Source organism: Glycine max, chromosome 3 (assembly GCF_000004515.6).
Source record: "Glycine max cultivar Williams 82 chromosome 3, Glycine_max_v4.0, whole genome shotgun sequence".
In the NCBI taxonomy this organism is placed as follows: domain Eukaryota; kingdom Viridiplantae; phylum Streptophyta; class Magnoliopsida; order Fabales; family Fabaceae; genus Glycine; species Glycine max.
The window spans coordinates 26,361,160-26,433,248 of NC_016090.4; the positions used below are offsets into that span (position 1 = coordinate 26,361,160).

Here is a 72,089-nt window from a genome sequence, read left to right on the forward strand (position 1 = left end):
TGCTTTCGTAACGCTTCCGAGACGTTTCCATAAGTGATTCTATGGAAATTCTTCATCGTTCTTCACCGATCTTCGTTCGTTCTTCGGTCTTCAACTGGCAAGTTCCTGAAATCGAATCTTTCAATTCATTCTATGCACCCTTAGTGGTCCCTACTTGTATTGTGTACTTTCACTTTCATTTCGCTTACTTTCAATTTTCTTTTCTTCCGCTTTAACAAGCTTTTAACCGTTTATTTAGGCCGTTTTTCTCACCTAATAAATGATAAAATGAATTTCAACTAATCATTTGTGTTATAATCTCGTTAATCACTGTTAAAACAAAATCTAACCGATCATTCACGTTGTAACCTCGGTTAAATAAAAAAGGCAAAATAATAATAAAATAATCAAAATATCTTGAAAAATAATAATAAAATAATCAAAATATCTTTGAATAAAATAATAAAAAAAATCAATCAGACGTTTTTCTTTGAAAGTTTCCTTGAATTAATTGACTAATAACCAAAGTGAAACCAAGACTAAAATCAACTCACAAATCAAGCTTTGTTCGCAAAAATCACTTGAAACCATTTTAAGGTCCAACGCCTTAAACGGTCCTCTTTGCTTTTATCGGTTAACATGGACCGTTCAAAAGCATAAAATCAATACATAACTTTACCACTTTTGCAAGAACTACATAGGTCTGATTTCCTCATTGCAATTGAGGATACGTAGGAGCAAAAACCCCACTTTTGTCGACCACCCCAAGAGATCATTAATGGTCCAACGTCTTAACGTTTCTCTCCTTTCAAAAACCAAGAGTTCGTTAATGGTCCAATGCCTTAACGTTTCTCCCCCTTTCTAAAAGAACTACGTAGGTCTGATTTTCTCATCACAATTGAGGATACGTAGGAGCGGGGGAAACACCCTTGTCGACCACAAAAAGATAAAAAATACAAAAGGCCCATAAAAAACATAAAAACATAAAAAAGGGAAAATAAAACATTTTGAAGTCATATTTGCACACTTGATTGAAGGCTGTCGTTCCTTGTGACGGACACGTGGGGTGCTAATACCTTCCTCGTGCGTAAAAACAACTCCCGAACCTTTCACGATTAAAGTTCGTAGACCACACCTCCGGTTTTTTCGACGTTTTCCTCGAATAAACATTGGTGGCAACTCTGCGCATTTTTCTTTCTTGGAAGACGCACCCGTGAGCCACGCGTTGCCCTCCCGCCGAAGGGTAGGTTGCGACACTATGTTATTCAACGTTACACATGTATGTCTCACAAGACTCTCATTCATCAAAGTTACAACAAGTGTTACACATGTTTCTATTTATAGACTAGGTAGCTTCCTTGAGAAAACTTCCTGGAGAAGCTTCTTTGAGAAAACTTCCTTAAGAAGCTAGAGCTTAGCTACACACACCCCTCTAATAACTATGCTCACCTCCTTGAGAAGCTTCCTTGAAAAGATTCCTAAAGAAGCTAGAGCTTAGCTACACACACCTCTCTAATAGCTAAGCTCACCTCCTTGAGATGAGAAGCTAGAACTTTGCTACACGCCCCCTATAATAGCAAAGCTCACCCCCATGACAAAATACATGAAAATACAAAAAAAGTCCCTACTACAAAGACTACTCAAAATGCCTCGAAATACAAGGCTAAAACCCTATACTACTAGAATGGCCAAAATACAAGGCCTAAACGAAGGAAAAAACCTATTCTAATATTTACAAAGATAAGCGGGCTCATACTTAGACCATGGACTCAAAATCTACCCTAAGGCTCATGAGAACCCTAGGGCCTTCCCTTGGATCTGTGGCCCAATTTACTTGGAGTCTTCTATCCAATGCCCTTGCGGGGTAGGATTGCATCATGGCCTGCCTAAAATAATTGGAATTGAACCATGGGAAAATCCATCTTCCATATTAAGAACATAAAAATCAACAGGAAAGATAAGTTCACCAACCCAAACCAGCACATCCTCTATGAAACTTGCGAGGTAAGCAACACTTCTATTCGCCAAATGAATCACCACATCTATAGATTTCAAAGGTCCAGGAGATAAAGGATTGAAAATGGACAGAGGCATGACACTAACTGATGTTTCTAGATCTAGCATGGCATTCTCAAATTTACTATTCCTAATAATGCAAGGTATACAAAAAGTACCTGGGTCCTTACATTTCTCAAGAATGCGAGGAACAGATTTACCTATCAATGCTGACACATTTCTGCCCATGCTAATCCTTTCATTTCCTTTGAGCTTCCTTTTGTGGGTGCACAGCTCCTTTAGAAACTTGGCATATCTTGGAATCTGCTTGATGGCATCTAGCAGAGGTATGTTCACCTTTACTTTCCTGAAGGTCTCCAAGATCTCCTTTTCCGCTTCTTCCACTTTTTTGTTTAGAATTGCTCTAGGTGGGAATGGAAGAGGGATAGGCAGCTGCGGTAAGTCAGAATTACTAGAAGAAGGTCCACCTGTATGAAAATTTGTTAGGAAGCTTTCTCTTTTGTGCAACTATCTTGTCCCTTTTTCCAGGTGTAGAATGAAGCTTGACAGGTTCAGGTGTAGGTGCTGCTATTGGTGGAGGCACTTCAGTTTTCTTGCTAGACCTTAGGGTGATGTCACTCAAATTTTTCGGATTCTGCACAGTTTGTGAAGGCAATTTGTCAGAATTTTGGGGCTGAGTTTGGTTCAACTGAGTAGCCATCTGCCCCATCTGATTTGTCAGACTCTGAATGGAGGCTCTTGTCTCTTGCTGAAATTGCATATTCTGGATGGTCATTTGCCTCACTAACTCTTCTAAGGAAGGTTGAGGAGGGGCCTCAGTTGGTTGTTGTCTTTGTTGTTGTTGTTGCTGCTGTATTGGAGGAGGAACATATGGCTTGCTTAGGCCAACAACATTCTAGAAGGGAGGGACAAACTGTTGTTGTTGTGGAGGACTTGCCCATCTCAGATTTGGATGATTCCTCCAACCTGGATTGTATTTGTTTCTTGAAAGATCATAATTAGTTTGTTGTTATTGGTTTTGCTACTGAGGGCGTCTATTATAAATGTTTGCAGCATAAGCTTCAGGTTGCTCATTGACTCCAGATTGCTGCAAAGAAGGACAAAGATCTGTATGGTGATATGCAGAAGAACATAGACCACAGACTCTTGCTCAGAAATCTGGTGGTGAGGGCAGCTTGCACACAATTTCTTGAATCTTTCCCAGTACTCATACAAGCTCTCTCCACTAAGTTGCCTGATGCTTGAAATGTCTTTTCTGATGGCTGTGGTCCTAGATGCAGGGAAGAATTTCTCCAAGAACACCCTCTTAAGGTCATCCCAGCTGGTAATGGACCTGGGAGAAAGGTAGTACAACCAATCTTTTGCCACTCCCTCTAGAGAATGAGGAAAAGCCTTTAGAAATATATGATCTTCCTGGACATCAGGGGGCTTCATGGTGGAACAAACAATATTGAACTCCTTAAGATGCTTATGAGGATCTTCACCTACATGACCATGAAACTTGGGCAGCAAATGTATTAGTCCAGTCTTGAGAACATATGGAACACCCTCATCAGGATATTGAATGCACAAGCTTTCATAAGTGAAATCAGGTGCAGCCATCTCCCTAAGAGTCCTCTCACGAGGTGGAGGTTGAGCCATGTTCTCAGTATGAAAATTAGTAGTCGAATGCTCAAAATTAGAATATTCAGAATCACCAACAACAGAATACTCAGAATGCTCAAAATGACTAGGATGCACACTATGCCTAACTAATCTATGAAAGGTTCTATCTATTTTAGGATCAAAGGGTTGTAAATCACCTGGATTGCCCCTAGTCATGCACTATATGCAACAAATAATGTGTTTCTCAACAAGCACCTAACAAGGGGGTAACACTATATCTATACTCAAACGATATCCAAATGAGCTGAAATTTTGTGAGGAACACCCTAAAATCATGAAAAGATAGCACAAAAAATTTCAAACAAAAATTCAAAGTCTAACTATGAAAACTGCCTAAGGAAAGTTTAGAAAAATAAGACAATAATACTAAAAAAACAAAAAAAAACCTTAGTAAATGGCTGATTTTTCAAGTTTAAAACGGCAATTGACTGGACATTTCCACAACATGGGAAATTTTCTTCTACCCCAAATGCATATATAATAATAGTCATTCTGATAACCGGAGCAAAAGTTATGGCCGTTTTATGTTTTGCTAAACACAAGTCCCCAAAATTTTTGCCTCTCTCAAATTCAGCCACACCGAGTGCTTTTGGTATTTTTCACACAAAACATGGACCAAATGAAAATACCACAAAAAAAATCAGCCAAAAATAACAACTCTAACTATCAAAACAAAAATTGCCAATTAAATTACAAAATCAGTCGCTAGTTCAGTCGCTAAACACTGTTCACAGCATTACACAAAAAAATCAGCATTACACAGCATTACACAAAATCAGTCGCAATTTTGTGAGCAACTGAAACAGGGAAGCGCTAAACAGGGGGTGCGACTAAAATGCGAAACAGAACACTACACAAAACAAAGCAACACACACTCACACACTAAACAACAGAGCTAGACTCAAAACAACTAAACCCTATTATGAACCTTTGGACCACTACTCCCCGGCAACGATGCCAAATTTGATCGAGGCCGTACCCGAATCAAATAAACATTAAAAATGCAGTATCTAGGAAGTGATCCTAGGTCGTCTCCCAACGAGCAATGGTCAACCAAACGTTCATAACAGATAGTAGTAAAACAATAACGAATTGGGGGGGGGGGGGGTTGTTTGTTTTTGTAAATTAAATCGCAAGAAAATTTGAATTAGAAAATAACAGAATTTAAACATGTTGTTTCCCCTTGATTCACAAGCAAGTCTCTTATCCTAGGTTACGAGAATTTATCCTTAATCAGTTCAATCACTTAATCCAACCCTAAATTAAATAACTAAGCAAAAATTAACATAAGGTTGTCATTAAGTGATTAAGCAACACATACACCAATTAATCGTGAATGAAACTGATCATTAATCATGAACGTAAATTAAGCGTAGAGACAATTAATCAAGCACTAAGCATGCATGGATTAATAGCAACAAATACAGAGTAATTGGTGAAGAGGAAAAACTGATCAAAATTCAATAGTAATAACAAAACTTCAAAGAGAGTTGTGCTTGATCTTTAAGAGAAAACAACGCTGGAGACTTAGCCTTCCATTAATCAGCAGAAAACGAAATTGTAGATTGAAGCAGAATTGAAATTGCAGAAAATGAATTTTATTCTACATGAACAGTGAAAAATTGGAATTCTAAAACCCTAGAATTATTCTCCTCTTCGAAAAAAAAAAACTCTCTAAACTAAAACCTTGGTGCTGTTATATAGGTCTTCAGCCCCAAAGCTTACAAATCTATTTTAAGTCCAAGCCCATAAATAAAATAAAATCTGTACAAGATAAGATAAGGTTGGATGAAATAAAATATGGATAAGATAAGATTTGATAAAATAAAATTGTCTGCCCTCTTCAATCCAAGCCCAATTCCAAATTCAAGCCCAATTGCTTATAATTCTCCTGAAATTAAATTAAAAACACAAAATTAGTCCAGTAGGCCCAAATGATAAAACTGTATAATTAATTTGACAATTAAGGCTAATCAATAATTAAAATGGTGGCAAAAAGGGTTAAGAAATAGGAGAAAATAATGACACATCAGTCAACAACTCTCCCAAAATACATTAAATGGTTTTATATGAAATTAGTTGCAAAGATGAAAAAGTTGAAAGCGTGGTGGACTGGTGAGTTTACAACATTATCATCTGAACAAGGGAGGGCGTCCCTTGATAGCATGACATCTTACTTGCCCTAATGGGATTTCGATCTATGACTACTAAAAAATTTGTTTTTCCTAGAGCTACTATTACGCCTACTCTTATGAATGTGACAATTATTTTGGAGCTCTTGATCTAATAGGAATTGGCCTAGAGAAGCCAATATAGGCGGGAAAATCTAGATATTATCCTTTTGGTGTTATTTAGTTTTATCTTATTTTCCTAAAATTGTTAGATGATTACACTTGTATGGTTGATATTTCTTGTGAACCTTTACTTAACATAGGGTATGTGTTGTGTAATGAATCATCAATGAAGAAAAATGAAATTTATTTCATTGACTCTTCTTTGTAGCTTGAATTGTAGAATTTAGGAGTAGGGGGAAGAATAGTCTCTTTAAGCCTATTAAATGGTGCTTTCATTGATATACTACCTTTCTCAAACTTTTCCGCCACTACACATACACAATAGATCATCACCACCACCAACCATTATTGCAACAATGGCCATCACCACAATGGCCATCAACTCCAATTTTGCCCCCACCTTTGTTAGTCCCTCAACAATGGGTCTCTAACACGCCTCCACAATAGTTGTTGTTGTAGTGGCCACAACCACTGCCATCCTCTCAATCACAAAGTTTCCTCATATACCCTAATGAGTTTAACCCTTTAGTTCAAATTTAACTATCACGTTTCCCACCTCTTCTAGAACCAAAACCACACCTTTCTACCTTCACTACCCTAAACCATTTTTTCACAATATAGCCACTATATTATAACCCCCCTGCCTCCACCATACAAGCAACACAACATCAGGAGCATTTTTCTCCACCACCACCCAACCTTTTCCCTATTGCCCAACTACCTTTTATTTGTTTTCCTAATCGAGCACATTTTTGGGCAACTACCCCAATTTAGTCGAAGGCATCCCTAAATCCTCCCAACACAACACATCGACAATCCCTTTCAGGATCTAACATAAATCAACCCCTCACAACACTAACCAATTATTCTCCCAACCTAAATCTACTTCACAGGTTAATACACCTATACACTCGCTCCAATCGCCTACACAACAACAAAAAAACTTCATCATGCAATCATTGTCACTGTCCTCCACAAACTCTTCCACGTCATCACCATCGTCTACCACAAACCCATCCGTGTCGCCACTGGCATCCTCTACACTCACACCCATGTTGTCCCCTACTTCTGCAATCCTGTCTACAATGTCATCGAGGTCAATTTCACAAATTTCCTCATATGCATTGAGGTCACACTTCCTATCAACTCACCCACTATGTGCACATTCCTCCTCGTACGAGAAACTGTCATGGTCGTATTCGTTGATGTCATCCTCAACATTGTCGTCACCATCACCCTTCCATTTGTTATTGTTGTTATCCTCTACAATGTTGTCCATGATCACAACGAGATCAATTTTACATTATTTCTCATCTTCATAGGAGTCACATCTTTTTTCACCACCTTCCATGTGTTTGATCAGACTCTCGTTGAGCGTGTAGAGGAGACCATCATGGTCACAACCATAGTCATTGCCATCGCCGAATGGTTCCATCTCCACAAACCCTTTCTCACCCATGTGTTCTCTAAGAAAAGCACAATGGTTTGTGTTTTCCTTCAAATGCATACTGATTTGCATTTGCTAACTGTTATGTTGCCTCTATGCACACTTATGCATACCCCACATCAATCCCCGTCATCCACGACTATTGTCTTCCAACAATCTCACTCGTCCATAGCCAACGATGTTTCTCATTGCTAGATGTTACCCACACCTTTGATTCTTTTCCTTCCATCTCTACCTTGATTCATACGTGCATTTTTTTTTATTCACCCTACAAGTGCCATGCGTTGCCTTTATAGTGCACCAACCTATCCTACTTTCTCTTGAGTCATCCTTTCTACTTTTCTTATCATTTATTCTAAACCATAGGATACAATACCATTCTTCTACCTTTCACTCCCAACCCTCCATTCAAACCTCCCCGCACCCTTTTCATGCTTTGAATTTTCAAAACATCCACATCGCCCACTAATGCATCTCCTATGGCACCTCACAACTCCTCTAAAGCCCAATTTCTCACTACCCTTTTTTACACACCCCTAAACTAACGTAGCTCCTCTCAACTCCAAGTTAACTTTTTTCCAAACCCTTCCATATTCATACCACTAAAATTCCTTATCATTCTCCAACCATTCAAAGAAAAAAAGAGCCCAAGACAAAGTCCACTTCCTAAGGACCTTGAGGACAAGGGCCAAGTAAACCCGTTAAACAATTATAGGAATTAGTCTAGAGAGGTCCATATAGGTTAGAAGACTTAGATATTATCCTTTTGGTCTTATTTAGTTTTACCTTAATTTCCGAAAATTGTTAGATGATTACACCTGTATGGTTGATAGTTCTTGTGAATCCCTATTTAACATAGGGTATGTTTTGTGTAATGAATCATCAATGAAGAAAAACAAAGTTTATTTTATTAGCTTTTCTTTGTATCTTTAATAGTACAATTTAGGAGTACTAATAGAATAGTCTCTTTGAGCCTATCATGACCGGTTGATGGATACGAGCTCCCAACTCTCAGAAAAACTCCTTTCAAAGTTTCCCATCTTCCCCAGGCATGATTTTCTCTAGGGGAGATTTACCCTACAAGAAGTTTATTGCTTCAAATGCTGAGATTTTTGGCACTATGATGAATGGAAAGCACAATTCCTTTTTATGTGTTGGTTTTGAAAGTGTTTCCTTTGTCATTTCGTAGTTGAGGTAGTTACTAAGTACTGTCATTTTTTTTTCTTATTGACTTGGGCCGACTACAGTTGGCCTTAGGCTACTTGTTCCTTGCCTCAGTTTACAAGAATCTCAACGATATTTTGAATATGTTGGAGCATATGGAAGAAAGTATAAAATTCAATATCATCGTAGGGACCCTGTGGTTTCTACAGTTTTGGGTGTGACTGTATTTTAATGGTGCCTTGAATCCTTCCCTTCATCAATTGATGACCGAACCTAATGACATATGTTATTCCTAAATCCTTTTATTCCTCTTAGCTCAGTCAATTTTGTAACGACCCGCCTCGTCGCTACAATATCAACACTCTAATATGCGATAATTTCAATTTTTAAATAAACATAAACTCCCTTAATTTGCTTATGAAAATAGAAGTAATTTTGTCACAACATTCATTCACCCAACAACACGCCATTACTTATGTGAATATACATAATTACATAAGAATAGTAACTCGGTACATGTCATACACATAGCGGAAATTAAATCTGTTCATAAATATAATTAAAATACAAGTTTTACATCTTTAACTCAACAAAGTAAATCTTGAAAGTCAACTACGAAGGAGTTGATTACAAAACACAACTCTCTCCCAAAATAATGCCAATGTCTTCATGTCGGCTCGACGGCTCCTCACCAGAATCTTACTCCCTGCACCCTACTGCTGTCATTCTGCTCCCACGAACATGTTCGCGATTATCACAGGTATCAACCACACGATACAAAATTGCAAGTGTGAGTTCATTATAAAAAGAACCAATACCAATTCCAAATAACCATAATTAGCAAGAAACATAGGCAAACATTATGCGCTTACACAACATTCATTATTCGACACTCACATCCAACAATTGTTCATCATCCATATTCAACAATTACTCATCATCTATATTCAACAATTACTCATCATCCATCCACGGATCCAATCAAGACTGCACAAAATGATGCATGCACCTGACTCAACTCTTAGATGCAATGTGGTACGTACCAACAACCAAATCCAAGGAAATAGCCTAAGCGTGTCTACACGACACTCTCACTTAGGAAACCATGCAGAGTTCATCGAGACCACCCGGTTGTGCACGTAACTGCCCCCCATAGGTGATCAGCCTGGGGCCCAAAGGAGATTCCTACCAGGTGACGTGCCCCCTCGGTACAAAGTACACTCTGCCACAGTTATTCTATTTCTTGTGTCATATGAGGTATGAACCATGGGCACCATTAAGTGCAATGTCCACGGAAAAATTAAAGCGCCTAAGCATCCCTAAAATGAATGCTTAGATTCTTTCACCACACTAGTCCCCCACGAATGGGCCATCCGACAAGGTCAAAGCACCCCTCATGAACATACACTATACACGACGTATGAACGTGGCCATAAGCAAGTGCCAATGACCATGGACCAATTAAAGCGCCTAAGCATCCCCTCAGAAATGCTTAGATTCTTTAACCACACTTGTCCCCCATGAATGGGCCATCCGACAAGGTCAATGCACTTCGCCCCCCACGAACATACACAACATCCAACGTATCGAACATGGGCACCATCAAGTGCAATGACCATGGACAAATTAAAGCTCCTAAGCATCCCCGTAGCGAATACTTAGATTCTTTAACCATACTAGTCCCCCACGAATGGGTCGTCTGACAAGGTCAATGCACCCCCCCATTAACATACACAACATGCACATGCCAATGCATTTCCAACATCAATCAACATTCCATTTTCATATCATTCTCAACATAGACATCATCTCGTCTCAATGACGTTATCAACAACAACAACAACCTCATTTTATATTCACATAATCATCAACAATAACATCAATTCATGTTGACATAGTCTTTATTAACAACGTCATCTCAAATCAATATCATCATAATTATCATCATCATGACATATCAATTAAAACCCTCAATAGCAACATCATAATAAATCGCATTCCGCACATATATATTTCTTTCATGCTTGAGATTTACACTCCCCAGGTCTTCAAACAACACAAATCAAATAAAGACACCAATTTCATTCATCACAATAAATATATATCGCATCCCATTCGTTAAAACATAGTTTTTTTCCTAAAAACCAGCATGCATATCAATAACAATTATATCGCATCCCATTAGTTAAAAACATTATTTCTCTTGGAAAACCGGCATGCACATCAAGGACAATTATATTGCATCCCATCAGTTAAAAAACATCGTTTTCTATAAAGGAAAAATCAACATACAACAGGGACAAGCAATTATTCTCATAGCTAAGTTCCCTGACCTTAACTATGGTGTTAAAATGGTAAATTTTATAATAAACTCCCCTCACCAATTGTGAGCTACCCACGGGTTCCTCGTCACGTCACTTGGAGATTTCTTTTTCATCCCCACTCGTCAGTTCCACGTAAGCCTCTACCATACCAAAATGAAGGAGACTTAATATGGATTTCAGAAAACAAAGCTAATAACAATGCTCTGGGTCAAACACCCACGTCACTACATGAAAGGGTTGAGAGCATTTCAGGTTTTACAAAGGGACATCATTTTGAAATTCTGATCATGCCAATGCGATCGGGGTTCAGTGAAGGTCATGAAAATAACACCCATTTCATGAAAAGATAACGTTTACAAAGTCTCTTTCTCTAGGATTTTTCAAAGGAAGCGCAAAACTTACAATGGCGGTTTCCAAACTCAAAATGATGCAAAGGTAAGATGAAACTAATAAGAAAGAAGCATAGAACCATGGATACCTCAAGGAAAACCACAAAAGTCAGATCGGGCTTTGTTCTCAACTGAAACTGCGAGGCAAGTTTGGAAGATTCCGCTTTGGTTGAAGGGTTCCTCTCGGTGTGGGGTTTCAACGGAGAACAATGGCGGTTTATGGTGGCTACTGGTGGTTGTGGGTGATGGAGAAAGAGCTTGGAACATTGAAAATGGTTTTTGAAGAAAGAAGGAGAAGGAAATGGCGTTTTTCCAAAGCTACTTGGACTACAAGGCTCAAAACGCACAAGTGACTAATGCTCTCGGAAACAAACATCACGCACACTCTAGACGCCTTCTCAAAGATCCCAATGGTTAACGAAGGTTGGGAAGCGTTTTTACCGAGACAGAGACAGCTTCATGTAGCTTCCTTGAGAAGCTTCATTAAGAGACTTCCTCGAGAAGCTTCCTCGTGGCTTCTTGGATAAGCTTTTTCGAGAGGCTTATTTGAGAAGCTAGATTCTTATCTACCCACACCCCTCTATGAACTAAATTAACCTCCTTGAAAATAATTACTGATAAAATAACACAACAAAATAACCAAACATTAAAATATAATTACTATATATATATATATATATATATATATATATATATGGGTGTTACAAATTTCGTCCTTCCAAATGGTTGATCAGTGGCTTCATGTTAACTTTGCATTTGATTTTACTTTATAACCATAATTTGATCAACTAATGGGTGTGGGTCTACATTCATTTGTGTAAGACTCGTTAGAGACAATCAATGTTGATATCCTCCATGGCATTGAAATAGAGGTCAGACTTGATTAATTTCATCTACTTTATTGTGGGTTGTTAAGTAGTTTGTTGGAAATAATAAAATCTCTTTTGAGAGACGTGCTACTTTGAGTGTTTTGCACAACAATTTTCTATGTTCAAACCATTCCTAAGTCATTTTCCTTTCCAAAGCAATGTATCCTAAACTAACTGTGAAACTTGTACGTTGTGCTAAAAATACAGAATTTAATCTATAAACAAATTTACTGGTCAAACGAGTAATAATCTTATAAAAATATATATTGTTTACAATGAGGATTGTGGACAATTATAAACTATTGCTAACACTAATTTTTGGACGAAAAATATTGGTTGAAGGCGGAATAATCTAGTGTAGTAAAAGAAAGTAAATATATATACATATCATTTTAGCTTTCATAGTTTTTCAATTTTTAATGTGAAGAATGGAATGTGGAAGTGGCTAAGACTTGAATCACTCAGTGGTATTCCTTCAAAAATTTCAATCAATCCAACACCAATTGAAATTCTGATACCAGGGGACAGATGTCGTACCGGATGTCACGACATCACGCTTCAGAACATGCAGATTAGATGCGTCCGTATGAACAGATTAAACAAGTAAATAACACAAGAGGATTGTTAACCCAGTTCGGTGCAACCTCACCTACATCTGGGGGCTACCAAGCCAGGGAGGAAATCCACTCTCAATAGTGTTAGTTCAAGGTCTAACAGCCCCTGTTTACAACCTTCTCACCTAACCACTACCCGTGCGATCTCTACCTAAGAGCCACTCTTAGATATGAGAACCTTTGCTCACTCCCTCTCACTCACACTCCCGTGTTTACAATCAAATCAAAGACACACCAGAGATCAACTCTGAACAAAAGAGATCAACTCTACACACTAGAGATCAACTCTACACACTAGAGATCAACTCTACACACTAGAGATCAACTCTACACACATAGGTCCAACACTTGATGTTAGGGTACCATCAAGGTGGCTCACAAATCACTCAAGTCCCAAAACTCACAAAATAACTCTTCGATCCCGGACTTGGTACAGAACTCGTGCAGCCTCCATGATTATATAGCAATTTGCGTTTCTGGGCTGCAACGGCTTGTGCTGGAGGAGATCTATCTTCTTCTGAAAAAATCTGCAGTTAAAGAACTAAACGATAACTTTTGATCTTTTAGTTTGAATCTTTAATCTTTAATCTTTAATCCCTGAACGAACTCTTCTACTTTGAAATTCGAACTTTAATTATCTTTTAATTCGTTCCAGAAGATAGATCATCTAATCTCTTGCTAACTGCACAATAATCTGTTAAAGATATAACAGATTTATATGTCCAGTATTATCGGGCCGGATGTCAGGACATCGTGTCCGACATCATGGATCCTGCAGCTTCACTTCTGCATTTGACTTTTATCTTGCATTGTACAGCAACTCCAGTATTCTCGGGCAGGATGTCAGGACATTGTATCCGACATCGTGGATCCTGCAACTTCACTTCTGCACTTGACTTTTATCTTGCATTGTGCATTGTGCAGCCCGATCTCATTCCTTGACATAACGTTGGACATCATGTGCAGCAACTCCAGCTTTCCTTCATTGTCTAAGTGCTTATGTTTTAACAAAATCTTAGCCAATCTTTTAAAGCTCAGTAGAGCTAAGTACTAACAATCTCCCCCTTTGGCAAATTTTGTCTAAAACATACTTAGACACCTCCTGAGCAGGTACGAGCAGTTATGCAAGTGGGATCAGCAACTTCCATTATCAGAGTAATCAAGCACAGCGGAAATTCTTCAAGTTGCAAATCTACAAGTCTTCTCCAGGACATCAGCTTTCTGCTTCTGCTCCCCCTGTCTTCATGCTTACTGCAGCATCTTCTATCAGCTACTAGTCTTTCCAGGATGTCAAGACATCTCATGTGACATCCGCTATCTGCTCCCCCTGTCTTCATGCTCTTACTGCAGCATCTTCTATCAGCTTCTAGTAGCTTACATCATTCATCATCAGCAGCAGTCTCCCCCTCAAAATCATAAATCATGCATACATCGTTTCCTACTGCCATACATCGTATCAATCATACATAATACGACTATTGCATACATAGTGTCCTACTGCTCAAAATCATGCATAATAGCAAGCATAATACTATTACTCCCCCTTTTTAGACAGAATTTGTCAAAAGTAGAATGCATGAACTTAAGGTGCAAATATTACAGACCAATAGTAATCAATTGTTCAAAGGGACATGCCCCTATAGCTAGTAAAAATAAAAACATAAAGGTCTGATGATCATGGGGTGGCTTCAGAATCATCATCTGATTCTGTCTCTTCTGCTGCATCTTCCTCTTCCTCAGCAGCTTCTTCTTCTTCTTCAGCTGCTTCTCCTTCTTCCTCAGCTGCTTCTTCATCATCAATGCCACTTTCTGAGAGCCTTTTAATCAGCCGTTCCAGCTCCATCTTCTTCTCTGTGTTGGCTTTGATGGTTGCTTCCAGCACCTTGCATGTGTCCTTGAGTTCAGCAATCAAGGCATCCTTGGACACAGCACCTGAAGCAGCTTTCCCTGATGTCGAGACAATGTCTGGGACATGTGTCCCCTCAAACAGTTTGTAATGCAGGGATAGAGGAGATTCTCTCTTCATTACAGAGTCAATGTTGTTTAAAATATTTGGATGTTGACTCAACATAATGCCACACAATACAGTAGGGAAGGCAATGGGTAATTTGACAGCAAATGATTCTGAATGCTTAACAGTTTGATCAAAAATATAGTTTCCAAAATTAAATTTGGACTTGGTTCCAACAGCATACAGAAATTTACCCAAACCTGTGGCAACAGTGGAAGTATGATTGGTGGGAACCCAGTTTGCAGCACCAATCCTGTGTAGAATTGCATACTTCACACTTAGCTTCCCTGCTGAAAGCTTCCCTTTCTTCGGCCAATGCTGGACTTGTTTGGCAGTGATTTCCTTGGCAATTTGATGCTCAGAAACATCAATATCCACCACTCCTTCAGTAGGTCTGCCCAGATATTTGTTGATCACAGCAGGGGAGAATCTAACACACTTTCCTCTGACAAACACTCTTTGATAATCATCACTTTTTCTGTTTGATATGTCAAAGGGAATGTTGACAATGAATTCCCTGACTAGGCCTTCATAACAGTCTCCCAACTTGGTGACTGTCTTCAGTAGTCCAGCAGCCTTAATGAGGTCCATGGTCTCCTTGCAATCCAAGGCATTTCTTCCCAGTTCTCTTTCAACCGCAAGTCTGCGTTGATACACATATTTCCACTTTTCAACATTGCCAATGGAGTGGAAAGAGATGTTGTCCAATGGTGCATCAGGGACATTTTCAGGCACCTTCTTCCCAGATTTCTTGGCCCTCTTAGATGTCGAGACATCTAGTTCGACATCCTCATCAGAATCGGATGAGGAAATTTCTTTCCTCTTCTTGGAGGGGATTGCAACCTTGCTCCTTCTGGATGTGGTAGGAGTGATTGGAGTGCTCTTCTTCTGGGCCATAGTCTTGATTCGTCCAGACCTCTTGATGGGAGTTTTCCCTTTTCGGCTTTGTAATCGTTCTGCAACGCCAGGTGCCAACCTGTTGGCAATGGGTTCCTCATCAGATTCTACTTCTTCCAGGTCAATGAGGTCACCTGGAGCAGGTTCTGGTGCCCTTGGTGCAGGGGTCTCCTTTGTCGCTTGATCATCTTCCTCTGTTGATCTCTCTTTGCTGGGGGAAGAGAGTACTTCAGCATTTGGGCCGGAAGATGTTGGAACATCTTTCTCAACATCAGGCACAGAAACATTCGGGGTGGAAGATGTTGGAACATCTTCATCAGCTTCAGGAACAGAGGCGTCTTTTAAAATGCTACTCACAATACTGCGGATTTTCTTGTCCATCTCCGTGTCTACTTCCCTAGGACTTGTTGCAAGGCTAGGGTTTTCAGCAATCTTCACTCCCTGTGGTCTTCTGGGAACCAGTTTCTCAGGGACAGAAGCTTGACCAGGAATTATTTGTATGGGTTGGATGTTGAATTCTGGTTGTTCCTGGTGCGGAGATGATGGTACAGCGGGTGAACCAGAAGCGGAAGTTTCGTTTGGTGAGGAAGCCATGGAAAAACAGAGCGTTTGGAATGATTTCGTAAATCTCAGAAAACTATTGGGAAATGCTGGTGAAAACACGAATGCCAAGCAGATATAAATTTGTGTGAAGCAACGGTCGAATTTGCTTTGTGGTGAACGTGCTATTAATGTTAAGTGATTCGTTTGGGCACGTTCAGATTGCAGTAGCTGCTATAATTCCTCTAGTAGACAAATGCCCAGCTTGCCCCTCAGTTTTTCAAACTGATTTGCATCCAAAGCCTTTGTGAAAATATCTGCTATTTGTTCCTCAGTGTCAACATGCTTCAGTGTGATCACTTTATCATCAACAAGATCTCTGATATAGTGATGTCTAATGTCAATGTGCTTGGTTCTGCTGTGTTGAACAGGATTTTTAGAAATATTAATAGCACTCATGTTGTCACAGTACAATGTCATGACATCTTGTTCGACATTGTACTCCTTCAGCATCTGCTTCATCCAAACTAGTTGTGAACAGCTGCTTCCTGCTGCAATATACTCGGCTTCTGCAGTAGATAGGGACACACAGTTCTGCTTCTTGCTGAACCATGAAATAAGGTTGTTTCCCAAATAGAAGCATCCACCAGAAGTGCTTTTTCTGTCATCTGCACTTCCAGCCCAATCAGCATCACAATACCCAACCAGCATTGAATCTGAACAATGACAGTACATAATCCCATAGTCACTGGTGCCATTTACATATTTCAGAATTCTCTTTACTTGAGTCAAGTGACTTATCTTGGGATTGGCTTGATATCTTGCACAAACACCTACTGCATAGGTGATGTCGGGTCTGCTAGCTGTTAAATATAGTAAGCTCCCAATCATGCTTCTGTATAGACTTTGATCAACACTGGTGCCTGCTTCATCCTTTGACAGCTTCAAGTGAGTAGGTGCAGGTGTCCTTTTATGACTGGCATTCTCCATCCCAAACTTCTTGACAATGTTCTTTGCATACTTGCTTTGAGAGAGGAATATGGAGTCTTCCATCTGCTTCACTTGGAGTCCCAGAAAATAAGTCAGCTCTTCAACAAGACTCATCTCAAATTCAGATTGCATCTGTTGGACAAAATGTCGAAGCATCTCATTCGACATTCCTCCAAACACAATGTCATCAACATATATCTGTGCAATCATCAAGTTTTCAGCATCTTGTTTGACAAAGAGAGTCTTGTCAATTCCTCCCTTCCTATACCCTTGCTGAGTAAGGAACTCTGTCAGCCTTTCATACCAAGCTCTTGGAGCTTGCTTCAATCCATAGAGAGCCTTCTTGAGCCTGTATACATGATCTGGATGAGTTGGGTCTACAAATCCCCTTGGCTGCTCCACATAGACTTCTTCATTCAGGTATCCATTCAGAAATGCGCTCTTCACATCCATCTGGTACAGCTTGAATTTGAGGATGCAAGCTACACCAAGTAATAATCTGATGGACTCAAGTCTAGCAACAGGGGCAAAAGTTTCATCAAAGTCTACACCTTCAATCTGAGTGTAGCCTTGAGCAACCAGTCTGGCCTTGTTTCTGGTTATGACACCTTCTTCATTGGTTTTGTTCTTGAAGATCCACTTGGTGCCAATCACATTAGTTCCCTCGGGTCTCGGAACTAGCTCCCAGACTTCATTCCTTTTGAATTGCTCCAACTCTTCTTGCATAGCATTGATCCAGAACTCATCAGTCAGTGCCTCTTTCACATTCTTGGGCTCAATTTTGGAGACAAAGCACGAATTGGAGACAATCTCAATCTCCCTTGATCTTGTAGTGACCCCTCTGTTTGGATCTCCTATAATCAGCTCCTTGGGGTGCATCTTCTGGATTCTAATGGAGGGTCTCTTGTCAGGTTGGTTGATGTCTGGTTCATCTGTAGCAGGATCAGAGTTTTCTGTATTTTCTCCACTGTTAGCTGTATCTGCTACATTGTCTCCCGATGTTCTGACATCTTCTTTGACATCCTTCTTTCTTGCTGGAGTTAGATCATCAACAACCACATTGATGGATTCCATCACAGTTCTGGTTCTGGAATTGAATACTCTATATGCTCTGCTGTTTGTAGAGTATCCCAGGAATATTCCTGCATCACTCTTGGGATCCATCTTTCTCCTTTGCTCTCTATCTGCCAAGATGTAACATGGACTTCCAAAGATGTGGAAGTGCTTGACAGTTGGCTTCCTCCCTTTCCAGATTTCATACAGTGTGGTTGGAGTGCCTCTTCTAAGTGTGACTCTGTTGTGGATGTAGCATGTTGTGTTCATGGCTTCAGCCCAGAGATTATAGGGAAGTTCTTTGGCATGAAGCATGACCCTAGCAGCCTCTTGCAAAGTCCTGTTTTTCCTTTCAACTATGCCATTCTGTTGTGGTGTAATGGCTGCAGAGAACTCATGAGTGATGCCTTCAGATGTGCAGAATTCAGTGAACCTGCTATTTTCAAACTCTCTGCCATGGTCACTCCTGATTCTCTTGATGACACAGTCCTTTTCTCTTTGAAGTCTTAGACTCAACTCCTTGAATACTTCAAAGGTTTCTGATTTCTCTCTGATAAAGTTAACCCAGGTAAATCTGGAGAAATCATCCACAACAACATAGGCATACCTCTTTCCTCCAAGGCTTTCAACCTGCATGGGCCCCATCAAATCCATGTGAAGTAGTTCCAGCACCCTGGAAGTGGTCTGATGTTGAAGCTTCTGGTGGGACATCTTGACTTGCTTTCCAATCTGACATTCACCACAGATTCTGCCTTCTTCTATTTTCATATTGGGAATGCCTCTAACAGCACCTTTGTCAATGATTTTCTTCATGCCTCTTAAGTGCAGATGTCCAAATCTTTGATGCCATATTCTGACTTCATCTTCTTTGGAGGATAGACATGTGGAGGAGTAACTGGTTTCTTGAGGTGTCCATAGGTAGCAGTTGTCCTTTGATCTGCTGCCCTTCATTAGAACTTCACTCTTCTCATTTGTCACCAAGCATTCTGACTTTGTGAAGTTTACATTGAATCCTTCATCACACAGCTGACTGATGCTGATCAAGTTTGCAGTCAGTCCCTTCACCAGTAGTACTTTGTTCAGACTAGGAAGTCCATCATGAGCTAGCTTTCCCATTCCAATGATCTTTCCTTTAGAGCCATCTCCAAATGTCACATAACTAGTGGAGCAGGGCTCAATGTTCAGCAGGAATTCTTTGACTCCTGTCATGTGTCTGGAACAGCCGCTATCTAGGTACCAATCTTCCTTAGCTGATGCTCTAAGTGAAGTATGAACAACAAGACTGACAGCCTTGTGTTTTGGAACCCACATCATCTTCTTTCTGCTGTTGCTACTTTGAGTTCCATGATGTGGATGGCCATGTAGATGATAGCAAAAGGGCTTTATGTGACCATACTTGCCACAGTAGTGACACCTCCACTTCTTTCTTTTGCTCTTTTTCTGCTGCATTCCATGATGTCGAGACCGATGTTGTGACATCGTGGCTCCAGTCCTGTTTTTGGCAGGAACAAATTCTGTCATGGTTGTTCTGCCAGCAGACTTAGAATTAAATCCAAGTCCTCTCTGGTTTCCAGCATTCTTTCCAAGCAGCAGCACCTCATCAAGCGTATCTGAGCCTTTATTCAGCATCTTTATTGATTTTGTCATGTTTCCCAGTTTAGAGTTCAGAAAACCGACTTCTCCTTTAAGCTCAGAGATCTCCTCTTTATGTGCCTCCTTTTCAGCCTCCAGATCTGCAATGACCTTCTTCAGTTGTGCTTCTTGCTGAAGAATCTTCTCACTTTTGATGCATAGTTCTCTATAGGATGTAGCAAGCTCATCAAAAGTGATTTCACTGTCTGTATCACTTGAATCTTCAGCAGATTCAAATCTCCCAGTGAGTGCATTCACATCTCTGTCAGAGTCACTTTCTTGTTCACTCTCTGTATCAGATCGACATACAGAAAGTCCTTTCCTCTGCTTCTTGAGATGAGTGGGGCATTCAGCTATGATGTGTCCATAGCCTTCACACCCATGACATTGAATTCCTTTGCTGTGACTGGGCTTTACATCTGACCTTTTCTGGTATTTACTGCCTTTCCTGATGTCGAAAGGGATGTTCTGGACATGTGGCTTCTGCCTCCTGTCCATTCTGTTCAGCACTTTGTTGAACTGCCTTCCAAGGAGCACAACTGCCTTAGTCAGACCTTCATCAGTATCCAGGTCATACTCACCTTCTTCTCCTTCATCATTTGACACGAACGCCAGATTCTTGCTCTTCTTTTCAGCCCTATCCGAGAGTCCTAGCTCAAAGGTTTGAAGGGAACCAATGAGTTCATCCACTCTCATGTTGCAAATGTCTTGGGCCTCCTCTATTGCAGTGACTTTCATGTCAAATCTCTTAGGCAAGGATCTGAGGATCTTTCTCACCAGCTTTTCATCTGTCATCTTCTCTCCCAAGGCAGTGCAAGCATTGGCAATTTCAAGAATGTTCATGTGGAAGTCATGAATGCATTCTTCCTCCTTCATCTTCAGATTTTCGAATTTTGTGGCCAATAGTTGCAATCTGGACATCTTCACTTTGGAGGTTCCTTCATGAGTGATTTTTAGGATCTCCCAAGCATCCTTAGCCACTGTACATGTGTTGATCAGTCTGAAGATATTCTTGTCAACTCCATTGAATAGAGCATTCAAAGCTTTGGAGTTTCCAAGTGCCAATTCGTCTTCTTCTTTAGTCCAGTCTTCTTCTGGCTTCAATTCATCAGTGGGCTTTCCTTCTGTGTCCAGCATCTTGGGATGTTCCCAGCCTTTGATGACAGCTTTCCAGGTTCTGCTATCCAGTGATTTGAGGAAGGCCACCATCCTTGCTTTCCAGTATTCATAGTTGGTTCCATCTAGGATTGGTGGTCTGTTCACTGGTCCTCCTTCTTTCTCCATGTTCATCAGAATTTATCTCCCTAGATCTCACTCTGTGATTTCGAGTGTTAGCTCTGATACCAATTGAAATTCTGATACCAGGGGACAGATGTCGTACCGGATGTCACGACATCACGCTTCAGAACATGCAGATTAGATGCGTCCGTATGAACAGATTAAACAAGTAAATAACACAAGAGGATTGTTAACCCAGTTCGGTGCAACCTCACCTACATCTGGGGGCTACCAAGCCAGGGAGGAAATCCACTCTCAATAGTGTTAGTTCAAGGTCTAACAGCCCCTGTTTACAACCTTCTCACCTAACCACTACCCGTGCGATCTCTACCTAAGAGCCACTCTTAGATATGAGAACCTCTGCTCACTCCCTCTCACTCACACTCCCGTGTTTACAATCAAATCAAAGACACACCAGAGATCAACTCTGAACAAAAGAGATCAACTCTACACACTAGAGATCAACTCTACACACTAGAGATCAACTCTACACACATAGGTCCAACACTTGATGTTAGGGTACCATCAAGGTGGCTCACAAATCACTCAAGTCCCAAAACTCACAAAATAACTCTTCGATCCCGGACTTGGTACAGAACTCGTGCAGCCTCCATGATTATATAGCAATTTGCGTTTCTGGGCTGCAACGGCTTGTGCTGAAGGAGATCTATCTTCTTCTGAAAAAATCTGCAGTTAAAGAACTAAACGATAACTTTTGATCTTTTAGTTTGAATCTTTAATCTTTAATCTTTAATCCCTGAACGAACTCTTCTACTTTGAAATTCGAACTTTAATTATCTTTTAATTCGTTCCAGAAGATAGATCATCTAATCTCTTGCTAACTGCACAATAATCTGTTAAAGATATAACAGATTTATATGTCCAGTATTATCGGGCCGGATGTCAGGACATCGTGTCCGACATCATGGATCCTGCAGCTTCACTTCTGCATTTGACTTTTATCTTGCATTGTACAGCAACTCCAGTATTCTCGGGCAGGATGTCAGGACATTGTATCCGACATCGTGGATCCTGCAACTTCACTTCTGCACTTGACTTTTATCTTGCATTGTGCATTGTGCAGCCCGATCTCATTCCTTGACATAACGTTGGACATCATGTGCAGCAACTCCAGCTTTCCTTCATTGTCTAAGTGCTTATGTTTTAACAAAATCTTAGCCAATCTTTTAAAGCTCAGTAGAGCTAAGTACTAACACCAATCATTCACAATCAATGAAGTTCATATTAGCTTAAATAGATAGACTAAGTCCAATTCCTTGGAATTTAATTTAGCCCTTTTGAAATAATCCAAATACCTTAAATCCTCCGACCCATAAGGATCAACTCAAGTATTAAGTTAAAAAATCCACAAGAATACGTGCAAGAAGTTCTATACCTAGAGTCACTTTAATTCATAGTAATCTAGCTAAAATCCAATTGCATTGACAAGATTCATCATAATAAACACAAATTAAAATCAATCATTCCACCTATGACCAATCAGTCTATTACTACTCCTAATGAAATGTTGTAAAGGAAGTGCACTAAACAATTAAATTATAAAGAAATTTGTAAATTATTTTCATGGATAGTCTTGAGATAAAATTAAAATTTAAGACAAATTAATCAATCTAATTAGTTTTATTGATCTTGATGAATTAAATAATTATTTTTTATATATTAGACCGAAGATAGTAATTAATAAGAGTTGTACAATGCATCGATGCATGTGTCTAAATAATGCACGGTGCTTGCTAGATTCACCATTGTGGTATGCATTTGGAGATTGTTTTTGCAGCATTTCTTCAGTAGATGTACTGTTAGTGTAGTGCACTATGCTGCAATCTCCTTTCTACTTGGTTGTCGGTTCTCTGACTATGAAAATTATATTTCTTGGGTTTCGATGACTTGGATATAATCAAGAATCACAAGGAACTTACAACTTCATAATTAGTATTGTACAAACACTAATGCATGTTCTAGCTAGTGTGTGCTTTCGGAGATTGAGACATGTCTATCATCATGTTCCAACTTGAAACACAACTTATGAGGATCCTTAAGCCATGTGTAACTTCTGATATCTAATCCTTGACTTAAGCGACCCCCAACATCATGCCTATGATTATACACAGCTTCTAATATCTAAACTTTGACCCAAAAAACATGACTATGTACCTTTCCATCTTTAGAACATCTCTTCTTGTGGTACATAGTCCTACTTCTGATTGTAGAATCTATGTCATATAAAGCTTCAACTTTAGGCCTATTCTTCACACCTGTACTATGCTTCTAAATATATCTTATCTTAATAAATAACACTCAAAGCAACCATTAGTAACTAAGTTCAATTGATGACATATCAACATCTCTATGTATGCAATCCTTTCACGTTCATGTTAACTTTCTCATTTATTCCACTCTCACTTGTTTATCTTGTCCTTTAAAGCCTAATACACACTTCCATATAGTATATATCTAGGGTTTAGTATTACAACAAAACTTTCATTCTTCATTTTAACTATCTATCTTGTATTATTTGTGTGACATTCTCTTTATTCACCATCATTTTGTAATAGATCTTCTATATTTAAACTTTTAGAATCTTATTAGAATTCCATACTTATCCACTTTCACCTCCAATTCATTTTCCTCTTATTCCTTGCTAAAATTGTAAAGCATGTAGTCTATCTTACTTCCACTCAAGCTAAAACTTTTTAATTGCAAAGTTTGTCTCCAAAGTTCAAATTTATGGTTAACTTCTTTCCTTGATTCTTCAATCAAAATTATATCATTCGTGACAAAACATACTATTAGGGATGATCTTTTGTATGCCCTCAGTAAGAACATTCAAGACTAAATTAAACGAGTAAGAGTTCAAGGTTGAGCCTTCATCCAATTCTATTTTTGTAAGAAAGTCCCCAATCTTGTCTTTTGGAGTTCCCACATCAATAGGCACCTCATAATACAGGTTTTGTATAGTCTAAATATAAGCCACACAAAGACCTTTTTTTTCTTGGGAAGTCTTTGACAACACTTCTCTTGTAATTCAATCATATCTTTTCTCCAGGTCAATTAAAACCTTGTGTATATATCTTCTTTACTTTCAATACCTTTCAATCAACACCCATAAAAGATAAACAACTTCTCTTTGAGACCTTCCTTACATAAAACCTAATTGATTTCTTGCAATCCTAATATTTCCTCTTAAATTTTATTAAATAATCATTTTTTGTAATTTTATAGTGTCACTCATAAGAGTTGTTCCTTCATAGTTTACACCTTATTCACACCTAGATAAAAACAAATGAGTTAAACTAAAAAAACTATTTACGTATCCACGTTTAAAATACATTAAATGACTTAAAATATAAAACTTAACTTGTTATTGTAGCTTTGATATGAACATCAGGCTTCTTACGCAATGAACAAAACCACACGGCAACATTGTTGTAGGACACAAAACAACCAGCTACCGATGGGCCCTGAGTTTGACACAATAGTTATGTATCAATAACACAAACATTCTATATAGGGATATCATAAATACTACTTATTGATTCAAATAAGCTCCTGAGTAGACCTCTCGTTGGGATTCCTTAACCCATCTTTCAATGTAATCTTGACATTGACCACTTCTATCCTCTGCATTGTGTATCGACTAAGGCTCAAGGATTCCATACACTGAACCATGACCTAAGCTATAACTCCACTCATTCATAAACCTATTTTGAACATATGAAAATAAAAGTTAACATGGTGTATATAGCACACGGATATGGATTTATTAGTCAATGATATGGAATTTACTTACTTAATCCACAACTATAGTATAACTATGTTCAAACATTTGTCACTTGATATTATTTCATTGACATCAGCATATGTTAAGAACAAGGATGCATCTACATTTGGAATCCCAAATTTAGTAACATCCCACAACAACTGAACAGGCTTCTCGTAAATGTCGTACAGACTCTTAATCAACTCACACAAGGGGTCATCTATAGCAACATCATTCAACCTTTGAACAGCTTTAGTTACTTTATTTTGAGTAATAGCTGAATCCTATATGGTCAACGAAAACAATAATTAAACTAATGTTAGTAACTAATTTATATATATGCATGAATGTATTAAAATATGTTACACAAAATCAAAATTACCTCATCTGATATCAGTTTTACAAGAGGTGTCGACCATGCAATGAATATGAGAAGGGCTTGCTTGACATACTGAATTTCTGACGTCGGCAATGGGACATCAACATCACCGTCAATAACTTTTTCAACACTAACCCTTACGACATCATTTGCATACGCTATGCTATGTATGGTAGACCCTCCTTCGCATATTTTTCCCAAGGCCACCAAGTGTGTAGAATGTTGACGTTGCACATACAACCCCATAGTCGGCACATGAGCAACATTTTCTTCCTCGGATGGGTTCACAGCAGTTTCAGCATTGCTTCCCTTTATGCTCACGCGTGCACCTAACACATGTATATCTGGCTCAATCAAGGGTGAGAATTGTGATCCCCCTTGCGACATCTCAATTTTGATGGCCTCCTTCAACTCCTATTTCAATATCTCTAGACTTTTTTTGTTATCTTCTCCAATCTCATTCTTGACTTCTTCCTTAATCTCATTCCTCCACTCTTCCTTAAGGCTTCCTATTATTTCAACCAACTATTGTTGGGTGATGGATATGGATGAGCTGTTGGAGGCACATGATGCCCTTCCATAGTATTGTGTTATTGTCACACCAGACCCCACTGCACGAACATGACCTCCATGATCCGGTCGCCCAATGACAGTGTTAAGTATGTCGTCACGACCATGCAGGACAAACGTACCTTATGTCATCTGTTCTGCTAACGAGTCCTTTATGAAGCACTATATAGAAAACCATCAAGTTAGGTCGTTATTAATTGAAAAACAAGTAATTGTAATTATATGTAAAACACAAACTCGCAATTAATAGAAAAACAAGTAATTGTAATTATGTAAAACACAAACTAACAATTTTATCAAATATTTCTTGTGTCGCCTGAGATGTCATTTGCCCATATCGCTTTGTGTGTGCCAACTTCCACTTAACATGTCTTTCAATGGGAGATGGGGGTCATCAATCTGTGATGTATTCTCAGTCATCATTGCATCCTGTTCTCTTTTCGTAATTTTCTCATCTAATAGCTTTTTTTCAAGCAAATCATATCCCCCACGAGACAGTAAATGGGAGCAGTCATTGTATTTTTGAATTTCTTGCATCTTTTTCCTGATTCCCTGTCATGTAGCATATATTATTCGAATCAAACCAATTCAAATGGCATGATGATGACAAATACACAATTAAAGTCAAACACATGAACATCTAACCTTCCCATTAGGGGTTTTGCGGGTTGCAGCAAATTCCGCCCAAGTTTATGGATCTAGACCATATTTTACTGAAGGATCATATTTATGTTGCCCCTCAAAGTTAGCATAACCAAATTTGGTGGTGAGGGAAGATTTAAATTGCCTCCATCTAGTGGCCATAGTTTACATGACCTTTTTCTTCGCATTCGGTGCTTTTGGGATATCAAATTTGGCCTACATAACAGATTGTTTTGTAATAGTTGCATAATTTCAAAGTTTTCAACTTTTGTTACCAGAAAAAAAAAACTACACTTCAATGTTAACGTCACTTACCAAAATGTCATCCCATACTAGGTCCTTTAGCAATTCTGGTACATCTTTCCAATTGTTATGTACAATTGGAATCTTTTCTCTAGCTACCACCCCAGATAGTTATGGAACTTCTCTTTATGGGGGCCCAATCCTCGTCCAGTAGCAGCATCGACGTTTACCGTAGGTCTGGGTTGATCCAAGGTTCTTAAAGTCAACCTTCTTAGCTATGCGGATTGTCTAGTATTCCTAGACATAGCCTCAAACTGAACATCTGACTACGGAGGGGACCCTGGTGGTGTTCCCATAAGCCTTTGAAAATAAAACAAAATTCATTAGTCATAAGGACTTACAAATAACATATACGTAATAAACTAGAAATATGAACATTAATAAACTACAAAACAATTGACACAATAAGTTGTACATTACTTTCATAGAATGCAGTTAAGTCGGAATGTTCTCCCATAAGCTTTCATCATGATCATTAAAATTTTTTGTACATAATCAACATCGTGTGACTCATTTATAGAAGGCATTCTTATGGAAAAAGTTGGTGTTGCACAAATGTCAAGAGTTGAATCATCATGTGGGTGATTGAAACCACTTGGTCTTCCTTGTAGAACCACTGAAAATCTTGAATCACATGGATCTTAGACGTAAAACACTTGTCTGGCTTGTTCTCCCATAATGAAAGGTTTTTCCATGTAAGCCACCTTATTTAGGTCTACTAAAGTAAATCCCAATTGATCTTGACAGACACCGGCATTGGCATTGACCCAGTTACACTTAAAAACAGGCACTCTAAATTCACTGTAATCAAGCTCCCAAATTTGTTCAATCACTCCAAAGTACGACATGGATGCTCGAATGGGATTCTTGTATAATGCACTTCAAAAGTGATCAGAATCAGCATCAACAATCACCCCACTATTCTGCACCGAACTTTTATCATCTTGGGACTTGGTGTAGAAGGAATAAGTGTTGATATCATAGCCTTTCCAAGTGGGTACATTGAGATTTGGCCCAATAGCTAACAATCTTAATGTTTTGAAAGCACAGTCATCAACAAATATTGTTTCTCTAAACCAGTTAATGAAACTTCTATTGTGCTCTTACAAAACCCTCATCATGTTCATCTAGGTTCGTTGCTGTGAGTTTCTTTTTTGTGAATATCTATGTATGGAATCACCTCTATTGTGTTGTTTAATACATACATACATACATACATATATATATATATATATATATATATATATATGCGCTTGTGAGGCCTCCTACCGAGTCATTATGACAACATTGTTGACATTGTGTGACATGCTGGGGTTATATATGTTCATAGACCTTGTGAGATTGGATGCAACTGCTCTCGTATATCCATCTCAACCAAGTCTTGGTGACACTTTAAACCATCCTTTGTCTTGCCTTTAATGTTAAGAAGGGTGTCAATTAAACTATCACAAACATTTTTCTTCACATGCACGACGTCTATACAATATCTAACATCAAGATCAGACCAGTATGGAAGATCAAAGAATATTGACCCTTTCTTCCCAAAGATAGTTATGTTATGATGTCCTTTACCTGATCATAAACTTCTTTGCCATCTAATGGTTTCGGAGCACTCTCATTTTCCTGAGATCCATTAAAAGCTTTCTTCAATCACAGATATGGATGATAATTTTTGAGAAATATTTGATGCCTTGGGCATACTGTCTTCTTTCCATGTATTAGTTGGAAGAAGCTCATATTTTTCTCACATATAGGGCATGTGTGATGGCCTTTGACACTATAACCACTTAAATTTCCATATGCTGGATAGTCATTAATGGTACAAAAAACCATTGCATGCAACCTAAAGGTTTGCTGCAGATTCCCATCTCACACATCAACCCCACTTCCCACAAATTTCTCAAGTCTTCAATCAACAAAGTGAAATACACATCAATATCATTCCCTGGCTGCCTTGGATCTGCTATCATCATACAAAGCATAATGTATTTTCGCTTAATGCACAACCAAGGAGGTAGGTTGTAAATCATCAGCAAAACAGGCCATGAACTATGGTTTGTGCTTAAGTTACCAAAAGGATTCATTCCGTCTGAAGCAAGACCAAGCCTTAGGTTTCTTGGCTCCTCCCTAAAATGTGGATACAAACGATCAATTGTCTTCCACTGCAGAGAATCGACCGAATGTCGAAGCAATCCATCACTTTTTCTGCCATCTGCATGCCATGTCATGTTTTTTACATCATGTTGATTAGCAAACAATTGCTTAAACCTTGGTATTATTGGAAGATACGAACACACCTTTGCTAGACAACTACTGTTTATGGTTACATCATCAATACATTTGTCATCCTTGACTTTGTACTGTGATGCCCCACATGTGGGGCACTTACGCACTTCTACAAACTGATTTTTGTACAATGTGCAATCATTAGGGCATGCATGGATTTTTTTGGTATTCCATTACCACAAGACAAAATCTTCTTCGCCTCATACTGATTCTTCGGCAGTGTGTTGTCTTTAGGAAGCATTTTCTTCAATAACACAAGAAATTCAGTGAAAATTTTGTCACTCCACCGAAATCTAGCCTTCAAGCTCACCAAAGCTAACACCGCTGACAACCTTGTAAAACTTGTGTATCCCTCATACAATGACTTCATCGAATCACTTTCTATTTTCTTATACAAAGGTGCATGTGCTTGTTGAAAACATTCATGTCCAAGATCGCAAATCATGTCTTCTATACAATCTCCGATGTCTTGATCAACTGGCTCAGTTCGAAAAACTGTTGGCATGTCTTGCAATTCCCCATGCCATATCCATTTTGTGTAATTCGGAATGATCCTGTCACATATAAGTGATGTCTCCCGTTCACACATTTGACACATGGACAGAAAAATTTACCCCCAAACTTTGTGCATTACGCTTAGTAAATTGAAAGAATTGATCAACCCCGTGTTGATATTTGTCACTGATGCGTGATGCTTTCATCCAACTTCGATCCATGTTTTCCCTTTAATGTCACACTTCATTGAGTTATTTGTCATGCATGATAACCTCACTCTTTTTCATTATTGGTGTGGCCCTATCCCATTCAGGAAGACATTTTTATAGTAGATTCATACGTAAAGGTTTACTCTCTTTTTGTAGATTTGACGAAATTTCGACAGCATTTCGCATTGATCTCCAGGAACACAACATGAAAGCGGTGACATGTTCCACATCCACCGCAGTCAAGTATGCACCCAAAGAACAAATTGAAATGCACTATACTGAAATTTCTTCAAATCTTAGAAAAGAGAATTTACCTATATGTATGAATCAACTATAAAAATAAGTCTCCGCAAACAGTCGAAACGGACAATTCAAGACTCAATACATCAATTAATTCAAACTGTCTATATTAATCAATGTATTGAGTCTCAAATGGGAAACTAAGGTTCACTCACAATGCATGTAACTACCAATATAAAACAATACTCATGTATCAACAAGCATGTAATAAGCACAACAGTGTCACAAATAAATACATACCTCGGAAGATGATGACTTACAACCAGAAGGAGTTTGGTGATGCAGTGCTATAGTATAGAAAAATGTCGACTTGATTACACTGGTAACATGATAAGAGTTAACCAATTCTCAAGAGCATATATAATCTGTAAGGTCAATGGGGGAAATAATCAAAACATGCAGTAAAAAATACACACTAAGGTACAATGTCTGCTATTATGGCCTTATAAAACAATACACACTCAAGCACAATGCAGCAAAGTATATTTTTCACTTCCATGTGTTATCAACACAAGTGCATAATAAGAAGAAAGAGGGAAATACCCTTGATTGAAGCAAAAAATGAAAAGAAAAATACATTTGACATTGTCAACTATAACAGGTTTGACATACCTCAGTTGCAACAAGAAAGCCGATTCACTCAATTTATCACGATACTGTGAAATTTCAATGCATAATCATAACATTTAAATTAACGACAATCATTCAAAATATAAAGAACAGATGACACACCTTTTATGGGATTCACGCTCTTAAAGGCACCTTTTGATGCAAGCTCCATTGGAGCTTGTAGGCCTAGGATCTTCTTCATCAATGGATTCCTTTGCTTCTTGGAAGATGAATGGCAGCGGAATGGAGAAAGGGAGAGAGAGAGGAGACGCCACTTCAAGGAGAAGATGAGTCTAGAAGAAGCTCACCACCATAGGAGGCCATGGATAAGAGCTTGGAGGAAGAATGAGATGAATGAAGGGAGAGGGAGAGAAGAGCACGAAATTTTGTGCTCTAAATGAGCTTTGAAATCTGAAGTTTAATATTCAAATCATCAAAGTTGAAAAAAATGCACACACACGACCTCTATTTATAGCCTAAGTGTCACACAAAATTGGAGGGAAATTCAAATTTCACTTGAATTTGAAATTGAATTTGTGGAGCCAAACTTTGGAGCCAAAATTTCACTAATTATGATTAGTGAATTTTAGTTATGGTTCAGCCCACTAATCCAAGATCAATTCCAAGATTCTCCACTAAGTGTGCTTAGGTGTCATGAGGCATGAAAAGCATGAAGGACATGCACAAAGTGTGACTATATGATGTGGCAATGGGGTGTAGTAAGCAAATGCTCACCTCCCCCTCTAAAATTTAATTGGATTGGGCTTCTACCAATTCAATTAAATTTATTTCCAACCACACACATCAAATATCCACTTAGTGCATGTGAAATTACAAAACTACCCCTAATACAAAAACTAGTCTAGGTGCCCTAAAATACAAGGGCTGAAAAATCCTATATTTCTAGGGTACCCTACCTACATTATGGAGCCCTAAATACAAGGCCCAAAAATAATGAAACCTTAATCTAATATTTACAAAGATAAGCGGGCTCGTACTTAGCCCATGGGCCCGAAATCTACCCTAAGGCTCATAAGAATCCTAGGGCCTTCTCTTGCATCTCTGGCCCAATCTACTTGGAGTTTTTCTATCCAATGCCCTTGCGGAGTAGGATTGCATCATTCCCTCCCCCTTGAAAAGGATTTGACCTCAAATCCTGAGGTTCTTGATACTCTGGGCTCCTTCCCTTAACACCTGTAAAAAGAACAAAAACATATGTATTAGTGGTGTTTAGTATGTTGAAGTAAGGTAAGGTCTGAAAACTCATTTCCGGGGCATCTTCCCATGAAGGAACATGGTTCCTCACCAACTCAATGAGTGGTGCTACAAGTATAGAAAAATATGGGGCAAACCTTTTGTAAAAGTTTGTTAAGTCTTGGAAGCCCCAAATTTTTCTTACACTTGGTGGAGCGGGCCACTCAGGAATGACCTTTATTCTCTTAGGGTTCATGGGAACCCTTTGATCACAATTTAAAAAATTAAGAAAAGTAAAGCAATAGAACATACCTTTTTCTGTATTTTCATGTTGATTATTCCTACCAAAAAGTATGACAAACCTAAGGTGTCCCATATGTGTGCCTAAGTTTGTATTGAAACTAAAAATAAGAACAAACCTACCTAATGAGTCCCTATGTACACAAATCATGAAGATGTTGGGTGCATGAGTAATTTTACAGAAGAGTGTTGCACCACCCAAAGCATTCATCACACCACCTATTTTAGGGATTTGGTGCCTAATAATACCTATTTTGGGCACCAACAAAGCACAAGGATTTAATCTCTTGCGAACCAAACCCTCATCCAACAACTCCTTTACTTGAGGAATAAACTCAAGCCTAAGAGATGTGGCAATGCTAACAAGTGTCTTTTTACAAAGGAGAAAATGTGGAGGTTGTCTAAGAAGGGAAATTTCTTTAATATTTGTCTTTATTTCAAAATGTCTTTCCTTCTTAGCTAACCTCTTGGAGGAGACACTTACCTCCTTACACTCCTCCTTAACCATTAAAGGTTGTCCTTCTTCTTGGGGGTAGATCTCTTCACTAGATTCTTCCCCTTTTGCTTCTTCACTTTTACTAGAGGAAGGTGAAGTAGTAGCCTCATCTTGGCTACTATAAATGTCTTGGCCCCTCATAATCATGGTTTTCTTGGTGGGGCATTGAGAAGTAATGTGTCCTCTTCCAAGACATTTAAAGCACTTCATGGAGCTAGTCTTCTCTTGCATACTAGCCTTAAGGGGTTGCTTTTCTATTGTCTTCCCCTTATCATCTTTGGGCTTAGAAGGTCTCACCCCTAAGATTCCTTGACCTTGGTCTTTCTTTGGATAAGAGTGAGAGCCATAAGATTTTGAAGTAGACTTCCTTTTAAGTTGTTGCTCTACCCTTATTTCCCAATCTAAATTGGCCTCTACATTGTCCTTCCCATGGAAGTATGGGAGTTTAATGTTAACCTCTTGAGGCTTTCTTTCATTTTCTCTCCTATGGGAGTGAGGTCTAAGATGTGACCTATGCCTTCCTTCATAATAGTCACGAAGTTCTTCACTTAGGCTCTTGCAAGAGTTATGACTACTATAGGAGACATGTTTTTCTCTTTTCATTTCTTTCATTATTTTTCTTCTTTCTTCCTCTCTTATTTTCTTTCTTTCATCTTGACTTATTTCTTCCACTCTTTTTTTACCTTTTTCTTTTCTCTCTTGTTTTTCTTTCCACAACTTAAGGGATCTCAACTCATCTAATATCTTATACAAGGGGTCCTTAGGAGTAGAACCCTCACCATTAACACTAGATGAAGAATGAAGACTCATGTTGGTTCCTAAGTTATGGTTCTTTCTTGTTGGGGGTTTGAAAACAAAAGGTAAAATAAACTATGGTTGAAACTAGCCAAAATAAACACTAAAAGAGGTGTGAAAGATAAGGTAAAAACTAATTAGTAAAAGGCAAGCTATCTAGGCAGTTTGACAATGGAGGGTAAAGGAAATAAGCTATGAAAATAAGCAAGAAATTAAAGTGCAAGAAATGCAAACTAGGCGGATCCTAAGAGTGTTTGGATGACCTCATTTAAGGTTCCCAACAAAACACTCACTATCCTAAGGGGAAATTGCCTAAAATTATTACACACAAATGGAAGTAGGGTGACCTAGCGGAGGCTCCCAACTTACTTCCAATGAAAGGCCTTTTTGTTACAAAATTTGAAAGCAAAGCAAATTGCCAATTACAAAATTACAAAGAAAAAAGTCCTCAATTGTGGTGGCTATTCTCTCTTTAGTGTTTCACTCAATTTGGAGTGCTTCTTAGTCCAATAGCTCTTAAGGTGGTTGGCCCCTTGCTTCTTGACTCAAATTCTTCAAGATATGGCACCAATCCTCCTTTCCAATTCCCTATATGGCAACTCACAAGCAAGGAAACAAAGAGACAAGCAATAACCAAAGACAAAAAAAATGAAATGAAAGCTAAACCAATAGAGTTTTAACAAGACAAATTTCCAAGGATTATTCAACAATTAAAGCAATGAAAAGCACAAAAAGCAAGCTAGGACTCAAAGAGAAACCTAGAATGGCTCTAGAGTAGAGTAGAAAAACTCTAAAAAAAAAGACTCAAGAAACCTCTAGTTTTGGCACTTGTTTTCACAATAATGTTCAATTGAAATTTCAGAACTAGGATTGGTATAAAATATGCACCAATTATAGAACAAATTTTGAGCCAAAACAACAAGCACACTTTCCTTTCACTTTCCTTTTTTTTTCCTGGACACTGATTTTTCTGCCAACTTGTGAGATTTTTATTATTTTTTTCTTTAATCCAAATCGCTTGATTATTTTTTTATAATTTTGGTCCAGATGTCTAGAAAATTCAGTAAAAGTGTCAGCTCAAGAAACGTAGTTACCAATTCCCAGTAATTTATACAAGTTCGTATGTTCAAGCTGCCAGCACCAGCGATTTCAGCCTAGAAATCAAGAGTAGTGTTTATGTTGCTTAAGGCTTGGATAGTTACAATTTGTGTTTGCTTATGCTCAATTATATTGAATAACACAATTCAAGAGAGCTTAAGACTTATTTTGATTCACAAATCCAGCCACAACTCAGCACCACAACTCAACTTCATCATAGGCATCATGTAGGAAACTTAGAAAAAAAAAAAAGAGTTCAACAACAAGACTACTTCTAGGAATTGATTTAGAACATGTTATGAACTAAATAACATGCATGAATTAGACTCAAAATTCAAAAGATAGGCTAAGAATGACAAGAATACATGAACAAATGTATCTAGAATTCAATCAACAAAATAAAATTCAACACAAACTTAGAACATAATGTGACAATTACTATGACTAAACATGACTCTAAGACAACATGGATTAAGTGATTTACACTTAGATTTTTGTGTTTTTTTCTAATCAATATTTTGGAAGAAGATTTAGATCTAAGGTTCAGCACAAGAATATTATGAATGAAAAATGATAGAACCTAAAATCAACACAAAAACATGATTCAAGAGTAGATCTACAAAATTTGAACCATAGAAATGCAAGAACAAGTGTAGATCTAAGATTTAATCGGTTTATTTTTTTTTAATCTACTCTAAACAGCACCAAACCACAAGAAAATGGAGGATATACATGGAGAATAAGATGAAGAACAAGGAATTGAAGAGAATTCACCGAACAAAAAGATAGAGGAAGCAAAAAACATCACCTAGATGAAGATGCTCTTGATACCACATGATGCAAGTCCATTGGAGCTTGTAGGCCTAGGATCTTCTTCATCAATGGATTCCTTTGCTTCTTGGAAGATGAATGGCAGCGGAATGGAGAAAGGAAGAGAGAGAGGAGACGCCACTTCAAGGAGAAGATGAGTCTAGAAGAAGCTCACCACCATAGGAGGCCATGGATAAGAGCTTGGAGGAAGAAGGAGATGAATGAAGGGAGGGAGAGAAGAGCACGAAATTTTGTGCTCTAAATGAGCTTTGAAATCTGAAGTTTAATATTCAAATGATCAAAGTTGAAAAAAATGCACACACATGACCTCTATTTATAGCCTAAGTGTCACACAAAATTGGAGGGAAATTCAAATTTCACTTGAATTTGAAATTGAATTTGTGGAGCCAAACTTTGGAGCCAAAATTTCACTAATTATGATTAGTGAATTTTAGTTATGGTTCATCCCACTAATCCAAGATCAATTCCAAGATTCTCCACTAAGTGTGCTTAGGTGTCATGAGGCATGAAAAGCATGAAGGACATGCACAAAGTGTGACTATATGATGTGGCAATGGGTGTAGTAAGCAAATGCTCACCTCCCCCTCTAAAATTTAATTGGATTGGGCTTCTATCAATTCAATTAAATTTATTTCCAACCACACACATCAAATATCCACTTAGTGCATGTGAAATTACAAAACTACCCCTAATACAAAAACTAGTCTAGGTGCCCTAAAATACAAGGCTGAAAAATCCTATATTTCTAGGGTACCCTACCTACATTATGGAGCCCTAAATACAAGGCCCAAAAATAATGAAACCTTAATCTAATATTTACAAAGATAAGTGGGCTCGTACTTAGCCCATGGGCCCGAAATCTACCCTAAGGCTCATAAGAACCCTAGGCCTTCTCTTGCATCTCTGGCCCAATCTACTTGGAGTTTTCTATCCAATGCCCTTGCGGGGTAGGATTGCATCAAATTGGATTGGGCTTCTACCAATTCAATTAAATTTATTTCCAACCACACACATCAAATATCCACTTAGTGCATGTGAAATTACAAAACTACCCCTAATACAAAAACTAGTCTAGGTGCCCTAAAATACAAGGGCTGAAAAATCCTATATTTCTAGGGTACCCTACCTACATTATGGAGCCCTAAATACAAGGCCCAAAAATAATGAAACCTTAATCTAATATTTACAAAGATAAGCGGGCTCGTACTTAGCCCATGGGCCCGAAATCTACCCTAAGGCTCATAAGAACCCTAGGGCCTTCTCTTGCATCTCTGGCCCAATCTACTTGGAGTTTTTCTATCCAATGCCCTTGCGGAGTAGGATTGCATCACCTTTTCCACGGATTCCAATAAAAACCTACACACATCAATCTCAAATTTAATTTGTATACTAAGCAACAGAGGAAAATTAAATCACAAACAAAATAAAATAGATTCATAATTTTAACATTGTATAAAACTTTGCATGTTTCTTCTTACACCTTATTCCTTGTCACTTACGGCCATTTTGGATGAAAGGCTACCACCATTATTGTCAGCTACATATTTTGTATTTTAACCAAATAATAGTTATATTGGTTAGCACTTCGGAGTCACTACTAGAAAAATCTCATTTTACATCGGTGGAAAACGTATTTCAAAGACGGGTGGACGCCCGTCTTTGAAACGAGTGTCGTTGTAGAGGGCGGATTTCTACGACGGTCGTAAAAGGACCGTCTTAGAAACACGTGATTTTCTACATCGGTGGTGTTGTAGACACGACTTCTTTTATGATGTGATCTACGACGGTCCTTTTATGACCGATGTAGAAAGTTATGATTTCTACATCGCTCCCTGCAGATAAACGACTTTGTTTATCACATGTTCTACATCGGTCCTTTTACGACCGATGTAGAAAGCTTTATTTTCTAAACATATTCATACATCGGTGCCTATTTATATATAAATTAACCAACATAATGAAATGCACCCTTAGTTAGCATAGAAAGAAAAAAAGTAAACACCCCATTCCGCATTTTAAAACATAAAGCAACAAATATTAAAAATGAAATGCAATAGTGAATAATATAAAGAATAAAACCTAAAAAGGTGGTGTTAGTGTTAGTATTACCTCCTGGTAAGCAAATCTATGAGTTATGTTAGTCTGGCGGGCAAGACGTATCTTCTTAAGGACATACCTAATTTTACAAACACAAAAAATAACAACATAATAATGAAAAAAAATTATATATATGCAAGTTTTTCATGAGTGTGAGTGAGAATAAGGAAACATGAGACAAACACGATAAGAGTGAGTGGGCTCACCTTTTGTTTTCGTGCCTGTGTCTGACAAGTAGAGCTGAAGCAAAGGAACCTCTTCCAATGTGTTCAAGAATTTCATACTGCTCCATTTTTGGACTTGAAGCAATTCACTTCAACGTAGAGACAAATTAAAGAGAGAGCAGAGAAAGAAAATAAAAGTAAGGAAGGTGAATCAATTAAAGAGGAAGTGAATATAAGCGTGCAGAGAGAGAGACAGAGCGTTAGTTTGGGCACCGTGCTCTTATTTTACTTTTGTGTGCTCCTGTTGAGTCTTTTTCCCAGAATACGCTTTTGAACTTTGACCCTCTTAATCTTATGTTCCTGTTTTTATATTGTAGCAAGTGGAATCAAACGTGAATTAAAAAAATAAAAGGTTTGAATTTGCAGGTAGACAAAACATGAGTTAAAAATTTATAACATATCCAAACCAAGGTCAATTTTGGAGAATAACTTTTTATTTAGTTATATTATTTGTAATAAAAATAATAAACATTATAAAAGTTGTCCTAATTTTTTTTTTAACATTAGCCTGGGTACTTAATTAGTCGTAAAAAGTTTCAAAAGACAAAATATATTTTTAAAACAAACTTTAACTTTGAGTAAGGAAAAAAGTTGGACATTAAGTTAAATGATTGAATTTGTCTACTTAATACAAAGTTTAGCTTCTACCTAAGTTTTATCTCTCGAGTTTTTTAGCTTCTAATTTTTAATCCCTCAAATTTTTTATAATAACTTTTAGTCTTTTATTAATTTTTTTGACATCACTTTTAGTCCCTCTAAATTTTTTGTCTATTTTTAATTCCTCATTTATTTTTATTGTTCAAAATTACTCTCAAATATAAAATAAATAAGGGGCTAAAAATAGACAAAACATGAATTAATTTTAAGAAATAAAAATAAACAAGGAACTAAAAATAGAAAAAAATTTAGAGGAACTAAAAATACTAAGAAAAATTGAGGAAAGACTGAAAATTACCCAAAAAAACTTGAAGGACCAAAAATTAAAATTTGAGGGACTAAAATCCTAATTAATCCAACTTTTTTTTTCTTTTCATCACTTGTAATGGAGGAGAGGTTATATACCAATTTGGCCCCAGCCATAAGGTTACGTACTTATGTAAAAGAAAAGAATAGAAACAATACTGAAACTATTAATAGCTTGTGCATCTGATTAAATAACAAGGAAATAATGGCCATACACAAATACACAAGCAGAGGAAAACCAAATTCACAATACTAAAACTATTAATAGCTTGTGCATTTGATTAATTAACAAAGAAATAATAGCCATACACAAATACACAAGAGGAAAACCAAATAATAGCCGTACACAAATAATAGCCATACACATACTGCTAATAGCTCAACTCAATCATGTTTGACGGGGGCCTTTGATCCAATGAACACAAGTCACAAGCAGGCCCATCACCCAAAAGGAAAATCCACAAATAATATTTCAAAAAATATTATATATTCCTTTAATTGTTTGTGTAAATTTTTGAAATTGAATTATAGTAATATAATCATACCGGAGAGAATGATTTAATTAGTGAAAAAAATGTGTATTTAATTTTTACCGTGATTAGTTTTTAATTCAATTGATTGGAAAACAAATATAATTTCTGACCTAACAAATAAATGTTTATAAGATTTGTTAAGTTATACTTTCTTATTTTTTTAATTAAAATAAATTAATAAATTATAACTAAAAATTATCTTAACATCAAAATGTAACCTATTAACATACTTTAATTAAAATACAAGTGTATAACAATAAAGCAATTTATTTTACCAGAAGCAAAAACTTTTCAAGTAAGCAAAAGTAATTCATTCTCTAAAAGCAAATAAACTTACATGTTTAGCCATTCCAAAGTCTGTCAGCTTGATTTCACCATTAGGATCAACTAGAATGTTAGCCCCTCTAAAACAAATGAAGACTTAAGGCAACAGTATTGAAGGCTTAAGGCAACATGCATAAAACTTTAAAAATAATAGAATTACCTGATTAAGTTGTTTGAGGCACTCTTTTGATGATTGGTCATCACAGACAACCCTGACTTCTTTTATTGCACACAATTGTCCACTATCACTGTCAAAGTTGCAACACAAGTGTTTTAGAGATGTACAACAAACATAGGAAGCACAATATATATACTTTCAAACTTGTCCATAGCATTGGCATTAGGACAGAGTGCAGATTCTAAAAGAAGGCTGATGATACCATTCTGTAAACATAGTTGTACTTCAAAGCTAGTTTTTTTTTTCTATTGCCAATAACAAGTAGCACTGTAATATTTCCTTTTGTAACCTACAGATTTGCTTCAAAAACCACAAGTAAGTTTCCTATTAAAATTGTGCACACTCTTTATTCACTTGTAGGAGCATCAAATCATCATGGCATGTACCCAAAATTTTCAAATTTGAGTAATCTTTCAAGATAGTATATATATAATCAAATTCAATTAATCACTTGTTAATAAATAAATATACTTACAGGTTGTTTGCTAACACGGCACAAGTAATGCATATGCTAGGCAGAGCAAGCCAAACATTACTTGAAGGAAAAAAAAACACATCATTCAAAGAGCACATAAAAGAAAAGTAGAAGCATTAGTTACAAGAGTAGAAAAGCATACAATTGATCACAAGTAATGCAGCAACTATAGCTTCTTATGGAGATGGAGGCCAATACATTCCTGCCACCAGCCACAAAGTCCCAGGCCAAGTACTCTGATGACAAGTAACACCACCTTCATTAATTTAATTTTCTTCCAGCCCAAGAGATATACAATGTCCTAGGATATCAACTTAACTAAATGAGTACTGTTTAATGTGAAACAACAGCATTAAAACTATACTAAAATGAGTCAAATTTACAGCCTAATTGTACACTTTTGAGGGCACAAAATTGGAAGCATCTTTCGAAAATCACCAACCAAATAATTATAAATGAAGGGAGGAGGATAAGAATTGTACAGATCCAGTAGTTTAAAAGGTTTCCCACCCACCCAGTTCATCTAACCAAACACCAAACCGCACCTCAAGAGGGAAAAGGAAATGAAAACTAGGAAGTTTGTGTAATTTCACAAAACCTCATAGTTAGTGTAATTTACTCAAGAATAAATTTGTCTTTTGTATGTATATCTGGATTCTACATTTCAAGAGAGCTAGATGTATCAAACAACTTTAATTTAGATTATTTCAATTGTCTCCTCATGTTCTAACATATATCCTTATGATGTATTTAAATCAACTAAAAACAAAATTTTATAGAAACCATCGAAAACTATACCAAGAAAAAAGGAAGCAAAAGAAAAAAGAAAAATTATCTCTCTGTACCTAGCCAAGTACACCTTAAGCGGTTCTAAAGTGTTAGAGAGATCAAAAACGGGAAGACAAATACCAAGTGGCTCTCTGTACCTAGCCAGGAAGCATCTTTTGGAAAGGGTTAGAGAGATCGAAAACAGGAAGATAAAGGGAATTTTGAGGGCACAAAATTAAACTTGCTAAATTGAAGATAATTGAAAAAATCTCAACTTTATATGTTCATCTCACAGACATCCCCAACAACATGAAGCAGAGAAAATATAAAAGCAAGAAAATTCCTTCTCGACAAAAAAAAAATATGGAATTTTCGCCTAACAAAACAGAAATTAGTACATTTTTTTTGGTGGGGTGAACCCAACCGATGCAGGCTCTTCTTTTGCTGGTGCCTCTATGGTGTTGTCATCGGCGGCTGCTGCTTTGATTATTCTGGAGAACTTGAGGGGCTTCGAGCGGGAGAAGGAGAGGCGCGGCGTTACACGAGACTGAGTAGGGTTTTATTGAAAATATATATATTAAAACAACGACGTGTTTATGATAGAACCGTCTTAAATCATCTTTCATTTAATTTCAAAAATGCCACTAGACCGTGTTTTCTAAGACGCCTTTAATGCAACCGTCGTAGAGTTCATTTCAGAAATGCTTATATTTACGGTAATGCCACCGCATTATTAATTAAAATGGTTTTCTCACGACCGTCGTAGAAGGGACGTCGTAAAAAACCTATTTTTTAGTAGTGAGTCCATGCACTCAAGACTTAATGATGACTTTGTCTGAACGTTTTTAAACATTATGGATCGATATCCAGCGGTGGAGAAAATAAATATTCAATTTGATTAAGTACACTACACCCTTGAGTGGTTGTTCACTTATAAGTACAAGAGAAAACTTAAGAAGCTAACTCAACATGCAAGTATTCAATCTTTATTTTGTTCACTTTCTTATTACAACAACAACAATTCTGTTTAATTTCTTTTTTATTATTTAATTTCTCTTCCAATCATTAATAATATGATGGTAACATCGACAAATGAAATGTACTTACATTGCTTTAGCAGATTATTGATGTGCTACTGATTATAGGCATTTATATTTCATGTAACAAAGACAATTTAATGTCTGACAGGTCAGATAGACTACTTTTTATAATGTTGATTTTCTACCTACTGGCAAAAACTGGTTCATGTTTTTATTTTCTTATATAAAACAAATTTTAACCATCCCACTAATTGAATCTGGATCACATTCAAGAACTCTTAAGTGGACTTTAACATTTCATTGTTAAGTACTTGGCCAAGTGTAACCAACTAAATTGTGGGGTTGATACAATAAGTTGCATAAATTGTTTGGTCTTTACATAGAAATTTCTAGCCATGTATCTGGTTTTTGTAGATCTTAAGTAAAATAATTATATCAGTGGAATCCTTATCGATAAATTTATGTACACCAATCTCCCCTGCATGGTAGTTATAGTACTGACATACCATTTAATGAAAACTGCATAGTTCTAACAAACAAAACCACTCTCCAATCAAGATTTCCTATAATTTAATTAGAATAGTTTGTGTTTCATGGACAAATTAGGGCGTCCAATGAGCTCACAAGCAGCATTCAAAGAGATGCCTATAACTTTTCTATCCTCGTACAAAGGTATTCTTTAAATTATTTATTTGTTTACGGCAAAGATATATTCACACATAAGACTAAGAACACATAAGTGGTTGGTTTCTGTAAGGAAATTGTAAGAGAAAAAAAATGTCTACACTTAAGAGTCATGTACACATGCTCTCTAGATATATCACAGCTACAAAGGTGTAATAAAATATTTTATTCAACCCTAAAAAGCCATAGAACTTTCACTAGGTGGAAAATAGGTAGAATAGAATCTAGTATAAAGGTTTTTTACATAGGTAGAACTCATGTCAATGTATAACTTTCATTTTTTGTAACTCAGAATTTTAGGCCAGTACACTTCAAAACTAGATATGAAATTTTGCTGAAATCCAAGAGGAAAGAAAATATATATAAAGGTTTATAGTGGACATTGCTCAAAATAGGAAATTCGCTTCAATAATTAAAGTGTGAGGAGTGACTTAACAATAAATTATATTAATATTTTTAGCACCACACGTATTCTCCCTTAAGCATACATATAATCCTAGAGTGTATATAGCCAAAAATAAGACCTTATATAATAAATAATTGTTTCACAATATTATTAAAGAGTGTGTACAAACCTGGTAGAAATTAAGAACAATATAAAAATAAGAAAACAAAAAAATTATATGTAAGGAAAAATTAAAGACATAAAATGGAGTGTGGCGTGTAACATGATTAGAATGCAAAAACGAGTGTACTCTTAGATAATCTTGAGGCATCCATTTGACTATTTTTTTTGTTATTGATTTATGGTCATCATACTTGCAGATTGGTGCTTATATACTTATTTTTCACATTATCTCAAATCATTGAATAACACTCTTGGGGTCTAATAAAGAATCCCCATTTTTTTAATAAAGAAGAAATTTCACTATTATTAGAGTAGTACCCAAAGAATACACAAACAAGGTATTTTCTGTACATAAGTTGCAGATGTTGCACAACCAATAGATACTAGAATGGTATATGAAATGAATGGGGAAGTTTTACAGAAGATTGGTACAAATGAAACAGCATCAACAGACACTCATTCGGTGGTATGTGATTCTGCTCGTATAAATCCTAAAGAAGAGAATTCAAGTAACATCAATAAGTCCTCTATAACCACTAAGGAAAGAGAAGAAACTGGTTTTATCAAAGAGAAGCCAACCACTAAGGAAGTTAATAATGTCAAAGAAGAGCAAGATCAATCACCATGAGAAAAATGTTCTCCTAATGGGTCTAATACATCATCAAATGTTCCCGTAAATCATGCTCACTCACCTAAGGCAGATGTTTTAAACGAAGTTCAGATATTTCGAAAGTCATCCTCAGTGGAATCTGGTCTTGATTCTTTGGATGAAAGCAATATTTCTAAAATTCAAGGAGAGTCTAATAATGATAGACTAAGGAGACGAATTGAGTACAACTGAGAAATGCAATGACTCTTTACAGAAGGAAGTGGAGGAAGAAAGAAACGCTTCTGGTGTTGCTACAAATGAAGCAATGTCTATGATTACAAGGTTACAGGAGGAGAAAGCAACACTACAGATGGAGGCTCTTCAATATTTTAGAATGATGGAGAAGCAACCAGAATATGATACTGATGAATTGGAGAAAGTGAATGGTCTACTCATAGAAAAGGAAAAAGAGATACAAGATTTGGAAGTTGAGCTGGAATTTTATAGATCAAACATGGCAGATGATGAGCCTATGGTCCATAACATGAGAGTTTACCCAATGAAAGCCTTAAAGATCGTCTTGCCTGCAAGAATAACACCCCTTCGTTGTCATGGCAAGCTCGAATTTGCATTATTGCTGAAACTATTGCTTCTCTTGTAGTTGGTTCTATGATTTTTAAAAAAGTTGATCCCACCTACTCTTTAACTTTGGTTAGGAGAGCTATCCATGTAAGCATTTGATTTGAGATGAAAACATTATTTTTGGATGTAAATGGAGTTCTTTCAACTAATGCTTATAATCTAATATTATAATTTATGGGTATAGGTTTTCTAGTTTGTCGATAAATATAGGGGTCAGGACCCTACAGCAATGGCTTGAAGCCTATTGTGTGCCCCTTCTATTGTTCTTACTCTGGTTATCAAGTAAGGTTTTAATTTCATTTTTAAGTTGCATAGGTTTTGATGTGTGAAGTATAAATTAAAGCAAGAAGTGTTTTGTTAATGATGCTTTGTAAATATGTTAGGTTGAGCTGTTGTGGGGTGTTACATACTTGGCTTCACAAGGCTACTAAGAACCCAATGTACCTAAACTGCATTAAGGTTAATGGACAGACCCTTGGGGCTGCAAATTATAACAATACCTTTGGATGAGATAACAAGCATGTTGGAGCAAGGATAATGCTTTCTAAGGTCTAAAATGCAATTCTTTTGTTATTGTTTATTTGCTGGAGACATGCTAACAAAAATATAAAGGTTTCCAACTCATAATATTTGTGTTGTTGGTTTTAGGAATTTGTTGTTAGGAAAGGCAAATAAGAAACAATGAGTAAGAATAAAGCTCTGAGCCAAATTTAGAGGGAAGTAAGAAACAAGAATGAGAAAGAACAAAGACAATTGCCTAATAAATAAGCTTAAATAATGAAATTAGGACTTTGCTTCTAAGATACACTACAATCTCCTACCCAAGACCTCTACATTCTATTCCTTGTTCATTGTTATTATTGTGTTTTAAATCATCCAAGTTTCACATTGGCTACAAAATTGGTGTAAGGCATGGGAGGAACAATAAAATATAAGATTAAGAAGAAAACAACATTGTCTTATTTTTACTATCTTCTTTTTATTGACTATTGAAGTTATGTTTTGGAAATTTGGTAGAAATATTAGACAAGAACGGCAATTTATTTTGTTATTTCAAATCATCCAAGGTGGGATTCTTAAGTTGGTTCACAAATATTTCTTATTACTAGGAAGATCTAAACCCTTATCAACTTTATATTAACCCTCATAGAATAAGAAGCTTTAGTGTCTTAGTGAATTCAATAATTATTACCTATTTGAATCACCCAAGTGATGGCTTAAGGCCTATATGCTCAGGGAGTTGCTAGTGCTATGCTCCAGATAGGGCCATGCCACAATCTTATTTTGTTGACTTTGGCGTTGTTCCCCTCTCTACTTATGTGAAACACTGTAAATCATCAGACTTCGCCCTCACTTCCACCTCCTTTTGCCCTGGAAGATCAACTTAACATACATTAATATTATGCTTTTTGGTGTTTTTCTTAATAGTTTTCGTGACAATTATATTTCCACAATATATATTTGCATAACTAAGCATCTATTGATGTGATTTTGCTTCGAAGCATCTCTAGCATGTGATTGAAACATTGTGAACTACATAATACTAGAGATGAAACACTATGAATTAATTTACAATATAAATAATTAAAATTCAAAATAAAAATTGATATTAATAAAAATTTGATAGTAATTAGAGTTGACAATTTTAAATATTTTCTTTAATTTAAAAAGACTGATATAATAATAGTTCTTAATGTAAAAAAATAGAATACGCTCCTTTGGTGCATGTGGAAGTCGTAGAACGTGGAGATTTTTCATGTGTTTCTTAAAGGAATGATGAACTAACTAACGCTTATTTTTTGTTTCACTCAATCCTTGATGGAGAGCATGGCAACTGATTTTGGAAAGTCAATTTTGGAGAAATTGATGAATACAACAATAGAAAAATCACATTATATTTGTTGCTTCACAGACATTGTTGAGGACTTTGAAAAGGAAAAGGAAACTTAGAAACCAAAAAGGATAGCAATAGGGGAATATGTTAAAAGTGGCGAAGAGAAGAGTCAAAGGAAAACAGAATGATGTCAATTTTTGGCAAAAGCAAGCTAATAAGATTATTCAAGAGGACACCAAATCAAAAGTGACGTATTTTTTTGGGCGGTGTCCTAATTGCAAATGGCAATATGGTAGGGGGAAGGAACTGACATGCAAGACTAAGGAGATTAAAAGACTCATCATGGAAAGTAACTTTGAAAGTGTTGGAATCCCATGTGATGTTCCAGATGTTGAATATAATTCTTCTCAAAATTTCATTTCTTTTGAAAGTAGAAAATTAAAATATGAAGAAATTTTTAATTCACTATCAGATGACAACAATTATATAACAGGATTGCTAGGGATGGAGAGCACAGGTAAAACAACATTAGTAAAAGAAGTGGGTAAGGAGCTTAAGAAATCAAAAAAGTTTGATCAAGTCATTGATACTTCAGTATCATATACTCCTGACAGAAAAAAGATTCAAGATGATATTGCAGGACCATTAGGATTAACGTCATTGAAGGATTGCACTGAATCAGAGAGACCTACAAGGTTGTGGAGAAGATTGACCAATGGTGAGAAAATTCTTATAATTCTGGATGATGTGTGGTGTTAGGTTGAAGATTATCAACCTATGATTCCTTACTACTCTCAGAACATAGAACCACGACCTCACACAAGAACTCAGAATACCGAGGAAGACGGGAAACTCACTCGTGGAACTCACACGAGAAAGAATAGTCCCAAGGGACTGAGTGTTATTAATTTTTTATGAATTAATCTGATTACAATAGGATACTGCTATTTATACAAATGAAAGCAATGGGACCTGCTTAAATTCTAACCACCCTTTTTATTTTTCACCCCTTACAGTTATTTTTATAAACTGAGTATTACAATTTCCCCTCCATCTAAAAGCCTTGCCCCCAAGGCCCTTTCATCCACTAGCCTCGTTAATAAAAAGTCCCAATCCACTTGAGGAAATTGTTGCTTCAGCTTGTGCACCTCATGCCATGTAGCTTCTTCTGGTGTGGTATGTTGCCAATGTATTAGCACTTTTGTAACCAGCCTGTTGCCTTTTTTCTTTATTCTTCTAGCTAAAATGTCAATTGGCTTCAGCTCCAATTGATTATTGCTGTCAAAACTTGGCAGTGTTGTAGAAACTAGACAATCTCCATGATGTCTTTTCAGCAAGGAAATATGGAATACATTATGTATGCAAGCTTGAGATGGTAATTCTAGCTTGTATTCCACCTTCCCCACTCTCTCTACAATTCTGTAAGGACCATAAAATCGTGCAGCTAATTTGTGAAACACTGAGTTAGGTATTGATTGTTGTTTAAATGGTTGTAACTTCAAATATACCCAATCTCCCACTGCAAATTCTTTGGATGAAAGGCTCAGAATCAAGAGGTACATTAAAATGATGCATAAATAAAGTGATTAAATGAGGATAAGGCATCAGAGCATTGGATCGCAATGCCTTTTGCATGCGATATCTGATAAGATGAGCCCAGTCGATCTGACGACCGGTTAAGAATACCCATATAACTATTAGGTCCTCCTCAAAGACCTAAGCAAGATTTGATGAACGAGGAAGAAGAATACACACAATTAGATAATGCATGATGCAACATTCGAAAGTCAATGAATCCGCAGGCAATCTGCCGCTCATTTCCGCCCGATCGGTGCAAACCATTCGGCAGGCATCAAGACTTGAAAAATCAAATTTACAGTCATCAACAATGGTGCCCTTAAAAGGTACACCTTAACTGGACAACTGAGTTAACTCAAAAAAGACAGATTCATCAATTTGCATCCTAATTCCATGAACTTCAGAAATCAAAGTACTACCCTGAATTTGTAAGTTTGAATAAAAGGCACGAACTAGTTCAGGATAATGGGGAAGTTTTAACGACATGAACTGAATTAATCAGAAGTTTTGAAATGCTTGAAAACAATCAAACACTTCATCATCAAAGAACTCCAAATCAAGATACTTAGGGTCTAAAATTGAATGAGAAGAGAAATGGGAAGAGTACCATATACGTTGTTCGTCCGATGAAAACAACGTAGAGGATGGCAAGGAGGAAGAAATTGGTGCTGGCGGTGCTCTAGTGGCTCCGAGATGTGGTGTTCCTATTGCCGCAGCGGAGGTGGATGAACCCTTGCGCTTCTTGGATGATTCTTCCATTTGGTGAAGTTATTGAAGATTTTGATCGATTGGAATGAAAGAGAATTTAAAATGATGAAAAATGGGCTTTTGTGGGAGGTGATTTGGTTGAGAAATGAAGGAGATATGGCAAATTGAAGATTGGGGAAGAGAATGCGCTATCGAGGGAAAAAATTGCGAAAATGAAGCTGTTGAAGATTCTTATTTATAGGAAGGGACGTTTGGTAATCGATTACAAGGGTTGGTAATCGATTACCAGAACAAACACCCTTCTGGTAATCGATTACATGGCCAATGTAATCAATTACAGGAAGGTTGTTCTTGTGTAATCGATTACCAGAGTACTATGTCAAGCCTTTTCTTCTAGAAAGACTTATTTCTATGTCTAGAAACTTCATTAAATTTCAGCAATCAATTAGACAATCAATTATTGACAAGTAAATCACACAAATCAACCATGAACAATAATAATGCATCAATTAATTTTAATCATCCTAACATATCAAAGAAATTCTATCATAACTCAAACAAATAATTCTTAATGACCTACATCATTAATATCTAAAAGACCTAATTCTCTTCTAATGGTAAAGAAGGTTTCCTTAGGGAGAGGTTTGGTGAAAATATCAGCAAGTTGATTATTAGTATCCACAAATTCTAAAACACAGTCTCCCTTAAGAACATGGTCTCTTAAAAAGCGGTGCCTTATTTCTATGTGTTTTGTTCTAGAATGGTGTACTGGGTTTTTGAAGAGATTAATGGCACTAGTATTGTCACACCTTATGGGTATGTGATTAAGAAGAATACCATAGTCAGATAGTTGTTGCTTCATCCATAATATTTGTGCACAACAACTACCGACAGAAATATATTCCGCTTCAGTAGTGGATAAAACAACACTATTTTTTTTCTTGCTATGCCATGATACAAGAGCAGATCCAATGAATTGGCAAGTCCCACTTGTGCTCTTTCTATCAGTTTTGGATCCGACAAAGTCGGAATCAGAGTATCCTATTAAGTTACATGTTTAGTTCTTAGGATACCATAATCCTAAATTGATTATTCCTAATAGGTATCTTATGATCCTTTTTACTGCACTCAAATGTGATTGTTTGGGGTTGGATAGGAACCTAGCACACATGCATACACTAAACATGATATCCAGTCTACTAGCAGATAAATAGAGAAGAGATCTGATCATACCTCGATATTTTTTCATGTCTATAGACTGACTGGATTCATCTTTATCTAAGTAACAGCTAGTACTCATAGGTGTAGCCATGTGCTTTGCACTTTCCATCCCAAATCTTTTGATTAGTTCTTTGCAGTATTTTGTTTGGTTGACGAATATACCTTCTTTAGTTTGCTTGATTTGTAACCCCAGGAAGTAAGTTAGTTCTCCCATCATTGACATCTCAAATTCGCTTTGCGTATCAAGTGAGAAATCCTTGCACAGTGAATCATTAGTGGATCCAAAGATTATATCATCAACATATATTTGAACCAACAGAATATCATCATGCTTTTTCTTTATGAATGGTGTGGTACCCACTTTTCCTCTAGAAAAATCTTTCTCTAAAAGAAATTTACTTAGACGTTCATACCATGCCTTAGGGGCTTGTTTCAGACCATATAAAGTCTTTTTCAATCTATAAACATGATTTGGCTTATCTAACATTACAAAACCTGGGGGTTGTTCAACATATACTTCTTCTTGAATTAAGCCATTTAGAAAAGCACTTTTAACATCCATTTGATAAAGCTTAAAATTCATTATGGATGCATAAGCTAAAAGCATTCTAATGGCTTCTAATCTTACAATAGGAGCATATGTTTCTTCATAATCTATTCCCTCTTCTTGATTATACCCTTTTGCAACTAACCTAGCCTTATTCCTAATGATTATGCCATGTTCATCTAACTTATTCCTAAAAACCCATTTTGTTCCTATGATGGGGTAGTTTTCAGGTTTCTCTACTAGTTCCCACACATTGTTTCTCTCAAATTGATTTAGTTCTTCTTGCATAGCAACTATCCAATGATAATCTATTATGGCTTCACTTAAATTTTTAGGTTCAATCATGGACACGAAAGCCATATTATTGCATAAATATTTAAGAGAATGTCTAGTTGTTACCCCTTTTGAGATATCACCAATAATGTTGTCAAGGGGATGATCTCTTGAAGCTTTCTACTCTCTTGGAAGATCATTATTTGCTTTGACTTCTACTGGAGGATCTTCATTGCTTCCTTCTCCTTTTCCTTTAGAATCTTGTCCATGAATATGCATTTGTTCTAAAGATTCTGCAATATCATCTAAAATATCCTTTCTTGGAGAAATAGTATTAGACTCATCAAAGGAAACATGAATAGATTCTTCAATATTCATTGTTCTCTTATTATATATTGTATAAGATTTACTATCAAAGGAATAACCAAGGAAAATTCCTTCATCTGACTTAGCATCAAACTTTCCTAAGTTTTCTTTTCCATTGTTTAATACAAAACATTTGCAACCGAAAACATGAAGATGTGAGATGTTTGGTTTCCTACCATTGAACAGTTCATATGGAGTTTTCTTTAAAATGGGTCTTATTAAAGCCCTATTCATGATATAGCATGTAGTATTAACGGCTTCTATAGCATCCCATTTTTTTCGTAAATAAATTTAAAAAGTTTTTTTTAATATAAATAAATAAATAAATATTGAGAAAATAATAGGCTGAGTACCCTAGGTATAAATAGCTATGTTAAGTCAGGTGCCTCCTCTTTGCCTCATTTTCGTTTTTCTCTTTTCTCCTCTCAAAACCCTATCTTTTCCCGCAGCTCACCAAACCTATCTCAGAAAAACAATGATCTCAAAATCATTCACCGTTGGATCGTCGTGAAATTTAAACACCAGGTTCGCAACCCAATTCCGAACATTCTCACCGTCGGAAATTTCAAAATCATGTCTGAGCTTATAGGAAAAGCCTTCGCATTGTAGCCTTTTATTTTTCCACAGAAACCCAAAACTGTCTTGGTAAAACTAAAATCCCGGTTTCGTTAACCGTTGGATATTCATGCAATTTGAATATGTTGTTTGAAATATAATTTTTCACACTTTTACCGTTGGGATTTGGGAGATAATATTTGTGGAGGGAGAAAAGGGAATCGCATGAAGACAGTACAAGTGGAGGCTTCATTCTCTTCTTCGTCTCTCTGACGTTTGGGAATTCTATCGGAGCATTTGGAGGAATAACTAGAGGAATCTCAGGGAACCGCTAGAGATGCTGCTATCGCTGGTTGAAGACACGTGAGCCCGCTTAGAGGTAAGGGATGAGTTATTCACAATTGGGGATTAGTAAGAACATGTGTAGAGGTCCTTAGAGATATCAATTGGAATGGGTTTTGGAGTGTTTTTGCAATTTTCATTTTATCCTTATAATTATTACAGTGAATTATATTTGTTTGATGAATCAGTTGATGTCCCAATGAGAAATGGTTGTGAGATTGATGTGGTCTTGTGTTGAGTGTGAACCCCTTAGAAAAATTAAGTTCTTTTTATTAACAAAAATTATATTTTAAATAATATTATTCAATGACTTATTTTATACAAATTATTATCTTGTTCTAATTTTTCTACAATGATGATCAACATGTTATATGTATATAATTATTGTAATACTAGAATAATAAATTAAAGAAAATTATAAGGTTAATGCCTAGTGGTAATTTCTTTTGACGTAATATTAAATTGTTATAGAAATCCTTTGATTAAAAACAATGTAGTTTAATTTACTATATACATATACATATATATGTTTTGTATCATGCAAATATTATTATTGTGTGATGTGTATATGAGTTATAAGGTGTAATAAGTTATTATAATGATATTATGATATTATTGTGAAGATTGAGTAGTACAAAGTTGAATGTGTCAATTTGCGAGATACATGTAAAAAAAATGAGATGGTTGATGTGATATTATGAGATGTTAAATTGTGGGCATGATATTTGATTGTGAATAAGTGTGTGTGTTTGACACTTGATGTGACAATAATTATATTGTGAGCTATGAATTATATAATAATCCAACCAGTGTTATCTTGAGAAAAGCGTTAATACGCAGTGTTTAAGAAAAAGTGTAGGTTTTCTATTTAGGAACCAGTGTTAAATTGTAGCGCAATATGTTGTACGTGTTTAAAACACGAGTGTGAGGTCGTGAGTATTGTATAATTCATGAGCAGTGTTTATAAATAAAATATGTGATGAATTATGGAATAATATGTTGCCTTGAGATTATAATATTGTTATTGAGATTGAGTAAAAGTGTAAAGTAGAACATGTGTTGAATTGTGAGATACGTGAAAACATGTGATGATGGATTGTGACATTATGAGATGTGAAATTGTGAATGAGTTTTGGTTGTAAATAAGTGTGTGATTAACTCTTGATGTGACATTATTTGTGTTGTAAGCTGTGAATTGTACAATAACCCGACCAGTGTTATCTTGAGAAAAGTGTAAATGCGCAGTGTTAAAGAGAAAGTGTAGATTTCCTATTTAGGAACCAGTGTTAAAGAGAAAGTGTAGGTTTCCTATTTAGGAACCAGTGTTAAATTGTAGCGCAATATGTTGTACGTGTTTAATACACGAGTGTGAGGTCATGGGTATTGTATAATTCTCGAGCAGTGTCTATGTGCTAAAATGATTTTAGGGGTTGGACCTGAATCAGGAGGGAGAGGCCGTGACGAACTCTTCGGAGTGTAGGCCTTGGGGGTCACCGAGTTTGAGTGCTCCTTTAAGCCTATGCTGATCCCATATGGTTGGAGCATTCTCGCAAAACATCGTGACCCTGACTGGCCTCCCTATGATCTTACTTAGTGAGAGTGACCTGACAAACCCATTGTGTGGTGTGTCTTGTTATGTACTCCTAAGCGCCCCAGGGTGGTTTTCACTGACATGGTACCACATTGCATATAGGCTTGAGTCTTAGCATAACTGTCTTATGCGCTTGCTAATTGTTTATTATGAAATTGATGTGTTATTATGTCTTGATCAGAACATGTGATTCTTGTGTAATGTGATTGATGATTGAAAAGTGTGATTGATGGATGAAAAATGAACTTTGAATGACAAAGTGGTGGAATTACGTGAATTACGTGTAAGTAAATTTTATTTGGTTTATATTATATGTATATCTAGTTGTCTTGTTTCTCTATTAGTTAGGAATGTGATAACCCGCTCCCCGTGTGTTGTTTGTGTTTGGATCCTGTGATGATCTTGAACTTTGTGTTCGGGGGAGCAGATGACTAGGTGAATTGATTTAAGGAACCTTGTGCTGAAGGACGTCGAGACACAACGCTCTGATAGGATGTGGCATTGGGGTATAGGGGTTTATATTAATTGTATGAAGTTTTAGACGGTCTTGCTTAAACCGAGATAACTTTATTATTTATTTGGACAAGTTTGAATATGATGTAGAAGAAAGTGAATGTGAGCCTTTTATCCCTTTGAAAGACTTGTATTTACAAATGTAAAAAAAAATACTTTTAATTAATATTTGGATTTTTATTCCTTTGTCAGTATATATGTGAGGGGTAGAGGGTGTCACAGCTTCAGCCCAAAAATATTTTGAAAAAGGAGTGTCATTTAATAAGGTTCTAGCAATTTCTTCCAAAGACCTAATTTTCCTTTCAACAACTCCATTTTGTTGAGGAGTTCTAGGTGCAGAAAAGTTATATTCAATGCCATGCTTATCACAAAATAATTCAAATTCTTTGTTTTCAAATTCACCCCCATGATTACTCCTAATAGATATAATTTTGATATTTTTCTTGTTTTGAATGATTTTTGCAAGTTTCCTAAATGCTTGAAATGCATCATTCTTATGAGTGATAAATAGTGTCCAAGTGTATCAAGAATAATCATCAACTATAACAAGGGCATAATAACTTCCTCCAAAACTCATGATTCTTGAAGGGCCAAACAAATCCATATGTAGTAATTGTAAAGGTTGAGTAGTTGAAACAATGTTTTTGGATTTGAATGAAACTCTAGTTTATTTTCCTTTTTGGCATGCATCACATAGTCTATCTTTTTCAAATTTTAGTTTTAGCAAACCAACAACTAAATCTTTTGAAATTAATTTGTTTAAGTGTTCCATGTTAATGTAACCAATCCTTTTATGCCATAGCCATGGATCATCATCTTTGCTAAGAAAACATTGATTATCACCTAGTTTTTGATTTAAGTCTATCATATAAACATTATTGACTCTAAACCCTATATGCTTTATATTTGTATCATGTTCATGTTCAATGACACATTTTTGAGAATCAAATGATACCAGATAGCCTTTATCACATAATTGACTAACACTAAGCAAGTTGTGCTTAAGGCCTTCAACAAGTAGAACATTTTCAATGGAGGTTGAAGAATTTGTACCTATTTTTCCAACTCCAAGAATTCTACCTTTGTTGTTGTTGCCATAAGTTACATGCCCGCTTTTCTTGGGAGAGATTTATGTGAACTTTGATGTGTCCCCCGTCATATGTTTTGAGCACCCGCTATCTATGTACCACTTTTTCCTCAATGGTTCCTACAAGATCAATATTATGACTTAGGTACCCAAACTTTATTGGTTCCTTGAGTGTTAGTGTGAACAAAGGATCCTTTTGGGACCCAAATCATTTTAATATTGTTGCAATTTTTTCTAAAATAGCATGTAGATGTTCCATGTCCTTTTCTTCCACAGTAAAAACATGTAATGAAAAGAGAATTATAGTTTTGTGTGGAAGAAAAGAAATTTTTATAAAACTTTTGTTATTTTTCTAGTTTATATCCAATCCCTGCTTTATCAAAAACACATCTTTGTTTTCCTAATATAATATCTAGGTTGTTTTTACCAATTGAAAATTTTGCAAGTGAGTTTTTCAGGTTTTTAATTTCTTCTACATATTTACTACAACATTCACATGAATTTTCTTTTTCAATAGTCATAGTAGAAGCATTTACTTTACTACTTGATTTAGAGATTGAAACTTCAGTCTTAAGATGATCTAACTCTTTGTTTAACTTTGAAATCTCTTTCTCTAAATCTGAAATGGTTTTCTTAGATGAAGAAACAAGTTTTGCAAGTTTAATAGATTCACTATGTAATTCAGCAAATGCATCTTGTAACTCATCAAAAGAAATAGATTTGTTAGAAGATGTTACCTCTTCGTCCCTTTCATAGTTTTTGCCCATTAGACATAGATTAATCACTTCTTTTTCAAAATCATCAGATGATTATAAGTTGCTATCATCCCATGTGATGTAGGCCTTTTTTGCCTTCTTTTCTCCAAAGTTCTTCTTCTCGGACTTCTCCATCCTTTTCTTAAAAGTTGGACAATCAGCCCTTAGATGTCCGGGTTGATTGCACTCATAACATCTTAAAGTTTGAGATGATTCTTCAGTTCTCCTTTTTGGTTTGAAGTTCTGGCATCTTTGATTTCCTCTCATTTTAAGAAATTTGTTAAATATTTTGACAAAAAGATTGAGATCTCCATCTTCTTCCAAGTCTTCGTTGTCACTTTCTTCTTGAATAGAAGATGAAGCTTTGAGTGCTATTCCCTTCTTCCTTTTGTCATTTTCTTCATGTTGATTTAGTCTTTGCAACTCCATCTCATATTCCTGAAATTTTCCAAATAGTGTGGCAAGAGACATAGTAGACAAATCTCTAGATTCTGTGATGGCTGTTACCTTTGGTTGCCAATCTCTACTTAGACATCTTAACACTTTATTTATGAGATCCTCGTTTGGAAATATTCTTCCTAATGATGCAAGATAATTAACTATATGTGTGAATCTTTTCTTCATATCATGTATACTTTCATTTGTCTTTATCATATACAATTCATACTCATGAGTTAAAGTATTTATCCTAGATCATTTAACATCTGTAGTGCCCTCATGTGTAACTTGTAGAGTTTCCCACATATCCTTAGCACTCTTACAATTTGAAACCCTAAAATATTCATCCATTCCTAGGGCAGAAGTAATGATGTTTTTAGCCTTCAAGTTATACTGCACTAATCTTTTTTCTTTCTCAGTCCATTCTTCTCTAGGTTTTTCTATTGTTGCACTTCCAGCCGTTATAGTGGGTACATAAGGTCCTACTTCTATGGCTTCCCAAATGTTTAAGTCTATTGCCTCAATGAAGATTTGCATTCGGTTTTTCCAGTAGTGGTAACCCTCTTCATTAAAGATAGGAGGCCTATTGATTGAATTTCCTTCTGGGAATAAGTAGTTTGTTGAGGCCATTATTCTTGAAGCTTCTAAACTTTATACAAGAATGAAGCTCTGATACCACTTGTTAGACAAGTGGCCTCAAAAATCTTAAGAAGTGGGGGTTGAATTAGTATTATGCTAACTATTCCCCCAATTAAAAACTACTCAGATTTTTATGCAAGTTCTAAGTTCCCTTTATAACAAATTACTTAGATGATGAATCAAATGAGCAAATTGGAATGAGACTAATAAACAACAGTAAATATAAGAAATAAAGGGAAGAGAGAATGCAAAACCGGATTTATACTGGTTCGGTCACACCCTTGTGCCTACGTCTAGTCCCCAAGCAACCCGCTTGAGAGTTCCACTATCTTTGTAAATTATTTACAAGTACTGAACCACACAAGGACTTTCCTTCCTTTGTATTTATATTTCCTTTACAATAAGAGACTCACAGTCTCTCAAGCCTTTGAACAGAAAGAAGATGAACAGCAGATGATCTCTCTAGAAAGAGATAGATATTACAATTGAGGCTCTTAATTCCTTATGAAAACACAAGTGTTTGGCCAAGGAATATTGAATGATAAAAGATTTTTGTTTAAGAGGATTATTCCTTTTGTGAACAGGGAAAACTCTTAAGAAAATTCATGCCCAAGTCACTTTATTTATAAGCCTTTGATGGCCATTCAAAAATCAAATGAAAAGATGTGACTGTTGGCAGATTTTCTGAAAACTTGCCACTGGTAATCGATTACACAATTACCTTTCTTGAAAGTTGTGACTCTTCATTTTAAAATTTGAATTTCCAACATTCAGAGCCACTGGTAATTGATTACATGTTCTGTGTAATCGATTACAAGGTTTTTCAAAATTTTTGAACGTTATAAGCACTAGTAATCGATTACGAACTCATGGTAATCGATTACACCTTTGAAAAACCATTGTCAGAAATGTTGGGCTTCTGGTTATCGATTACAGCCTTTTGGTAATCGATTACCAGAAAGTAACAAGCTTGGAAAAATTATTCTTAAGATAAAAACTCTCTTGGCCAATCATTTGTGCTTTTCAAAATCTTTTCTAATAGTCTATCTAAAACCTATCTTAATTCTTTTCTTGAGACCTTTGCCTTTGCTTGAAATCTTGCTTTCTTCATTCTTGAATGATCTTTATATTTCCTTGGCATCATCAAAATAATTCTTGAAGCTTTGCTTCTACACTTACTACTCTCAAAACATAGAACCACGACCTCACACGAGAACTCAAAATACAGAGGAAGAAGGGAAACTCACTCGTGGAACTCACACGAGGAAGAATAGTCCCAAGGGATTGAGTTTTATTACTTTTTTTATGAATTAATATGATTACAATAAGATACTGCTATTTATACAAATGAAAGCAATGGGACCCGCTTAAATTCTAACCACCCTTTTTATTTTTGACCCTATACAGTTATTTTTATAAACTGAGTATTACATGTGGGGAGATATCAATTTTGAAGAAATAGGTGTTCCATTTAAGGAAATCATAATGGTTGCAGAATTCTTGTAACCACCCGTGATCTAAGGATATGGAGCTTAATGGGATGTGATAAGATAATTCAACTTGATCTCTTACCTGAGGAAGATGCATGGATCTTGTTCAAAAAGCATGCTAGTTTAAGTGATAGTTCCTCTAAAAGTATCCTAGATAAGGGTCGTAAAATTTCCAAAGAATGCAAAGGACTATAGTTGCAATTGCAGCTATATGGCTAGCAACTTAAAGTGCTAACATCGCCAAGAAGAATGGAATGCAACCTTAAAATCCTTGTAGAAGTCCACAACCCTATAAGGTGTCGATGAAAGTTTGGCTAAAATTTATCAATGTTTGAAGTATAGCTATGATAATATGAAAAATGAAAAGGCTAAGGGATTATTCCTTTTATGCTCTGTGTTCCCAGAAGATGAAGAACTTTCTACTGAAATTTTAACTAGATTTCCATGGGAACAGACCTTGTTGGGGAAATTGATGACAATTACGATACATGTCGAAATGAAATGGTTGTAGCAAAAAATTAAATTGGTAGATATTCTTGTTTATTGTTGACTGGGGAATTTGGAAGAGTAAAAATGCATGAGTTGGCTCATGAAGTGGCATTATGGATACCAACAAAGAGATTCAAGCAGTGAAGACAACTAATAAAAATCACAAGTTATTTGTTGAAAGGGCGAAGAATCTTAAATATTTTCTATGTGAAGAGAAGGGCATGGATGTGTTTTCCTTTAGGTTTGAGGGATCTAAACTTGAGATTCTAGTTGTCTACTTGCATGAAGATGAAGATAATTCTCTGGAAGTCTGAAAGTGATTCTTCAAAAACATGATTGGGCTTCGAGTTTTGTATTTATTACATAAGACCTGGAGGAAGCTAACTCTATCATTACCACAATCAATTCAATCATTGACCATTATTCGATTTCTATATCTTGAAAGATTCATCTTATGTGACATCTCTATTCTTGGAAACCTAGAGGGCCTTGAGACCCTTGAATTGGTTCACGTGACATTGTAGAACTACATAAACTTAAATTGTTGAACTTGAATTATAGTATATTTAAAAGGAACAATTATTTTAAAGTGATTGAGTGATGCTCTTCATTGGAAGAATTGTATTTTGTTGGTAGTTTTTTTATTCATAGTTCAATAATGCACCAAAATGTAATGCTTCCTAAATTGAAAAGGTTCCGTATAGTCGACCATCATTTTCCTAAATTGAAAGTTGATTTTTTTTCCTGAAGGACATTCAAGCATCTAGTGCAAAAAAACAGAATTTTCCAATTATTTGGACTTTAGGAAGGATGGACAAATCTCATACCTGAGATTATTTTGCCCAAATGCTCACACATTCTAGTTGAGCTTATATTGACAGATATTTTGCAACTTTAGTGTCTTACTGACACTAAGCATATTGATACTTGTGTACAAAATGTCTTCTCCAAGTTGGTTTCATTCAACTTAGAGAAATGGAAAATTTGAAGAACTATGCAATGGTCTAGATCCTGTTAAACTTCTAAAAAGTTTAGAAACATTGTACATGAAAGAAAAAAGGGTGTTCAAAACTCGCAGAATGGAATAGAAGGAATCTATTTTGCATCTTCAATAGTGTGAAAAATCCACTTATATCTACACCAAGACTTACCTCTATTCATCAACAAATTTGACAAATGGAATAATAATCTTAAAACATTGGTGCTTTGAGAATGAGAAGAGAAGGGATAACTGTATTTTTCAACGTACGGCCTAGGACTGTATTTGTAGCACGCCATGGAAAATAAATTTCCAATAAAATCGAAACCACTAATCGCATTATATTATCTTTTAAGTCATTTTAAAATATTATTTCTTGTTACTTTCTGTTGCTAGCCATTTAGCAATTTGAAATTAAAATAATAATTGACTAAGTCCGACTTGTACATAACAACTTTTTCAAATCGAATTTCAAGCATGAGATTTCCATGTTTTGTTTTGTATTCATTCAACAAGTGCTCTAAAGCATTAGGAGTCCGGAATTAAAACATAACAAATAACCCGTTAATTGCTATGAAAATCTCATGTCAAAGAAAACTACTAAACATCTTGAGAATTTTCTATTGACAATTTACGGTAAATTTAACCACTAGAAAATTTTAACTAAGTCAATTCAATTATCATATTCACATGGATTCATCTATATATGTAAATTAATAAATGAGATCTATCAATATTTATCTAATAAGTATTGTCACATATATATTAGTTATTCTAGATTATTGGTGTCCTATTTACAATAATTATAAGATTAAGAACAATTTAGATTTAAGTTAAAAATGAACTTATTTTCATTAGCATAATCTCCATTATGATAACAAGTCTTTAATTTTAATCAAGGACATTACCAAAACCATTTTAATCATTATAATAGTGAAATATGATAATGAAAATAAAATAATATTTTATTATTAAAACTAGAATTAATTACATGATGACTTAGATAGTTTACATAAAAATTTATTCCTAACGGTGCATTAGAAAATGTTTACATTTATAAGGCATGTTATTTAAGAGAAGGCTATCCCTCTACAATCTTAAGTCCTTCTTTTGGATACACTGCCCAATGTTGACATCTTTGTTTCAGTTGTCGGCCACACAAAGCCTAGTGTTGTTGGAGGATTTGTCGATACTGGGTTGTGAGCAACTGAAAAGTATAATAACAAATGATGAGGATTTAGGAAAAGAAATATTTGAGGGTGATAATGATGATAACATGGTGGTTCAATGTTTCCAAATTTGTTCTTACCAAAATCTGGAACCATGACATGTTAGGGTGGGCATGGTTGAGTGAGGTCTCAAACTTCACATATCGGCTTAGAGAGTTACCTTTGACCTGCAAAGTGGTTGTTGGTCCTTGTTTTACTACTAAAAAATCACAATTTAGCGACCGAACAATTTGGTCGCTAAAAGTGTTAGTCACCGAAATAGCGACTGACACAATAACGTCACAAAAACCGTAGTCACTAAATGCTTTGTAACCGATTATCTTCTGTCGCTAAATAGCGACCGAAATAGTCACGCACAAAAATGATAAATTCGGTCACGGAGTATTTGGTTGCTACCAATTCTGCAATTAAAACAGTTGGTTACTAATTCGGTCGCTAATAAATAATTAAATTTTAAATACAAAATAAATGCCAATAATATTTTTTCGCTATTTTATTTTAAATTTTTAAATGTAAAATAAATTAAAAATGCATTTTGGTCAAAAATTTGGTCGCTAAATAAAAATATGATGTATGTTTTGTTTTTCCATTGTTACATTTTGACCTGCTTTATAATTAGCGACTATAAACACAAATTTTAATTAAATTGTATAATCAAACTTATAAATAAAAGTGGACATTCATAATGAGTAAATATATCTAATAACAAAGTTCTATTTTAAAGATTAATAAAGTGCAAATTCAAAGTTTTTAAAGTTTAATCAAATGCGATGTAAAAGTTTAATAAAGTTCAAATTCATAACTAACGTGGCATAATCAAACTAAAATAAACAATAACCAAGAGTCAATGATCATTTCCCATGTCATGAGGACGATCAACCTGAGCATCATTAACATGGTGCTCAATTCCATCTATTATGGTAGCCGATAGACTAGGAGTTGGCATGATAGACTGAATATGCAAGTGTTGTAGTATGCGCTACATTTGCTAATTTTGTTCTTGCATCTGTTGTCGCATCTCCTGACTTTGGTGGTCATGATTCTACATTAGTTGCAACATCTTTTCCTCAAGTTTCTTCTCCTTATTTGCCTTTTCCAAAAGCTCAGCATTCAATTTATTAATTGTCTCACGCATTTCCTCTATTTGGTGTTCCACAAGAGCAATAGAAGTAGATGGAGCTTATTTTGAGCAACTAAACCTTATGCTTAAAGTTCCTAGCCCGTACATGTTCCCCTTGTAATTTGGACCTCCAACAACATTCAAATATATTTCATTATCATTAACAGAATTAGCAATGTTAGGGGAACCCTTTGTAGATGTGCCTTCCTCTATCGAATGTTGTAAGATTTCATTTCGACAATGTTGATATTTCTCCTTCAATATCAAGTGAGGTATGAAGAAAAAGTGTTAAATGTGTAGACATATAAGGATTAATATTCAAGAAAATCACCACTAATACAGGAAAAAATTGACTTTAATCTACTATAGTAGGCTTCAAAGTTTATACTAGCCAATCACAAACATTTAACACTAGCTAAAGAAAAGCAAATAAAGATGTGTAAATAGGTTCAAGAGATATTAACCAAAGTTAAGAGTTCATTTATAATATCAGCCTCTATATATCAAATAAAGTGATAGGATTAGAAAAAACAACTTACAGCAAATTCGCGGGACTTGTCATTGACTCATTCTCCCGACTTCAATTTCTTAGTTTTCTCCATCACCTCCCAAGCAGTTGGTGGTCTTTGAAACTCCTTTGACTACATAAATTTAAAAAGTTAAAACTATAAAACATTTAATTAATTACATTGAATTGAAAATCAATGAGGTACACACACACACACATAAAGTGAAATTACCATCTTTTCAAAGTGAGTTGCAGTAGATATGGAACCACCACAGTATGCTGAGGCTCCTCTATCAACAGATCGATTCGCCTTGGCAGTGGAGCTCTTGTTTAGGAAATCTGTAGAACCCCAGTGTTCATCCAAGGCTGCTCGAACATTGGCTGTTATCCACTTTCCTTTATCTTGACCATTTCTGATCTTGTTCATTGCATTTTTCAAAATGCGTGAACCTTTTGTCTCAAAAATAGCTCTAATGGCTCTCTCTTCTTGTGGATGCCACCTATACTCTTTCTGAATAAAATAGGAAACAAGAACTAAATTAGAAATGATACAAGAAACAATACATTTTAAATTAAACCACGAATTCAAGTTACCTTAAACTCTCCAAAGCACCTATTGCGAAGGTCAACTGACATCATCAACCAACTTGCAGCTAGTTCATCAAATTTTGCACTAATGATATTTTAAATGATATTAGAATACCCACATGTTGGTTGAAACCTATGTACAAAGATATTGTCAATATCACATTTAAAAAACATTTTAAGAAAAAATAGTAGTTAAATAAAATGCACTTACTCTCTTTTATATGCACAAATGAAAGGCCTCTAATCAACAATATGTTCACAATTTGGATCTGCTGGGTACTCAGGTGTAAGAGAATCATCTGGTGTTGAAGGTGAAGCATCGCTAACAGGGGTAGTGGGAATTTACTCCCTTACAAAGGTAGGATTTGGTTAGTCTTGAGCTATAGGAAGTGTGTTTGGAGTTGGAGCAACGACATGAATCAATGACTCTGAGGTTGATATATGAATGGATGAGGTGGAAGGGATGGTGGTAATTGGAGCTCCCAAACTAAGACCACGTCTTCTATCATGATTAAATGTTCTAGGACCACCACCTCTACCTCTATCTGCAATTTGCATGTTTGATTTTGTTACACACACACACACACACACACACACACATATATATGATATTTAAGAATAAATAAAAAATGAAGTACCACAAGCAATACACTTTAGTAAACAAATAAATCCAAGATGTTAATGAAAACTCACATAAACATGTTTTCTACACCAAAATATGTAACTTATCTTCTTTTTCATATTCACTACAAGAGTAAAAGTAATAATTATTACAAACCATAGTCATACAAATGTAAAAATACACACACACATATACACAATGAACATAATACATGCAATCAACTTTAATGTATGAATTACCATAGAAGTATCTGTATCATCAAAATCACTCTCAATGTCATTCTCACTTAACATGCATTCATCCTCGTTTGGTTCAACCAAGTCTAGTTTTTTGAGTAAATCTGCATCTATCTGTTCTCCACCTCCATCAACATCTGCAAGAGATTCATTAATGACATTAGGGTCAAGTTCCAACACTTCTTGAAGCCCTACAAGCTCATCATCTTGGTATGGAGCCTCTTGCTTAGTTTCACTTACTATATTATCAATGATTCTATTGCGAGCTTTTGTCTTCATTATGGCTAACCATCCTCGATGTCCCTCGGGATATGTTGTGTAATAAACTTGTTCTGCTTGTTGTGAAAATATGAATGTGTCACATGCTTTAGTATATCTTTTTTATTGTCTTACTTCATAAATCTCATACTTTTTATCTACTCGTGTCCCTATATAAGGAGTATTATCAAACCAATCACACTTAAATAAAACTAACTTCATCAATGGGATGCCAGTATACTCCAATTGGATAATATCAGACAACATTCCATAAAAATCAGATTCTAGTTGGTCATCAATTCCCCATACGTGAACACCATAATTAGAAGAATTCATGCCTTCATTCCTGCTAACTATTTGAAATTTGTATCCATTTATAATGTAGATAGGCCATGATTCAACTTTTCTCTTAGGTCCCCATGCCAAATTAACCAATACTAAATCTTGAATATTATTTTCTAGATTTAGAACCTAAAAAATTTAACAATTAACACCATATATAACACCGTGTCATTATGGAAGAAATGTTATTTCAATAATATATAAGGTGTTAACCTACATATTTCTTGAACCATGTAGGAAAGTTGGATGAAATGTCTTGGTTAAGTTGAGCATCCAAAGTAGTGGGATTCAACTCCCTCAAAAAATTCTCATAAATACTGGAAAAGAGAAAACAAATTACTCAACGTAAAAAACATAACATCATTAAAATATTAATTAGAGTTATAAAAGTATTAAAATCATCTTACTTTAAATATGGCTCAATCTCTGGACAATTTTGAAGAACATACAAGTGAGCAGCATGAAGATCAACTTGGTCCAAAAAATATGTTTTGGATTTACCACTCGCTCTTCCTGGGTAATTGAAAACTGATATAGGAGGAGAAGATGAAGAACCTTCATCCGCATCAACATTTCGAGGCATCCTAGTCCTTCTTGTTGCAATTTGATCAGGATAGTAAAACAAGGCAAAGGTAGATGTCTCCTCCAATAAGTACGCTTCACAAATCGATCCCTCAACTCTAGCTTTATTCTTGACTTTATTTTATGTGGAAGCAAGCTTCATGATGATGAATCAAGTATGATTCAAGTAGTTTTGATGATGACCAAAAGCCCAAAAGAATGATGTCAAGATTAAGTCAACAAGTTCAAGATCAAGATTAAAGAAAAGACATCAAGAAGAATCAAGATTCAAGAGAAGATGAATTCAAGATTCAAGAGAAGATGATTTCACAAGGGAAGTATTGAAAAGGATTTTTCAAAAACCAAACATAGCACAGTTTTGTTTTACAAAAGAGTTTTTCTCAAAATTTTCTAAGTTACCAGAGTATTTACTCTCTGGTAATCAATTACCAGAAATCAATTACCATTTTTCTGTAATCAATTACCAGTGATAAAGTTTGATTTCAAAAGCTTTTAACTGAATTTGCAACATTCCAAATTATTTTTAAATGGTGTAATCGATTACAATATATTGGTAATCGATTACCAGTGTATCTGAATGCTGAAATTCAAATTCAAGTGTGAAGAGTCACATATTTTCTTAAAATGCATTGTGTAATCGATTACATGATTATGGTAATCGATTACCAGTGACAAGTTTTGAATAAAAAGTCAAGAGATGTAACTCTTCCAATGGTTTTCTCAAAATTTTCTCAAGGTTATAAATCTTCCAATGATTTTCTTGATCAGACATGAAGAATCTATAAAAGCAAGACCTTGACTTGCATTCAAATAACTTTTTTAGAACTTCTTGAACAACTTTTGAGAAATCTTGAAACCTTTGCTTCTCATCTTTCTTCTTCATCCTTTGCCAAAATGCTTTCTAAGTTTTCTATTTTCCAAACCTTGTTTCTGCAAGTGAAATTCTGCAGAAAACAAAAGTATGCTATATTTTTTCATTCTCTTCTCTCTTTGCCAAAAAGAATTCAACAAGGACTAATAGCCCGAATTCTTTTTGTGTCTCTCTTCTCCCTTTTCCAAAAGAACGAAGGACTAACCGCGTGAATTCTTTTGTGTCTCCCTTCTCCCTTTCCAAGAGAATTCAAAAGGACTCAGTCTGAGAATTCTTTTAATTCTTCACTTTCCTATAAACAAAAGATTTCAAAGGACTAATCGCCTAAGATATCTTTTGTTTCCCCTTACAAAGATTCAAAGGACTAACTGTCTGAGAATTCTTTGTCTTAACACATTGGAGGGTACATCCTTTGTGGTACAAGTAGAGGGTACATCTACTGATGTAAGCTCCATTGGAGCTTGTAGGCCTAGGATCTTCTTCATCAATGGATTCCTTTGCTTCTTAGAAGATGAATGGTAGTGGAATGGAGAAGGAAGAGAAAGAGGAGACGCCACTTCAAGGAGAACATGAGTCTAGAAGAAGCTCACCACCATAGGAGGCCATGGATAAGAGCTTGGAGGAAGAAGGAGATGAATGAAGGGAGAGGGGGAGAAGAGCACGAAATTTTGTGCTCTAAAAGAGCTCTGAAATCTAAAGTTTAATATTCAAATGATCAAAGTTCCAAAAAATGCACACACATGGCCTCTATTTATAGCCTAAGTGTCACACAAAATTAGAGGGAAATTTGAATTTCTATTCAAATTTCACTTGAATTTTAAATTGAATTTGTGGAGCCAAAATTTCACTAATTATGATTAGTGAATTTTATCTACGGTTCAGCCCACTAATCCAAGATCAAGTCCAAGATTCTCCACTAAGTGTGCTTAGGTGTCATGAGGCATGTAAAGCATGAAGGACATGCACAAAGTGTGACTATATGATATGGCAATGGGGTGTAGCAAGCAAATGCTCACCTCCCCCTCTAAAATTTAATTGGATTGGGCTTCTCCCAATTTAATTAAATTTATTTCCAACCACACACATCAAATATTCACTTAATGCATGTGAAATTACAAAACTACCCCTAATACAAAAAAAAAAACTAGTCTAGGTGCCCTAAAATACAAGGGCTGAAAAATCTTACATTTCTAGGATACCTTACCTATATTATGGAGCCCTAAATAAAAGGCCCAAGAATAATGAAACCTTTATCTAATATCTACAAAGATAAGCGGGCTCATACTTAGCCCATGGGCCCAAAATCTACCCTAAGGCTCATGAGAACCCTAGGGCCTCCTCTTGCATCTCTGACCCAATCTTCTTGGAGTCTTCTATCCAATGCCCTTGCGGGGTAGGATTGCATCATTCCCTCCCCCTTGAAAAGGATTTGACCTCAAATCCTGAGGTTCTTGAAACTCTGGACTTTTTCCCTCAACACCTGTAAAAAGAACAAAAACATATGTATTCGTGGTGTTTGGTATGTTGAAGTAAGGTAAGGTCTGAAAACTCATTTCCTGGGCATCTTCCCATGAAGGAACATGGTTCCTCACCAACTCAATGAGTGGTGCTACAAGTATAGAAAAATATGGGACAAACCTCTTGTAAAAGTTTCTTAAGTCATGGAAGCCCCAAAGTTTTCTTACACTTGGTAGAATGGGCCACTCAGGAATGACCTTATTCTCTTAGGGTTCATGGGAACCCCTTTGTTAGTGCTTAGCTTTACTCAGTTTTAAAAGATTGGCTAAAATTTTGTTAAAACATAAGCACTTAGACAATGAAGGAAAGCTGGAGTTGCTGCACATGATGTCCAACATTATGTCAAGGAATCAGATTGGGCTGCACAATGCACAAGGCAAGATAAAATGTCAAATGAAGAATTGAAGCTGCAGGATCCACGATGTCGGATACAATGTCCAGGACATCCTGCCCGCAAATACTGGACACATAAATCTGTTATATCTTTAACAGATTAATGTGCAGTCAGCAACAGATTAGGCGCTATATCTTTAGGAACGAATTAAAAGATAATTAAAGTTTGAATTACAAACTTGAATAGTTTCGTTCAGGGATTAGAGATTGAAGATAAAAACTAAAAGATAAAACTTTATCTTTTAGATCTTTAAGTGCAGATTTTTCAGGAGAATGATAGATCTCATCCAGCGCAAGTTGTTGCAGCCCAGATACGTACACTGCTATATAAACATGAAGGCTGCACGGGTTCTGTACCAAGTCAGAGATTGAAGAGTTATTTTGTGAGTTTTGTGACTTGAGTGTTTTGGTGAGCCACCTTGATGTTACCCTAACATCAAGTGTTGGACCTGAGTGTGTAGAGTTGATCTCTATTGTTCAGAGAGCAATCTCTGGTGTGTCTTTGATTTGTTTGTAAACACGGGTGAGTGATTGAGAGGGAGTGAGAGGGGTTCTCTTATCTAAGAGTGGCTCTTAGGTAGAAGTTGCACGGGTAGTGGTTAGGTGAGAAGGTTGTATACAGTGGCTGTTAGATCTTCGAACTAATACTATTTTAGTGGATTTCCTCCCTGGCTTGGTAGCCCCCAGATGTAGGTGACGTTGCACCGAACTGGGTTAACAATTCTCTTGTGTTATTTACTTGTTTAATCTGTTCATACGGTCATATACAATCTGCATGTTCTGAAGCGCGATGTCGTGACATCCTGTACGACATCTGTCCCCAGAATCAGAATTTCACCCTTGATCACTATTTAAAAAATTAAGAAAAGTAATGCCATAAAACATACCTTTTTCAGTATTTTCATTGATTATTCCTACCAAAAATTATGACAAACCTAAGCTGTCCCATTTGAGTACCTAAGTTTGTATTGAAACTAAAAATAAGAACAAACCTACCTAATGAATCCCTATGTACACAAATCATGAAGGTGTTGGGTGCACAAGTGATTTTACAAAAGAGGGTTGCACCACTCAAAACATTCATCATACCACCTATTTTAGGGATTTGGTGCCTAATAATACCTATTTTGGGCACCAACAAAGCACAAGGATTTAAGCTCTTGCGAACCAAACCCTCATCCAACAACTCCTTTACTTGAGGAATAAACTCAAGCCCAAGAGGTGTGGCAATGCTAACAAGTGTCTTTTTACAAAGGAGAAAATATGGAGGTTGTCTAAGAAGGGAAATTTCTTTAATATGTGTCTTTATTTCAAAATGTCTTTCCTTCTCAGCTAATCTCTTGGAGGAGACACTTACCTCCTTACACTCCTCCTTAACCATTAAAGGTTGTCCTTCTTCTTGGGGGTAGATCTCTTCACTAGATTCTTCCCTTTTTGCTTCTTCACTTTTACTAGAGGAAGGTGAAGTAGTAGCCTCATCTTGGCTACTATAAATGTCTTGGCCCCTCATAATCATGGTTTTCTTGGTGGGGCATTGAGAAGTAATGTATCCTCTTCCAAGACATTTAAAGCACTTCATGGAGCTAGTCTTCTCTTGCATACTAGCCTTAAGGGGTTGCTTTTGTATTATCTTCCCCTTATCATCTTTGGGCTTAGAAGGTGTCACCCCTAAGATTCCTTGACCTTGGTCCTTCTTTGGATAAGAGTGAGAGCCATAAGATTTTGAAGTAGACTTCCTTTTAAGTTGTTGCTCTACCCTTATTGCCCAATCTAAGTTAGCCTCTACATTGTCCTTCCCATGGAAGTATGGGAGGTTAATGTTAGCCTCTTGAGGCTTTCTTTCCTTTTCTCTCCTATGGTAGTGAGGTCTAAGATGTGACCTATTTCTTCCTTCAGAATAGTCACGAAGTTCTTCACTTAGGCTCTTGCAAGAGTTATGAATACTATAGGAGTCATGTTTTTCTTTTCTTAACTCTTTTAGTATTTTCCTTCTTTCTTCTTCCCTTATTTTCTCTTTTTCATCTTGACTTATTTCTTCCACTCTTTTTTTCCTTTTTTTTTTCTCTCTTGTTTTTCTTTCCACAACTTAAGGGATCTCAACTCATCTAATATCTTATACAAGGGGTCCTTAGGAGTAGAACCCTCACCATTAACTCTAGATGAAGAATGAAGACTCATGTTGGTTCCTAAGTTGTGGTTCTTTCTTGTTGGGGGTTTGAAAACAAAAGGTAAAAGAAACTATGGTTGAAACTAGCCAAAATAAACACTAAAAGAGGTGTGAAAGATAAGGTAAAAACTAATTGGTAAAAGGTAAGCTATCTAGGCGGTTTGACAATGGAAGGTACAGGAAATAAGCTATGAAAGTAAGCAAGAAATGTAAACTAGGCAAATCCTAAGAGTGTTTGGATGACCACATTTAAGGTTCCCAACAAAACACTCACAATCCTAAGGGAAAATTGCCTAAAATTATTACACACAAATGGAACTAGGGTGACCTATTGGAGGCTCCCAACTTACATCCAATGAAAGGCCTTTTTGTTACAAAATTTGAAAGTAATGAAAGTAAGTAAATTGTCAATTACAAAATTATAAAAAGGTCCTCAATTTTGGTGGTTGTTCTCTCTTTGGTGATTCACTCAATTTGGAGTGCTTCTTAGTCCAATAACTCTTAAGGTGGTTTTCCCCTTTCTTCTTGACTCAAATTCTTCAAGGGATGGCATTAATCCTCTTTTCCAATTCCCTATATGGCAACTCACAAACAAGGAAACAAAGAGACAAGCAATAACCAAAGACCAAAAAAATGAAATGAAAACTAAACCAATAGATTTTTAACAAGACAAATTTTCAGGGATTTATCAACAATTAAAGTAATGAAAAGAACATAAAAGCAAGCTAGGACTTAAAGAGACACTTAGAATGGCTCTAGAGTAGAGTAAAAAAAAACTAAAAAAAAGACTCAAGAAACCTCTAGTTTTGGCACTTGTTTTCACAATAATTTTCAATTGAAATTTCAGAACTAGGATTGATATAAAATAGGCACCAATTATAGAACAAATTTTGAGCCAAAACAACAAGCACACTTTCCTTTCACTTCTTTTTTCCTGGACACTGATTTTTCTTATTTTTTCCTTTAATCCAAATCGCTTGGTTCTTTTTTTATAATTTTTCTCCAGATGTCTAGAAAATTCAGTAAAAATTTCAGCTCAAAACAAATAGTGACCAATTCCCAGTAATTTATACAAGTTCATATATTCAAGCTACCAGCACCAGCGATTTCAACCTAGAAATCAAGAGTAGTGTTTATGTTGCTTAAGGCTCGGATAGTTACAATTTGTGTTTGCTTATGCTCAAGTATCTTGAATAACACAATTCAAGAGAGCTTAAGACTTATTTGATTCACAAATCCAGCCACAACTCAGAACCACAACTCAACTTCATCATAGGCATCATGTAGGAATCTTAGAAAACAAAAATGAGTTCAACAACAAGACTACTTCTAGGAATTGATTTAGAACATGCTATGAACTAAATAACATGCATGAATTAGACTCAAAATTCAAAAGATAGGCTATGAATGACAAGAATACATGAACAAATGTATCTAGAATTCAATAAACAAAATAAAATTTCAACACAAACTTAGAGCATAATGTGACAATTACTATGACTAAACATGACTCTAAGACAACATGGATTAAGTGATTTACACTTAGATTTTTGTGTTTTTTCTAATCAATATTTTGGAAGAAAATTTAGATCTAAAGGTTCAGCACAATAATATTATGAATGAAAATTGATAGAACCTAAAATCAACACAAAAACAAGATTCAAGAGTAGATCTACAAAATTTGAACCATAAAAATGCAAGAACAAGTGTAGATC

The 72,089-nt window shown here is 36.1% G+C and overlaps 1 protein-coding gene, 1 long non-coding RNA gene and 1 other non-coding gene across 5 annotated transcripts; 1 reads left to right on the forward strand and 2 right to left on the reverse strand.

The window, feature by feature from the left end:
* The first annotated feature begins 3,151 nt into the window (after positions 1–3,151).
* LOC113001275 (small nucleolar RNA R71) lies at positions 3,152–3,258 on the forward strand. Its single transcript, XR_003266594.1, has one exon. It is a non-coding gene; the product is annotated as a small nucleolar RNA R71 (small nucleolar RNA).
* Positions 3,259–24,984: 21,726 nt separating this feature from the next.
* Positions 24,985–30,636, reverse strand: LOC121174584 (uncharacterized). Of its 2 annotated transcripts, XR_005890694.1 has the most exons (6): positions 30,368–30,636; positions 26,850–27,137; positions 26,538–26,750; positions 26,182–26,444; positions 25,326–26,054; positions 24,985–25,227 (listed from the first exon to the last, which is right to left on the reverse strand). XR_005890694.1 is itself a non-coding variant. In XM_041013968.1 (2 exons), the coding sequence occupies exons 1-2, from the start codon at positions 25,707–25,709 to the stop codon at positions 24,985–24,987; spliced, it is 627 nt and encodes a 208-aa protein (XP_040869902.1). In that variant the 5' UTR covers positions 25,710–26,062. The 2 variants fall into 2 exon arrangements, 1 of the variants encoding a protein (XP_040869902.1); XM_041013968.1 differs by lacking the exons at positions 26,182–26,444; positions 26,538–26,750; positions 26,850–27,137; positions 30,368–30,636 and having other exon boundaries at positions 25,326–26,062.
* Positions 30,637–30,767: 131 nt separating this feature from the next.
* On the reverse strand, positions 30,768–41,541 carry LOC106798313 (uncharacterized). Of its 2 annotated transcripts, none has more exons than XR_001387694.3 (8): positions 41,411–41,541; positions 40,387–40,545; positions 39,752–39,839; positions 39,605–39,671; positions 37,754–38,071; positions 37,560–37,626; positions 36,782–36,806; positions 30,768–30,889 (listed from the first exon to the last, which is right to left on the reverse strand). It is a non-coding gene; the product is annotated as an uncharacterized lncRNA (long non-coding RNA). The 2 variants fall into 2 exon arrangements; XR_005890695.1 differs by having other exon boundaries at positions 40,387–40,480; positions 41,411–41,530.
* Between the last annotated feature and the right edge of the window lie 30,548 nt (positions 41,542–72,089).

Bases quoted from the DNA above. Each gene is read 5' to 3' on its own strand.
- LOC121174584 (XM_041013968.1), bottom strand. From the start codon at position 25,709: ATGTCGCAAGGGGGATCACAATTCTCACCCTTGATTGAGCCAGATATA. The intron at 25,228-25,325 runs GTAATTTTGATT...TTGACCATATAG, and splicing joins TAAAACTGATATCAGATGAG to GATTCAGCTATTACTCAAAA.